A 72089-nucleotide genomic window follows, 5' to 3' on the forward strand; every position below is an offset into this window, starting at 1 on the left:
TATACGACTTTTTGATTGCTTTTTATTACATTTTTTCTGGATTTGATGCGACCAAAAATGCGCAATTTTGCACTTTGGAATTTTTTGGCGCTGACACCATATACCGTGCGAGATCAGGAAGGAAATAAATTAATAGTTCGGGCGATTACGTGCGCGGCGATACCAAATATGTTTATTTATTTGTTTATTTAATAATTTATATTTATAAAATGGGAAAAGGGGGTGGATTTGGACTTTTATTAGGGGAGGGGATTTTTTATTAATAAAAACACTTTTTTACTTTTTTTTTTACATAAACTAGAAGCCCCCCTGGGGGACTTGTATATACACAGCAATGATCCATCATATCGGTGATAGATTGCTATGGCCTGCTGCAGGCCACAGCAATCTATTGCCGAGCCGGGATCAGCGTCATTGCAACGCTGAGGCCGGGGCCCGCCAGAAGAACGGATAACCCCCCCGCGATTGTATCGCAGGGGGGTGATCCGTCCCACTAGACACCAGGGATGTTGTGCATAAAGCACTTCAATGCAGCTGTCAGGTTTGAAAGCTGCATTGAAGTGCTTAATTAGCTGGCGCGGCAACGGGACCCGCGCCGGCTAATAGAGGCACTTCCCGAGCGGTGCCATTCAGAGCGGGATCCCGGTGGGACACCGCTCTGAAAACCCCCCCCCGCGGCACCATGACGTACCAGGTACGTCATGGGTCGCTAAGGGGTTAAAGGGACCCAGGTCGCTCTTAAAGGTACCCAGGTCGCTTTTAAAGGGACCCAGGTAACTCTTAAAGGAGCCCAGATCGCTCTTAAAGGGACCCAAGTTGCTCTTAAAGGGACGGAATCCATGTCGCTCTTAAAGGGACCCAAGTCGCTCTTTAAGAGACCTAGGTCGCTCTTAAAGTGACCCAGGTGGCTCTTAAAGGTACCCAGGTCGCTCTTAAAGGGGCCCAGGTCGCTCTTAAAGGGATGGGAGCCATGTCGCTCTTAAAGGGACCCAGGTCACTCTTAAAGGGACGGGACCCATGTCGCTCTTAAAGGGACCCATGTCGCTCTTAAAGGGATGGGGCCCAGGTCGCTCTTAAAGGGACCCAAGCTGCTCTTAAAGAAACCCAAGCCGCTCTTAAAGGGACCCAGGTCGCTCTTAAAGGGACGGGAGCCATGCCACCCTTAAAGGGACCCAGGTCACTCTTAAAGGGACCCAAGTCGCTCTTAAAGGGACAGGATCCATGTTGATCTTAAAGGGACCCATGTTGCTCTTAAAGGGACCCAGGTCGCTCTTAATGGGACCAAGATCGCTCTTAAAGGGACCTAGGTCGCTCTTAAAGGGACCCAGGTCGCTCTTAAAGGGACCCCGGTTGCTCTTAAAGGGACCTAGGTTGCTCTTAAAGGCACCCAGGTCGCTCTTAAAGGGGCCCAGGTCGCTCTTAAAGGGATGGGAGCCATGTTGCTCTTAAAGGGACCAAGATCGCTCTTAAAGGGACCTAGGTCGCTCTTAAAGGCACCCAGGTCGCTCTTAAAGGGGCCCAGGTCACTCTTAAAGGAATGGGAGCAATGTCGCTCTTAAAGGGACCCAGGTCACTCTTAAAGGGACCAAAGTCGCTCTTAAAGGGATGGGATCCAAGTCACTCATAAAGGTACGGGACCCATGTCGCTCTTAAAGGGGCGGGACCCAGGTTGCTCTTAAAGGGACAGGATCCATGTTGCTCTTAAAGGGACCCCGGTTGCTCTTAAAGGGACCTAGGTCACTCTTAAAGGGACCCAGGTCGCTCTTAAAGGGACCCAGGTCGCTCTTAAAGGGACCCAGGTCGCTCTTAAAGGGGCCCAGGTCGCTCTTAAAGGGACCCAGGTCGCTCTTAAAGGGACAGGACCCATGTCGCTCTTAAAGAGATGGGACCCAGGGTTAGAGTTTCTCTTAAAAGGAAGTCACTGGTAAAGGGGCGCTCTTGAAGTCACTGGTAAAGGGGCGCTCTGGAAGTCACTGGTAAAGGGGTGCTCTGCAAGTCACTGGGAAAGGGGCGCTCTGGAAGTCACTGGTAAAGGGGCACTCTGGAAGTCACTGGTAAAGGGGCGCTCTGGAAGTCACTGGTAAAAGGGCGCTCTGGAAGTCACTGGTAAAGGGGCATTCTGGAAGTCACTGGTAAAGGGGCACTCTGGAAGTCACCGGAAAAGGGGCGCTCTGGAAGTCACCGGTAAAGGGGCGCTCTGGAAGTCACCGGTAAAGGGGCGCCCTGGAACTCTCTGGGAAAGGGGCGCTCTGGAAGTCACTGGGAAAGGGGCGCTCTTGAAGTCACTGGTAAAGGGGCGCTCTGGAAGTCACTGGTAAAGGGGTGCTCTGGAAGTCACTGGGAAAGGGGTGCTCTGGAAGTCACTGGTAAAGGGGCACTCTGGAAGTCACTGGTAAAGGGGTGCTCTTTTCAAGCACTATGTATTTCCCTGGAAATGCAAATCTAGTTCTAACATGTAATCTTTATTTATTCAGTAATACATTAAAACATATGGCTAGTGAGTAAAAATACCAGCAGTATGTCATCTTAAACATGACTAAGAGCACATGCTATGTGAGAGGTGTTGGCTTTTTTACTCTATAGCAGTATGGTTTTTTTAATGTATTAATAGAAAAATAAAAGTTATAGTGTATGATTCTTATGGGCACTAGAGCATAGTCGTCTCTGCATATCACTAAGAGAACTCGCCCATCTACCCACGATCGTTATAAGCACCCTCAGGTCAGATGACTATACAGGGACTATGTTGTTCAAAAGCGTAACTATTAATACATGAGCAGCAACAATAAGATGGATAGTAATGGGACCCAATCTTTGACCATGGTGGAGATGGTAAATAAACACCCTCTTTGTGTTAACAGGAGGCAATTTATGTCAGTAAATTATATAGATTTGTCATTTATGTGTATGAAAAAATCTCCAGTCTTCCAGTACTTATCAGCTGCTGTATGCCCTGCAGAAAATGGTGTATTCTTTCCAGTCTGACACAGTGCTCTCTGCTGCCACCTCTGTCCAAGACAGGAACTGTCCAGAGAAGTTGCAAATAAACCATTCCTGCTCTTCCCTCAGAATAGTGTAAACCTTCAAATGAATACGTCAGTGTAATAGGTCAGTATAACATGCAATAAAGTAAAGGACTCTTTTTTTTGTACTTCTATAGACTGCACAGTGGTTCCCCATTATATGGCCGAAAGACTGCTATGTAGTTTTCTTCACTCCCCGGTATTAAAAAAACACTGCCTGAGGGTCCTAACAATAAGCAGCCGAGACTTATTTAGCCGCTAGTGTAACACAGAATAACAAAGATATTACTGCTTCCTTACAGCGAGAGTGTACCACAGGGTCCTTATTATCAGAGGACCAGGCAGAAAATCTTCTCTGTGTGACACCAACAGTAACAACAAGGTAAGAAGAATAAAATGCATTAGGAGAAAGGAAACATGAATGTAGTCACCTTCAGCAGTTGTCTGGTTTCAAGCCACTGTATAAGAGAGCTGCATGGTGATCAATTCCCTAATATATTGTAGCTTACTTTAAAATCCAACATGAAAGGGGTAGTCTGACGCCAGTATAAAAAACAACATGCTGCAGAAGGATATAGCATTACTTGTCTGCCCTGCTGGTTTTGACACTAATATATATATATATATATATATATATATATATATATATATATATATATAATTTATTATTATTATTATTTTTATTTTTTTTGGGGGGGGTGCTAAGTTCTGCACTTCCTGTCTGTAATTCCTGCTCAGTACTACAATTCCCAAAATGCACTGGTTTCCCTTATTCTCATTTCACTGCTAGTGAGGTTGCAGCACTTGCTGCATTCACCCCCTCTCAGTTTTTTCTGTAGCATCATTTACCACCGGGAGATGTTGGTGTAGGCTGGAGGGGCTGGTCAGAAAAGAAGCGGAGGGGGCAAGACAGAGAATGATAGAGCATTCTCTACAGAGAGAGGGAGGAGCTGGAGACAATACACATTTTATAGTTCTTATACAGTGGTACCTCTGTTCTCAAACTTAATTTGTTCAGGAGGGCAGTTTGAAAACCCAACCCATAGGAAATAATGTAAATGTGTTTCATTCGTTCCAGCACCCACCAATAATTAACTATAGTACCCATTTATTACATTGAAAAGTGGCAAGTTTAATTACTAAAGTACAGTACAGAACAGCACTATACTCTATAGAATAGAGATGAGCGAACCGGGTTGGGGTTCGAGTCGATCCGAACCCGAACGTTGGGTATTTGATTAGCTGGGGCTGCTGAACTTGGATAAAGCTCTAAGGTTGTCTGGAAAACATGGATACAGCCAATGACTATATCCATGATTTCCACATAGCCTTAGGGCTTTATCCAACTCCAGCAGCCACCGCTAATCAAATGCCGAAAGTTCGGGTTCGGATGGACTCGAGCATGCTCCAGGTTCGCTCATCTCTAGTATAGAACGTTTAAAACAAGAAGTAATATATCTTGGGGGTGATACTGAGCCTTTCCTGATATCTCTTGCATATTAGCATTAGAATAGACATCAGATTTGGGGACAGCGGTAACATTTTTTTATTACTACCTGTGACTTTCATAGGAATCATTCCAGAGTGTAATGGGATCAATTCCACTAATAACAGTACATTAGGCATTTGCTTACAATACAATACCCTAATGCAGTATTTAAAGGGAATCTGTCAGCAGCTTTTACCTTGTAGAGCCGCAGGCAGGAGGATGTAGGTCATTTAACAGGAATATATCACCTAGATTTTTTTTGGTACTGACTAACGCCATATACTGAAACATGTTTTTTTCCCCCAAATAAGTGTCTATTTTCTGATTATTATGATTTGTTTAGTATTATGAGTGCTGCCATCAAACCTGAGCTATTTTAAACAGCAACATGCTTTAGGGCAAGCCCCATCGACCATAGGCCACAGTAGAAAGGACCTGTCCTATTGGCTTTTTTTAGGGGTCATTCTACAGGGAGGAGCATGCTGAGTTGGAGCAGCAGCTATTGTGTGTATCTATGTTCTCTATATACTGGTGTCATCTGTCACTGTACTCCTGCCTGTGATGGTAAGGAGGACACTGCTGGGAAATGATCTGTACAGAACAAGAAGTCTCAGTTTTAGATCTTGTGGCCAGAATGGAAACTGCTAGATTTCTGGATTTTTTAAATATATGCATACCTGATGAGTGACAGGTCACAAGCAGGGAGAGCTATCAATCATCAAGCAGGAGGCGTGCTTGCAGCAGGATAGCAGAGAAGTACAGGGATGACTTACAGCTGTCGTATAACACCCCAATGACTCCAAGATGTTCATTGACAGTAAACACAGGCAAATATCTAAAAACACAAAGATATTAAATGACCTACATCAGGGGTCCGAAAGCGGACCACGGAGGCCAGCTGTCTGGACCCCTGCAGCAGCTCAGTATACCTGTATACTGAGCTGCGCTGTTCCCCTTGGCACAGTAACTATGAGCGCTCGTAACGTGCGCTCATAGTTACCATGCAGGAGCAGCATTGACAGAGAGGAAGCCATCGGCTCCCTCACTGTCAGTCACTCATGTAGCCGCAGTGGTCACAAGAAGCCGCTCTATCCTGTCTCGGGTTTTGGCACTCGAGTGACGTCACTGGAGCGCCGGCGCCAGGTCAAGGGGAGAGCGGCCTCTTGTGACTGCTGCTGTGCGGCCACAAGAGGGGAAGAGAAGAGGAGACGCCCAGACCCAGGTGAGTATAAGTGTTTGTTTTTTTTTGATATATGCTATATGGGAGGGGAAGAACAGGGAGGCTATATAACTGGGGAAGCACACAGCAGAGGTGCTATATACAACTGGGGGAGCACAGGGGGACTATATATTACTGAGGGAGCACTGGGGGTCTATATACTACTGGGGGAGTACAGGGGGACTATATACCACTGGGGGACCACTGGGGGCTATATACTACTGGGGGAGTACAGGGGGACTATATATTACTGGGGGAGCACAGGGGGACTATACAGCACTGGGGGGCTATATACTACTGGGGGAGTACAGGAGGACTATATATTACTGGGGGAGCGCACAGGGGGGCTATGTACTAATTGGGAGCACAAAGCGAGGGTCTATATACTATTGGGGGAGCACACAGGGGAGCTATAAACTACTGGGGAGCACAAAGCTGGGGTCTATATACTACTGGGGGAGCACACAGCGGGGGGCTATAGACTACAAGTGAGCACAAAGCGGGGGTTTATATACTACTGGGGAACACACAAGGGGGCTATATGAGCGGGGGATCACACAGGGGGTCTATTTACTACTGGGGAGCACAAAGTGAGGGTCTACATACTACTGGGAAAGCACACAGGGGGGCTATATACTACAGGGGAGTGCACTGGTGGTCTATATACTACAGGGGAGTGAACAGGGGTCTATATACTACTGGGGGAGAGCACAGGGGTCTATATACTACTGGGGGAGCAACAGGGGGGCTATATACTACTGGGAGAGCGCAACACATTTACTAATGATGTTCAGCTCGTACCTTCACCTGACAATAGACCCCAGTAAGTGGACCTTCACTAAAAGTTGTTTAGTACCCCTGACCTACATTATCCATTTACTTGGTAAAATATGCTGACAGATTACCTTTAAAATGTAAATCCTGACAGACTAGGCTTAATGCTGAAGGTGCTTAAAACATTCTTTTAATGCCTTTTTATGCTATTCCTTTGATCAGTAAATTAGGTAGGCAGTGTACTGTAGCTGATACAGTATATGTCTTGCTGAAAAAGTAATAGGTTCCTTGGGGCTTTCCCACCATGACGAGAAGTATTGCAGAAAGTGCATGTGTATTGTGTGAGCGATGAGACAGGGTATATTGGGGAGATAACCAGGAAAAAGCGAGATGTTGCCTGACACTTCTGGTTGCAGGACTGGGATTATCTCATAGAAAAGGACATGAAATGATCTTATTCTACACAGGATTGGGATTTCAAAAGAATCATAGAGGTTGGTGGCAGAAAAGACTGGGCATACCTACAAGGGTCTGCTCATTCTATTGTGTGGATATATGGGGGGAGATTTATCAAACATGGTGCCCCCTAGCAACCAATCAGATTCCACCTTTCATTTCCCAAAGGATCTGTGAGGAATAAAAAGTGGAATCGAGCCAGTTCTGCTTTACACCATGATATATCTCCCCCATATTCCCCATATAATGACAATTCTGAAACTCAACTTGCATTTACTGCAAAAGTAAGCACTTCCTAGGTATTTCCTATAAGATTCTCCACAGGCCGTTTTTTTCTCCTGTAGACAATGTTATGTGAAAACCCTATGAATCTGTATTTACTAAATGCATCTGTGTTTAGGATCTTCAGGGATCGGAGCTTTGTTCTTAAAGATGGAGGTGCCTTTTGGTTTAAAATATGATAAGTAAGTCTGTTTTTGTATTGTTTTAACATAAATTACCATATACTTATACATTTAAAAAAATGGACAACTGAGTGTTCCCGTTTGTTCCCTTCTTGTTAATTGGGTGTGTCTCTACGCAATTTGGCAACATTATCACTGATTGGACAGTGGGAGTGGCTGCCTTTATCTTGATTGTGCACTCAACTCATATTATCCATCTTTAATAACAGTAGAGTATAGCTAGATTCCATATGTTCTAAATGTAGTGGCTCAGCAACAGGGGAGACAATTCTATTATACAGTGTCCATATTAGGACATTATTAGAGTCAGAGTGAAGAATCATTTTTACACAAGTCTGACACCTGATCCCTGATTAGGACATAGCCAAGAGTATTGACAACTAACTTTTGATAACTGACTTCTGATAATTGACTTCTGACTTAGACTACTGACTTTTACTGCTGACTACTGACTTTGACTTCTAACTTTGACTGCTGACTTCTGACTTTGTCTTCTAACTTTGACTACTGACTTCTGACTACTGACTTTGACTTCTGACTTTGACTACTGACTTTGACTTCTGACTTTGACTACTGACTGCTGACTTCTGACTTTGACTACTGACTGCTGACTTCTGACTTTGACTACTGACTGCTGACTTCTGACTTTGACTTCTAACTTTGACTACTGACTTCTGACTTTGTCTTCTAATTTGACTACTGACTTCTGACTACTGACTTTGACTTCTGACTTTGACCTCTGACATTGACTACTGACTTTGACTGTTGACTACTGACTTCTGACTTTGACTACTGACTTCTGACTATTGACACCAATTGACATTGACAACTGACTTTTGACTCCTGACTACACTTATTATACTTGACTTCTGATCAAATATTGTGTGATATCTGATCTCTGAAATGTCAGTAGTTAGGTATTACAAGTCCCTATTCAGTTTGAGTTTGGTTTTTACTTCAATTGCCAGGCAGCCCCTAGCTTGCAGTATTCAGGTAACAAAATGAAGTGATATCTGATCCCTGACTTTTCATCAGTGAGAAGTCCTGTCTCACTTGTTCTCTCACTTGTTCATTGCATAGAGCTGAGTTTTGAAACACTGTATTTGCTTCAGTTTTGCAAATAGCTGACCTATTGCTGACCTGGAGCAGAAGCACTGACTGAATGTGTGGAGCCCTGAAGCTTCCCTGCATGAAAAATAAGAATATGTGCAGAGCCGTTTTACAGCAGTTTCAGACTGGGGAATGCACAGGGGCCGGTCGCAATTATTGCATACTAGAGCTCAGTGCATACTGACACCACTGTTCTGTCTGCAGCTGCGGGGATGACACTGCCAGGGATGGGAAATGTGCGGCTGGACCTGCTGCTCCACAGCTGGATGCTGCTGGCTGGAGGTAGAAAATGTTGCTCATCACTTAGTTTTAAAGTCAATCACTGCGACCGGCGCCTTGTGCGGTTTCTAGTCTCCCATGGCGGTAAAAAGGCCCTACACATTCAGTTAGTGCTTCTGTTTCTGGTCAGCAATAGGTCAGCTATTTGCGAACCTGAAAAAAATACAGTGTTTCAAAACTCAGCTCTGTGTGCAAAGAACAAGTGAGACAGGACTTCTCATTTATGACAAGTCAGAAATCAGATATCACTTTATTTTGTTACCTGAATACTGCAAACAAGGGGCTGCCTAGAAATTGAAGTGAAACTCAAACTGAATAGGTACTTGTAATGCCTAACCACTGACATCTCAGAGATCAGATATTACACATTGTTTGATTAGAAGTCAGGTATAAGTAGTCAGGAGTCAAAAGTCAGCTGTCCGGAGTCAATGGTCATAAGTCAATAGTCAGAGATCAGTAGTCAAAGTCAATAGTCAAAGTCAGTAGAAGTCAGTAGTCAAAGTCAGAAGTCAAAGACAGTAGTCAAAGTCAGAAGTAAAAGACAGTAAGCAAAGTCAGTAATCAAGTCAGAAGTCAAAGTCAAAAATCAATAGTTAGTAATCTAAGTCAGAAGTCAGTAATCAAAGACAGAAGTAAGCAGTCAAAGTCAATAATCAGATATTACTTCATTTTGTTACCTAAATACTGCAAGCTAGGGGCTGCCTAGCAATTGAAGTGAAAGTGAAACTCAAACTGAATAGGGACTTGTAATACCTAACTACTGACATTCCAGGGATCCGATATCCCACATTATTTGTGAAACTCAAACTGAATAGGGACTTTCTCAATTTTACAGGGAGAATAACAGAGTAACTACACAACACAGATTCCTGAATGAGAAATACACCAGACGTTTCAGAAATTTTCTTCCAATAAAAAGAGACCAGCCATATATAAGTTCTCAGAACCCCAGTTCTTTATTAACCACAGCTTGCTCACAATAACATACAGGAAATAGCACTAATGAAGAGTAGAATATGCAGGCAGCAACTTCCATGGGGCAGGAACAATTTCAAAATCGCAACTATGTTTGACACTTGGTGGCTGTTAGGCAATTCCACACTTGGCACGTGCACCCTGTCTAAGGATCCCTGTAGAATTACTGATAACATATTCAGGAATTATTTAAGCTAGGAACCTCTCCTATTGCTGAACCAATGGTAAAGTTCTCCAAGTTCAATAATAATCTTACAGGCTCCATACAGAATGATGTTGTACAAAGTAGTCCTCATTGACGGTTGCAGTATAGCAGGAGGGTACAGGGAGCTAAGGCTGGGAGAACTAGGACCATGTTTGCATATGATAGGGTCCTTGTGCAAATCTGTTGCTTAGTTGTCTTACTCTATCTCTACAAGTGTTTGTTAACAGACCCTATGTGCCTCTCATATATAGTGTAATTCACCAAAAACAGTGACATCTATTCCCCAGGTGTTACGAACTATCAAACTAATGGAATAGCAGTTTAGCCTACACCGGAAATCACTGTAAACATCTTACCATGACACACAAGGAAGGAGCAGTTCAGGTTTTCGGACGATAAGAATCTCTCTGGACACTGACATGTAATAACATCATTGTACTTGGGTTATAAAGACTGAATTAACAAAGTGGAAAGCTTACAAAATATCCAGTATGGCTGAGTGATGGCGGGCCTCACCCCCACCACCGGCCTAGTGAGTACTTGTATGGTTATGCACCAAAAAAGAAAGGTCGGCAGGGAATGAAATTAGACATGGGTATTTTGGAAAGATTCCGTAAATTCGTTTTTTTCGAAGAAACAGACGACACCTAAAGCCTGTTACAGGACATGTAAGATTATGAAATAACTTGCATAATGCAATACTTGTAATTTTTTAACAAAAATGTAAGTATTTACAAAATAAGACCCACATTTTTTTTAATTTTTTTTAAACATGAAGCAAATCATTCTGCAAAGAGACCACATTTTTTTTTAGTTTTTTTTTCTTATTTTTTTTTTGTTCATCATGAGTTCTTGTCATTTTTTTTCTTTTGATTTTGTGATGTCATACATATTCCATATTGTTTTCGCATGATCCGTAAATATAGGCAAATCAGTGACTAGTGTTGGTATGTTTTCAGCCTGACAGCTCTTCCTGGAGTTCCTTGTTCCTACGGACCTCGGCAGCATGCCTCTCCTGTAACGCAAAAGAAAGACCTCTTATGATGTGACATATGTTTCTGACAAGATGGGTTAACTTGTTACTGTTCATCAGAAGAATGAACGTTTCGGTATGTCAGTATGGGAACTTTTAGTCAAGATCCAGGTAAAATTCTAGTATAAATGGTGCCCTTGTGGCAGCCTCATGGGTGTATATAACAGCAATGGCATAGCTACCATGAAGGCAGACCACGCAACTGCTATGGGGCCTGGGCCCCAACGAAGCGGCATCTGCCTCTATGGTATGCCACCTTCAGATAGAAGCAGCACCACCACCTTTCACGCCTGAAGGTGACAGCACAACCCCCCTGGATCGCAACACCTAGGATATCCCCCAATACTCACCTTGCTGGTGCAGCCTCTCTGCTGCTATAGCACAGTGGCGGGCCAAGTGAGTATTGGAGGGGGAACGATTGTCGTGCCACTGACAGCACCCTCCCCCCTAGACAGCCTAAGGGGGGTGCATACAGGATTCATGGGGCCCTGTACAGTTTTTTTTTTTTGCTATAGGGCCCCGTGAATCCTAGCATAGCAGCAACCAATCTGGAGAGAGGAAGCCCCGATCAATTCTGCTATATGCTTAAAGGGGTTTTCTGGGACATCAAGGAGTTGTCCAGTGAATTCATTATAGAACTAAATGTATACAGCAAAACAAAAACTGTGTACTAACCTGCCTTGATTCCCCATTGCTGTAGTTTTTAACTAGCCCAGTGCCATTGCACAGCGTTTCCTGGTCTTAGATTGACCCAATCAGTGGCTGAGGTGGGTCACAACTGTGGCAACTGACTGAGCAGGAAATGACCAAGACCAGGAAGTGCTGCACAGCAGGACCAGGCACTTTTAGAATGGCAGCAGTGTGGCATCAAAGCAGGTTAGTACACATTTTTGTGTAATATACAGGCCAGCATATGATTTGCTTTCCCTATCGCCTGGCTGCACTGGTGACTTATTTTGATACTGTCAGAAATCACTACCCCTAAATCCTTCTCTTATAAAATCTTCACTAACACAGAACTGGCAGTATAATACTTTGATAATTATTCCTTTTACCCAACTGCATTATTTTATATTTGGAAATGATGAACTGCAGTTTCTAATGTTTTGACCAATTATCTAGTAATGCTTAATAATTCTCTATGTTACAGGACTATCAGCCCTATTGCACACTTGTATGATCGGCAAATCTACAAACCTTACCTACCTTCTCCTATGTCATTTATAAATATATTAAAAAGAACCCAGAACAGCCCCTTGTGGCCACCACTTGTAACCAGCCTTTGTTCAGAATACACACCATTAAAAGATACCTATCACTTGATGACCTCGGCAGAATCCTCTGACCCAAGCTGTGGTACGGAACTTCTGGAATTGCCATAGATTGCATTTTAAGGCTGTTACAATGCAGTCTATGGCACTTCCCAGAGTTCCATACGATGGCTGAGTCAGAAGAGGACCGTCCACCTGCAGGATTTTTTTGGAGGAGGATCAGGAGGATCCTGCTGTGGTCACCAAGTGATTGGTACCCTTAACCATCTGATATCTGTCCTTAAGTTAACTTCTAATCCACTGAACTATCCAGGAATTAACTTCTTCATCAGCTATTTTTGGGGAACTGTATGAAAAGCTTTACTGAAGTCCAGATTGGCCGTATTCACGGCACCACCTTCATCCAGCATTTTTGACACATAGTCAAAGAAATCAATGAGTCGGCCATGATCTGCCCCCAGTAAAGCAATGCAGTAGCACTATGGCCTTGGTGCCTGTAGAGGTCCAAAGACCCTTTGCCACATACATAAGGAAACACCAGTATTATAAATGTTTGTTGGTTGGGGCACCTATTGCTCCGAATTTGCCCTTCCAGTTTTGCCTCTCCTTTGATTGTATTTTTTGCTGCAATACACTTTACCGCCACATAGTCCTTACCTTCTCTTGAAGACGTTCCATAACAGAAGCTAAATAGGCTTCACGGTTTTCTTTAATCTGTTCCATTTTAAGTATCAGTTTTTCCTCTGCCATTCGGCTGAAGTTATTGTTTTCCTCCAGAGCCTTTTGGAGAACTTCCCTTTCATGCTCTCGTTTCTCTGCCAATTGCTTCAGGATTTGGGCTTCCTGAATCTGCAGAACAAAACACAATGTGGCTGTAAGTAAAGAGTGACCATGTTTCTCAGTATTATTAATTTTCAAACCAGAATACACCTCACAGCAAAAGATGTGGGCCCGCTGTTCTACCTAAATGGTTGGACTTTGGACCATGCTCAGGAGCGGAGTCTAAGTACCCTATAGCTTTTTTCCTTTTATCCAGCTCCAGAATGTGGATGCTAGGAATCAAGGCTAGTGATGAGGGAACATCCGGATGTTCGGTTCGGATCCCAAACACGATCGTAAAAAAATGATTGAGATTGGTTCGTGTTTGCCGAACATTCACAAACAAATAACAAACGTACAGTAGAAGTGTACGTTTTGGTCTACACACATGCATACAGATTATCAGATGCAAAGCGTAAATTATGCAGTTGCAGACGTTTCGGTCCAGAGTCACACACATATGTACAGGCTATCAGGTACAAAGCTTAAATTGCGCAGTTGCGTACATTTTGATTGGCGAACACAAACAATTAGCATCATGTTTGTACAAACATTTACAAACGTAGTAGATGGCCAAGTTGACCAGAACTTGGCCAGGTGTGGGTAATAGATGGCCAAGTTGACCAGAAGAGAAGGAGGCAGACAAGGCAAGTCAGGATCCAGGTGTAGGTCAGGGGCAGATTGCAAGACAGCATAATCAGTAACAGGTAAACGAGTCAACGAAGATGGCAAAGGTTCATAGTCAGCTATCTGGGTCTGTATGGTACACAGGGGGTCAGGCAAAGTGGAGTCAGTAGCAGTAGGCACAGGTGACACACATATATGAGAATCAGGAATTTTGTACATCTTCGCTATGGACACAAAATTTGGTGATGAGCAAACTTGCATAATGTTCAGGTTCAGCCAAACCCACATGCTCGGCATTAGACTCCCAGTGGCTGAACGAGCTGGATGCCGCCCTAAAGGCCCTATTCCACCAACAGATCTGACGACTATACGATTATCTGCCAAAGATTTGAAGCTAAACCCAGGAACAGACTATAAACAGAGAACAGGTCATAAAGGAAAGACTGGATTTCTCCTCTTTTCAAATCCACTCCGGGGTTTGGCTTCAAATCTTTGAAAATAATCTGTCGTCAGATCTGTTGGTGGAATAGGGCCTTAAGGAGTTGTTAAAAAAAATGTATAGGCTGTTTCCATGTTTTTCGGTAGACCTGGGGCGTCATCCAACTTCTTCACCCATCAGAATTCAAATGTCAAGTTCGCTCATCACTAGTGGTGACATGCCTAAAAAGGTGATACTGGAAGATGACTAGCTGGAGATGAATTTTGGAGTACCCACGCCGGCACTTTAAGAGGCCAACAACATGCATGCCCACTGGGCCGATCTGATATTGCATTAGGGTTCTATGAATTTTTTAACATGTTTTATTGGATTCTTTTCTGATCAAGGTCTTTTATGGTTATAGTGCCAGACCTTCTCAGATAAATAAATAAATTTGTGAAATTGATTGAATTTCTGTCAACTAAACTCTACTCTTCCCAATATATTATATTTCAGGCATATCCTTCTTTAATCCGTGTATAATATAAACCATGCACCTTTCATAGACATACCTTTCTTCTCTCTTCTGCAGCTTCCAGTTTTGCCTGTATCTCTTCTAGGGAAAGATCCTTCTTCTTAGGAGAGGCCAAGGTTCGCGGAGCCTCGGAAACTGGGGATGGCGGCTTTAGTATCAGCTCAAAGGCCTGGCCAGATGCGCGCTTATTAATCTGTTTCACTTCCATATCTGTTCAATAGAGTACATTTTATAGGGATCAGATACTTTAAATAAAGTCACAGTCTTTACAAATTCATTGCAGCTTGTAAGAAGACAAATGACCCTTTACAAGATATCAACTACAAGATTAAGGCTATGTTCACACAATGTTTGGTTTGCATTAATCCTTTTGAACAGCCATTGGGATGCATTTTGATAATTATGGCTGAAAATAATAAGCATGATCACTATTTGCGACTGTAATTATCAAAAGACAGCCATTTTTTTGCATCAAAATGATGGCTATCTAAAAAGATGGCCGCAAAAACAAACAAACAAACAAAAAAAAAAAACATTGTGTGAACATAGCCTATAAGTGGTTCATTTAAAAAAAATAAATAAATTTGGTGATGTGTTTTCTAACTTTTTACCACATTTTACTATCTATATGTAAACTAATTCTTAAATTCCTAAATAAGCTGAAACTCCTGTTCTGTAGAAGAGACTTACAAACACATGTCCTTCTCATCATCTTATACAGGATTAGGCTATGTTCAGACCTTGTAAGAGACCGGCCGGATGATCTTTAGGGCGACAGAGTTCTGATGCGAGCGCATCCGTGTGCGCCCGCATCAGAAGTCCCTACTGCACACTATGGAGCGTGCTCCATAGTATGCACTGACAGGGTTTTCGCTCCATAGTATGCACTGACAGGGTTTTCTGCAACCACTATTCACTGAATAGTGGCCGCAGAAAACTGACATGTCAGTCTTCTACGGCGATGCGAGAGATCCCAGCCGGAGCGTATACTATGTGTATACGCTCCGGCCGGGATTCTATAGAGAGTATATTTTCATATTAATCACGACCGTTGTTGCACTCGGCAACAACGGCTGTACTTTTATGAAAATATACGTTGCGTGAACATGGCCTTACATTGATAGGTGACACCAGTAAATAAGTAAGATAGGATAAGGCCAGTTACAATAAAAGATGCTTACAACTCACTCTTTCCCCCTCTCTGCACAGGTCACACAGCATGTCTAAAACCTTTCCCATATTCGTGAATAGGATTTGTTCCAGACTATTGTTGTCTATATGCATGGGGATAGCGGTAAGGCATATCTCCAAATGCTGTCATACAAGATGTCTGCCCATGTTAGTGTTGTACAAAAATTAATTTAAAAAGTAACCACAAAATAAAATTAGATTAGAAAAACCGAACATGTTTTAGTATTTGGCTGTAATCTACATAAGGTGAAAAAGCTTAAGCTGCCCGTCTGGCTAATTTCCCTAATGAATAATTATTTGCTGTCACTGTTTACTAAGCAGCTCTAATATGTGTGGGATTCACACCAGTTTCCATCAGCAGATTTCCCTGCCCCTATGGACATATGTGTCACTTCCATCCACTACTCCTGGAGGTGTATATTAGGAGACGCTAATAGCGCTTTTTAGCATCAAAATATCCACAAAGTATATATATTTAGTGGAGACATTTAAGCCATGTTTACTAAATATTTCTAGATGTAAAGCGGTGGACAGTGTCACCTAGGCGGGGCTTCATGACAGTTGGGCTTCTCCCTCCAGCCAGGAGATGGGGCCCAACTGCTGTGAAGCCCTGCCCAGTTTACACTGTTAACCAATGAATGAAAGAGACTCTGTAAGCAGGTTTATGCTGTCCTATTATGCTGTACCATAAACTAGTGAAAGAGAAGCTGAACAGAGTGATGTATCACTTACATTGTCCTGTGCAGCTGATTCAGAGATATCCTCCTGAATAACATGGACAATAAGTAGTCCTTTCCATTATGTGCGTGAGCCCAGTAGTCCTGGATATTCATGAGAAGCAGAAAACTCCGCCCACCAGCTGCATGATTGGCAGTTATCTATCCATCTATCCATGCAGTCAACAGTCAATCAGCAGCTGGAGGGCGGGGGGAGGGGTGTGGCAACAATGATCGGTACTCATACTACTTTGATCAGTATTTTTAGCTTAATCAGGAGTGGAACAGATGCAGATAAAAATTTGCAAGCATCGCTTTGACCGACCCTTCGTCTAACAATTTTGGCTCGGTCTTTTGAGCTACAAATGATTGGTCCTACTTTTCAGTTATTTATAGCTTATCAAAACAGGTAAAACCCTGTATGTGAGCATAGCCTTTTACTGTAAACCTGACACATTCAACTGTATAGTATAAATTTACACTAAGAATAACATGGCCTTTAGCTCCCACCAATGTTAACTAAAGCAATAAGGTAATGGAAGTGCTGTCATCCATATAGAAACATCCAGAGGAGGAGAGGGGGGAGAGGGACTCTAGTTACGACCACCATAAATTTTCCCCATACAGATAGCATGCAGTTACTTACCATCATATGTGTATGTATTGATGTTTCTGGGCTCGGAATGGAAACATGAGCAGATTAGAGAGAGCATAGACAGCTCCTTCATTTTTTCTTTGTAGGCTGAAAAACAAACGAAAATAGATTAAGTCTTTCAAATCCTAATAGCCCAAAATATTGCTTGTGGTATATCTTATATATTACATATACATTTTACTGACTGTTATAAAAATGCTAAATCGCAAAGGGCATAGATCTTTTCATGAGGCTAAGAGAGCAGTATGGCTCCTTAAGAAGACTTGCAATGCTACATGGGAAAAGGGTATGCAAAGTAGCAAAAAGAACTAGCTCTTCAGCGCCACCTACTGGAGGTAAGATTTGATTTAGAACTTGGGAGTGTCTACAGGATCATATTGGGTCACAGGAGTGAGACTCGATGTGATCAGTAACCCACAGTATGGGTCTCTCTTTCAGTGTGGCAGGGTCTTGTTATTCAGGTACTATTACTTTTAAATGACCTTTAAAAGGGTGCTCTGGATTTTTTTTATTATTATTTTAAATCAACTGGTGTCAGAAAGTTATACAGATTTGTAAATTACTTCTATTTAAAAATCTCTGGACTTCCAGTACTTATCTGCTGCTGTATGTCCTGCAGGATGTGGTGTACTCTTTCCAGTTTGACACAGTCCTCTCTGCTGCCACCTCTGTCCGTGTCAGGAACTGTCCAAATCAATAGTAACTCCCCCTAGAAAACCTCTTCTGCTCTGGAAAGTTCCTGACATGGACAGAGGTGGCAGCAGAGATCCCTGTGTCAGACTGGAAAGAATACACCACTTCCTGCAGGACATACAATGGCTGAGAAGTACTGGAAAGCTTGAAAGTTTTTTTAATAGAAGTAACTTACACAAATGTATAACTTTCTGGCACCAGTTGATTTTAATATTTATTGTAATTGTATGTATTTTTTATTGTCGGCCTGTATTTCACTTAAGGAAAAAATGGGACTTTATGAACATGGTCCTATCATGTGCATATATGTATACAGCAGCAGAGTCTTTAAAGCGCCCTTATTACATACAGTACCCTAGTTTTTTTTTTATGCCGCTATGTGTTGTCTCTATAACATTGACTCTGAAACATGGCATCATACACGTACAGCAGAAAAGACCTCAGTGTGCCAGATTAGCCCCTTTCAATTAGTCAGTGGTTGTCGCTTTCCCCAGTGATAGCTTTGAATAGTGTAAGTGCGAAGTCACTAATTCCAGCCGATTAACAATGTATTCTTAACAAAACACGTGTCACAATTAACAGTGCGAGTAACGTGAAATGTATGACAGGAGGTCATACACTGCAACAATAGGTGCCTAGCTACAACATGGAAACATAGCCTAAGAGATGGCAGCGGCGGGGGAGGGGGTTACACCCCCCTTCCTCGTAATGTCTATTCTAAGTTATACAGTATTAGGCTATGTTCACACAACATATATTTTCGTAAAATCACAGCCGTTCTACAACGGCCGTGATTATTACAAAAATATAAGTTCCATTGCTGCCTATGGGATCCTGGCCGGAGCGTATACTCATAGTATACGCTCCGGCCGGGATCTCTCGTGGAGCCGTAAACAACTGACGCAGTACCGTCCGGGATAATCTTTTCGGAGAACGGCCGGTCTCTTACACTATGTGAACATAGCCTAACTCTGTGGAAGAAATATAAAGAAAAGAATCATTATATGCCAGAAACCCCCTCACTAGCCCTGGCTGGCTAGGTAAAGAGCTCTAAAGTTCCTATATGGGAAGGGGTGGGGGGAGTAGACAATGAAATGAATTTAAAAAAGGACATTTCCATAAAATAATGAAAAATTGGGAATCCTGTAATCAGCAGAAACCAACAGGAATATTTCATGCCCTAAATTTAATTGCAATATTGGCTAGGTGAGAAGACAGAAAAAGACTGCATATTAATGACAGCCTGGATTACTTGTTATGATTTAAGCTGCTAGCAGTAGACAGATGGAATACATATTAGTGCAGGATTTGGCAGAGCGCCCTTTTCCTATAATTATCAATCCGAAAACTGCATTGCTCTGTGCTCCATCTGTATGGTAAGCCGTACATGTTACATACTGACAGATTGTTTCATCACTAATTAATCCAATCCCACCAGTCTTCTCGCCGTCTTCTGGACCATTCCAGTTACGGGGTAGAAGAAAAACAAAAATAGCAAATACTTAGATGGACCAGTAGATGGCGCTATCATTACTGCACTTTGACCCACACCTAATAAAGTTGAATAAAAAAAGTTGTAAATGATGGCAGCTTATATATTTGCGCAAGAAGTGTGTGCAGTGACCCAGTACCATATATTATGTGCAGTTAGAGGCAGGGGTAGGGAACCTTTGGCCCTCCAGCTGTTGCAAAACTACAATTCCCATCATAAGGCCAAAGGTTCCCCATCCCTGATCTAAGGCCTCATTCACACAACCGCAAAATTTGTCTGTCTTTGCAGACAAATTGAAATCTTATTGTTTTCTAGGTGCCTATTCATGAATCCGCAATTTTTGTAGATCCACAAAAAAATAAAAAATAAAACACATAAGTGTGGACCGTAATTGCGGTACAGACACATCAATAGAAGTCTATGGGATCTGCATTACCTTAGTACTGCCCATAAAAAAAAAACCTTCTAGTAAAGAGGAAGTTGTCCTCTGGCCTAACCCATTATACCCAAGGGATAGAGCCAGTCAATGCAAGACTTCAGTCTTCCCCTTGATTTTAATTTTTAAAGCGACTCTGTACCCACAATCTGCCCCCCCCCCCCCAAACCACTTGTACCTTCGGATAGCTGCTTTTAATTTCTAATCCAAGATCTGTCCTGGGGTCCGCTCGGCAGGTGATGCAGTTATTGTCCTAAAAAACAACTTTTAAACTTGCAGCCCTGTGTCTAACGGCCGGGCTTAGAGTATCTGTGCCCTAACTTTGCACAACCCCTCCGTCCCTCCTCCCCACCGTCCTTCCTCCCCACCCTCTTCATCATTAGGAATGTCACTGGAACATTTTCTCCTGTCTGAACATTGCACAGGTGCCTTAATGATCCAGCCCATGTTTAGTATTCACAAGCTGACAAATAGGAGACAATCTGCCTGGAACATTCCTAATGATGAGGAGGGCGGGGAGGAGGGACAGAGAGGGTGTGCCAGCCTAATGCATACACAATCTAAGCCCCGGACATTGGGCACGGGGCTGCCAGTTTAAAAGTTGTTTTTTAGGACAATAACTGCATCACCTGCCGAACAGACCCCAGGACAGATCTTGGATTAAAAGCAGCTATCCGAAGGTACAAGCGGTTTTGGGGGGGTCAGATTGTGGGTACAGAGTTACTTTAATATCTAGAATAGGAAGCTCTGTTCAGTAAATGCATATGTTGTATAATCATTAGTCGGTGATCACAGGCAATCCTTCTTCTATATAACTTAGTGAAGATGAGCGTTGCCTTGGGCAAGCGTCTGATACTTTGTACTAAATATATACCTGTGGTTTACAAGTATTTAATAAGAGTGAAGTCAGATGCTAAATAAAGGAATCCCTAAGACATGAACAGTTTTCTCAGTGTGTTATAACATTACAGGGCAGATAAAGGTGATACTGTACTATGTTTATTCTGTATATGCAATATGGTGATGCTTTTAAAAATGTCCTTTAAGGCCTTACGCATACAGCAATGTATGTGTATGGAGCTACATGGAGCCTGCATCTGTATCATGCTACAAAATTTGATGCTAGTAGCTGTCCCAACCAGCCAGGAGGAGCTTAAATGGTGATGTCACAGACTTGCGGATCATTTTGCGGAGCGCTTTGTTGTTCTCAGCAAAATACGGAGGCTACTGCAATTGCGGACTGCATTACTACCAGTCCTTTTTTGTTATGTTGCGGATTGTGGATCTGCAAAAATTGAGGATGTGTGAATTGCAGCATAGGAATTAATAGGTTACAAAGTACTCCATATCTGCGAATCCGCAAATACTGAGAACTTACGCAGACATGTGAATAAGGCCTAAGGGTAACTCAATTCCACTGCATGTGACTGAGCATAACAAGATCTGTTTTTGGCTATGTTCAAACATAGTATTTCTGTCAGTATTTTGGTCAGTCTTTTTTCAGCCGAAAACACAGAAATGATGCAAATCTTTCCATTATAGGTTTTCCCTGTCAGTTCCACTACTAATTTTGGCTACAAATACTGACCACAATACTGATAGAAATAGTGTGTGTGAACATAGCCTAACTGTGCATATCTTTCCATTATAATTCTGACCTGTCAGTTCCACTTCCGATCTTGTTTGCAAAAAGACTGACAGAAATACTACAGTATGTGTGAACATAGCCTAAGGCTGGTGACATACAAAGATATAGTATGATCCTATGTAACATAAATTCATAATAGGACCATATGCATGAGGGCACGCACTGGAGACAGAATTGTTTTGGCAGTGCAGTTGATTGCCTTGTATATAATGGTGCTGCCGCCTGTCACCAGTGTACGCCTAGATCAGGATTATGACAATGTATGCTGCTGCCCACTAAAGATGATAGTTAGCCATAAGAAACAGTTCTTAAAGTCTATCAGAGCTACACTCACCGGCCACTTTATTAGGTACACCTGTCCAACTGCACGTTACCACTTAATTTCTAATCAGCCAATCACATGGCAGCAACTCAGTGCATTTAGGAATGTAGACATGGTCAAGACAATCTCCTGCAGTTCAAACCGAGCATCAGTATGGGGAAGAAAGGTGATTTGAGTGCCTTTGAACGTGGCATGGTTGTTGGTGCCAGAAGGGCTGGTCTGAGTATTTCAGAAACTGCTGATCTACTGGGATTTTCACGCACAACCATTTCTAGGGTTTACAGAGAATGGTCCGAAAAAGAAAAAACATCCAGTGAGCGGCAGTTCTGTGCCTTGTTGATGCCAGAGGTCAGAGGAGAATGGGCAGACTGGTTCGAGCTGATAGAAAGGCAACAGTGACTCAAATAGCCAACCGTTACAACCAAGGTAGGCAGAAGAGCATCTCTGAACGCACAGTACGTCCAACTTTGAGGCAGATGGGCTACAGCAGCAGAAGACCATACCGGGTGTCACTCCTTTCAGCTAAGAACAGGAAACTGAGGCTACAATTTGCACAAGCTTATCGAAATTGGATAGTAGAAGATTGGAAAAACGTTGCCTGGTCTGATGAGTCTCGATTTCTGCTGCGACATTCGGATGGTAGGGTCAGAATTTGGTGTCAACAACATGAAAGCATGGATCCATCCTGCCTTGTATTAACGGTTCAGGCTGGTGGAGGTGGTGTCATGGTGTGGGGAATATTTTCTTGGCACTCTTTGGGCCCCTTGGTACCAATTGAGCATCGTTGCAACGCCACAGCCTACCTGAGTATTGTTGCTGACTATGTCCATCCCTTTATGACCACAATGTACCCAACATCTGATGGCTACTTTCAGCAGGATAATGCGCCATGTCAGAAAGCTAGAATCATCTCAGACTGGTTTCTTGAACAGGACAATGAGTTCACTGTACTCAAATGGCCTCCACAGTCACCAGATCTCAATACAATAGAGCATCTTTGGGATGTGGTGGAACGGGAGATTCGCATCATGGATGTGCAGCCGACAAATCTGCGGCAACTGTGTGATGCCATCATGTCAATATGGACCAAAATCTCTGAGGAAGCTTCCAGCACCTTGTTGTATCTATGCCACGAAGAATTGAGGCAGTTCTGAAGGCAAAAGGGGGTCCAACCCGTTACTAGCATGGTGTACCTAATAAAGTGGCCGGTGAGTGTATATTGTTAATGGGGTACTCCAGAGAAAAAAAGTAGTTTACAAATGACTGACAGCAGCTCCCTGTGTAACTAAATAGAGCTAAAATCATACTCCCCTCCTGCTGGCTGTGCTGTCCTGCTCTGTGGTGAGTCTGTCCAAAAGATGGGTGACATGGAGCAGCATATGACCATGCCCCGCCCCCCAGTGTTCTCCATAGGCATACACAAACTCAGTGGTGGACACTGTGGGGCAGGCATGGTCACATGCCTCTCCATGTCAGCCATCTTATGGACAGAATCACCACAGAGCAGGACAGCACAGCCTGGAGGAGGAGAGTCTAATTTTAGCTCTATGAGGCACACAAGGAGCTGCTTTCAGTATATACAGTGAGTACACTAACTAATACAGTACACTGACCTATTTTATTATAAAGTGGCCAACCTCTTGAAACACATTGGCATTGCCACAAACACCGTGGGAAACCTTGCTGTATTCTTTATGATGTTCCAATAAAAGTTACATCTCAACCTTATGGTGAACACTTCTTTAGGTAATTGCCTTGCTCTGGATCAACGCAGCAGGATAATACCCTGAACTGGATAGACTATGTTACTATGTCGATGTAACTTTACAGGTCCTTGATTCTGGAGGCATCCATCATGTCCATTACACAATGCACAGGTGCTATGAAGCATGGAGTGACCATATCCAGTACTGACCTATAAGGAGCACCCTGATGGTTCTTACATGTTGTATTTCATTACATTTATTTCAGAACAGTATTCTATAAACCCATCAGCAAATATTGAAGGTAATGGATGAATAATGAAGGTACCCTTTGCTGAAATACATTGATATGGCATTTGCTGAAATGAAGAACTCTGAAAGTCAATGAGATTGATATTAACAAATGCCATGTCTATTTACTTTCATTACTGTGCAAAGGCGAGGGCTAATGTAGTCTGTTCAGCTGGGAGATCAGAATTCTTACTGTTTGTAGAGTAGGAGCCCGGTCTCATTGTAATACTTAGAGTTTTATACATCTTCATTCTGCATGACTGAGGTAGGTAAAGGGACAATGCAGAGACTGACATCTTCCTCTTCCTCTTCTTCCTCTTCTGCTGATATACCTAAGGGCCCTATTCCACCGGACGATTATCGTTCAGATTATCGTTAAATCGTTCGACTCTAAACGATAATCGTTCGGTTGAAATGCAGTTAACGATTAACAACCGAACGAGAAATCATTGATCGCTTTATAAGACCTGGACCTATTTTTATCGTTGCTCGTCCGCAAAACATTCGCAAATCCTTTGCATTGAATAAGCCATTGTTTGGTCGTTCGCAATAGATACGAACGCAATAGCGAATAAATAGACGAATAAATAAATAAATGATCGCAATTACGATCATAAGTAACGATTATCGTTCCATGGAAATGACTGAACGTTTTCAGGTCTTTCGCAATAGCGGTCGTTTGAGATCGTTAATCGTTAACGATTATATAAACGATAATCATCCGGTGGAATAGGGCCCTAAGGGTCTATTTACATAGAAAGATTATCTGACAGATTATCTGCCAAAGATTTGAAGCCAAAGCCAGGAATGCATTTAAAAAAAGGGGAGAAATCTGTGGCTTTCCTTTATGACCTGATTTTGGTTTATAGTCAGTTTCTGGCTTTGGCTTCAAATCTTTGGCAGATAATCTGTCAGATAATCTTTCTGTGTAAATGGACCCTTAGTCCTTTGGGGGAAGGCCCATAAAGTATTTTATTATACTCACTATATATATGTATACAGGATGACACTTGTATAGTAGTATTCTTATATACATAAGTAGACAACTAGACTGTTTAAAGGATTATGGGAATCTTATAATATAATTTGGCAACTTGTGTAATAATAAAGCAACTCGCAACATACCACGGGGGGGGGGGGATGGGGGGTCTCCTTCATTCTAACGGATAGGCTGTACGTAATTGATTTCACAGCCTGTCAATATTCCGTCACTTAATATCTTTGAAATACCCCTTTAGAGGGATTAGAAACAAGCTAACCCTTTCCAAATATCCTATTAGGTTATTAAAGGGGTATTCTGCCCAAAGTAAACTTTTGCCCCAGGGGAGAACATAACAACCTATTCTTACCTCGTCTAGGAAGTGAAGGCTCAGCCGAGGATCTGAAGATGACACAGAAGGACATGTTTGTTATGTTCTACCCAGGGGGTGCAACATATTAAAAGTTTACTTTGGGCAGAGTACCCCTTTAAGAATGTAGAATGTAAGAAAGAGAATGGAGCTGCTACAAAAAAAAAGTTCTCTCTCCCAGCGGATCTATCAATAGATCAATAATTTAAATGAGATGGGTGTAATACCTAACTTTTCCTGTAGAGGCGCTGTAGGGAAATTGAATACCTTCTGCTAATTACAACAGTACACAAAAAAACACACAACCCCTTACTAGACATTGATTTGATGCAGTATCATGAAGGGTTATCCAGCAGCCTTATGCATATGATCAGCTTATCTGACAGAATAAGGTGGAAAACCCCTTTAAGTACTGACAAAAAAAAAAGATTTTTATCAGTAAAATAAATAATAGCTTTACTGTCCTAATAATAAAGGTAGCTGATGTAAAGACTCCACGTCCCAGATAACACGCAGAATGGGGGCTGCCAGTAACAGAAGGCTCCAACTAATCCATTGACGTACTTAACACGGTGTGAGCGAACACCTAGAGCTTTCCATATGCTTCCTTCCATTCACAAGGTATATCATCATCTGGTGGAATCTTCCATTATCAGTGCACTGTATACTGTCACTGACTAGTAATGAAATCATATACGTCTTTTGTGCCCCCCTCTTCCCGGTAGCAGAATAAACTGGATTTATGGCTAATTGTCAGGGCGGTTCTTCCCGCATTAACATCTGTGGTGTAAATCCTTTCATGTAGGGAAGAAAATAAACTAAAAGCTTTTAAAGTGGTATCAATTACACACAGTCATTTATAGTAATAAGGTAATGATTAGACTGTATAAAATCACAAAAACAGCAGTTCTATACAGAGGCTTAATGTGGGCTCCAAAAAAATCACAAAAAACAGCAGTTCTATACAGAGGCTTAATATGGGCTCCAAAAAAAAAAAATCACAAAAACAGCAGTTCTATACAGAGGCTTAATGTGGGCTCCCCTCCAAAAAAATCACAAAAACAGCAGTTCTATACAGAGGCTTAATGTGGGCTCCCAAAAAAAATCACAAAAACAGCAGTTCTATACAGAGGCTTAATGTGGGCTCTAAAAAAAAAATCACAAAAAATAGCAGTTCTATACAGAGGCTTAATGTGGGCACAAAATGGAAACCTGTATCAGCCCTCCTCATATTTGGGCCTCCTTGGGTTTTGAGGCACCGTCTGACTGCAACCCCTGCACCACATATAGTTATGCCCCCTGGTTCCATGTATTTATGACATTTGGTGGGTAACTCTGATGACCATGTGACTAACAAGAGATTTTTACTGATACAACCGAACTAGAAATATCTGTCCTGGTTAACTTAAAGGAGAAGTCTGGGGAAATTTTTTTATTATAATATTATATTGCCCCCCAAAAGTTATACACATCACCAATATACACTTATTATGGGAAATGCTTATAAAGTGCTTTTTTTCCGTGCACTTACTACTGCATCAAGGCATCACTTCCTGGATAACGTGGTGATGTCACTTCCTGGATAACATGGTGATGTCACAACCCGACTCCCAGAGCTGTGCGGGCTGTGGCTGCTGGAGAGGATGATGGCAGGGGGACATTGAGGGTTGAGGGACACAGGGCACTGGATTACAGAATGTATTGCAGTGTTTTGTATATATATATATATATATATATATTTTATTTTTTATTTTTTTTTAATAATAACATATGAAATCAGATTACAGGATATACTGCAGTGCTGTGGCTAATAGATCTGCTAATACTTTCTGAATTATACAACATACGTCTTTCCTTATTAGCAGGAAAAGTAGGATCCCGGCTCCTAAGTACCCAGGGAATCACTTTTAGGGCAGGCAGAGTGAGAGAAGACTGCGCCACAATCGCTCAGTTTAACCTAGATATGTCATTTACCAGACTTCATGTTTTATAAGATCTTAAGAACGGAGTTTAGAAAGAATTGCAAAATCTCATTATTTTCCCAAAGTGCTCTTGGTGATACAACATGAATGTGATTATAACTTCCCACCAGGCAGCAGCGAGAGGCCGATGTTATTTCAATGTCTGTGCTCCTGGCCTTACTAATAGAATGAACTTACTGCCACAATAGAAGATGAAGTTAAAATCATCTATCACTTAATCAAATGAAACCTGAGGCTGAATTACACTGCGAGACTGTGGACATGATGGGGTTCAGGACTGCAGGCGGGGATGAGTACTTTACTAGGAACAAAATGTGCTCCATAAAATCCTAGGAGGGCCCATTGGCCAAATTGGACTGGTCAGCAGACGCAATGCTATTTCCAGCCATTAGGATAATAGGCACTAGACAATATAAGCAATCTCCTCTCATCTAGCATTTTGATAATCCAATTCACTTTAAGCAATGTGTACGTAGCCGGTTAAAGGGACCATGAAACATCAACCTTTTATTTCTCAAGCTGGTCGTACACGCTCAGCTATCTCCTCCAGTTACACCATATGCATGCTGCACACTTTGATCACAGGAGAAACCACTGGGTATGCTGAAATCCATCATGCTTGATCCTACTTCTCTTTGATATCTGCCACTGGGGAAAAGATGAAAGTCTGTATACACATTGCACTGATCCTGTCAGGGGCTTGGGTAATATTCATATAACTTATTGTCAATTTTTTTTTAAACAGGAGCACACTGACCAATACACCCATAAGGGTCACAACCTCTAATATGACATAGGGCATGGTAAAAAAATAAATAAAATAAAATACAGAAGCAGATATAGGCAAAGGTGACCCCACACTCCCCAATGTGACATCTACTAATGTACAAAATCTTCAGATAATCTGTTTAAATGCAGACAGCCAAGGTTTATATCATATACAGAGTGACCATATAGGAGACAGACACTGCTATAGCTATGTTGGAGCATGAGAAGGGGAGAAATGGTAATAGTGATACAGAAAAGACACTATGGGGGAGATTTATCAAACATGGTGTAAAGTGAAACTGGCTCAGTTGCCCCTAGCAACCAATCAGATTCCACCTTTCATTTTCCAAAGAGTCTGTAAGGAATGAAAGGTGGAATCTGATTGGTTGCTAGGGGCAACTAAGCCAGCTTCACTTTTACACCATGTTTGATAAATCTCCCCCAATGTTAAATAAATTATTTACCAAACTGCCAGTAGTGGACTATAATAGGTCCGTTTCGGGCGACAGCCCAGGGCTCTGAGCTCCTGGGGGGCCCATGGCCCCCCAAACAGACTTATACTTTCAGTGGTGTATTATCTCCAGGCTACAGTTCTGCCATGATTTGGATAAAAACCGCTGCTTTTTAACCCAATTTTGCACAAATCAGGGCAAAACTGCAGCCAGGAGACAATGCAGTAACATTAGAGAACATACTGAAGGACCTTATCATGTTACAATGATGTCACCACAGGTCCTTTACAGGCTGCATTATGGAGGAAAAAGACTAAAGCTAGGGCTGCAATAGTTACAGTGGGTTGGGGGGCCCAAACTTGGTGAACAGCCTGGAGCCCATGGTAAAGTTAAAGGGGTTATCCAGCGCTACAAAAACATGGCCACTTTTCCACCTACTGTTGTCTCCAGTTCAGGTGCAGTTTGCAATTAAGCTCCATTTACTTCCATGAAACTGAGTTTCAAAACCCCACCCAATCTGGAGACAACAGTATGGGGTAAGTGGCTATGTTTTTGTAGCGCTGGATAACCCCTTTAGGGTGCGTTCACACCTACAGGATCTGCAGCAGATTTGATGCTGTGTTCAGTTATTTAAATGAAATCTGCTGCAGAAAATCAGCTGCAGATCCTGTAGGTGTGAACGCACCATTAATCCGCCCCTGCAAACTGCACATAAACAGCTACATTGACACAAAGTTAAAAGGGTACTCCAGCGAAAATCTTTTTCTTTTAAATCAACTGGTTTTGGAAAGTTATATAGATTTTTAATTTTCCTTATACTTAAAAATCTCAAGTCTTCCCATACTTACCAGTTGTTGTATGTCCTGCAGGAAATGTTTTTTTTTTTTTTTTTTTTTGCAGTCTGACACAGTTCTCTCTGCTGCCACCTCTGTCCAAGACAGGAACTGTCCAGAGCAGCAGCAAATCCCCATAGAAAACCTCTCCTGCTCTGGACAGTTCCTGTCTCAGACGGAGGGGGCAGCAGAGAGCACTGTGTCATACTGAAAAGAAAACACCACTTCCTGGAGCACATACAGCAGCTGGTAAGTGTGGGAAGACTTAAGAATTTTACATTGAAGTAAATTACAAATCTATATAACTTTCTGAAACCAGTTGATTTGAAAGAAATACATTTTGGCCGGAGTACCCCATTAAAATCACTATAAACCACACAGTATTACAAAAAGGGCTCCTATGAAAGAGAGCCACCTAGTGGAGGGGTTTAGTAAACTGCTACATATGTGAAAACTGCATGTGCTGATTAGGTAAATTATGTAAAAGAGGATGCTCTATAAAAAGAAATAGTATAAGAGAGTGAACTTCAATATGGGCTAAGAAGACCATGAACCCTACTGTACAATGATATAGTGCAACAATATGTCCAATAATGATATGGCCAAAGACTAGAAACCTGGACTGAGCCCCACAAAGCACTAGCTGTGCCAGGGATTTCAGCAGTTGGAAGTTGGAAACCAAAGAGTTTGTGTCTAACCTGTACTTTATGTGAACCCTAAGGAAATTTTACTTTTATTACATCTACTTGATGACAACCCACACAATTTATCAAACAACAAGGGATTGCAATAGTTTTTATCATCTGTTTATCTGCTATGAGGTCTTACCCAATTATACTTAGATTAAGTTAGAAGGCCCATAAAAAAGTAGTTGTGACATTATAAAATAATTTTCTTTTACACTCAATTGTCATTGAGATGGTGCTGAGCTGCAGCATGCATGCCTACTCCATCCTCCACCTCTCCCTGTTTGGCTTCCAGCAGAGCCCTTTTATGATGATCAGGTAGAGAAGGGTGGGGGAGGAAGATGGCGTGCATACTGCAGCTTTGCAATATTGACTTGATACTTGAGTTTTGAGCATAATATAGAGAGTTGACAGGTTCCCCTTAAAGGGGTTGTCCAGCAAAATTTTTTTCTTTCAAATCAACTGGTGTTAGAAATTACATAGATTTGTAATTAACTTCTATTTAGGCAGAAAAGGTTTTCTATGAAGATTAGCTACTGCTCTGAAAAGTTCCTGTCCCCACTTCCTGCAGGATATACAGCAGCTGATAAGTACTGATCAGAATAAATGATCAGAGTTTTCTTTCGATCACAAAAATGAATAATATTCATTATAAAATATAACACAATCTTTTCTTCTTTTGCCACTTTTCATCTGCTATTTTTATGTAATGGGAATACTGGTGATAAGTTCCTATGTAAGGAAGTGTCCTTTCAACTCCACCACACTAGACACTTCCATGTGATTCTGTAAGTAAGTAAATAATACTGCCGGCGGCTGTTCCTGAGGGGACATAGAACACTCATTAAAGTCAATTTCAGCCGGCTATAATGTGGTCACATCCCAGTGTTCTCACTCTGGGCATTAGTGCTTCCCTGGTTTCTACACTCACTGTATTAGAACAATAGGTGGTTGAGATGTTCTTGCTGTAATACAGAAGCTGAATTGCGTCCATATTAAAGGGAAATATATGTTTCTCTTTCGAATTAACTGGTTTCAGAAAGTTATATAGATGTGATTGTGTATAAAAATCTTAAGTCCGGTACTTATCAGCTGCCGTATGTCCTGCATGAAGATGTTTTATTCTTTCCAGTGGGACACAGTGCTCTCTGCTGTCACCTCTGTCTGGGTCAGGAACTGCCCAGAGAAGGAGAGTTTTATGGGGATTTGCAACTGCTCTGGACAGTTCCTGTCACAGACAGAGGTGGCACTGTGTCAGACTGGAAAGAATACACCTCTTCCTGCAGGACATACAGCAGCTGATAAGTAAGGGAAGATTTTTAAATAGAAAAAAAAATTACAAATCTATATAACTTTCTAAAACCAATTGATTCGAAAGAAAAAGATTTTTGCCAGAGTACCCCTTTAAGGTGGTGTTCTGATACCCACCTAATAGTGCAACCTATCCTCCTTCTCTCTAAGTTCTAATTCCCCATTTATTACTTGGAGCTTATAGAATGGAATTCACGTCTTATGAAATCACATGGTACAGACAATCAGCACTATTTAGTATAGTACATGTAAATCATATGTAAATGAGGCCGAGGCTGGTTTGATGAAATGACTAGAAGAAATGTGTTCATTGTAGTTAATGTTAATAAAATTCCAAAAGTAATTACAAACTAATTAATTTCGGTTGAGCCTGGAGAATTTTCATAATTTATTTTACCTGTCACTATATACTGTAAAAGTGAGACTTGTTAAAAGAGATGATCAGTGGGGGTCCGGACGTTCAGACCCCTACATATTGTTAGTCATGGTTCAGCCAAGAGTGCTGCTTCTCCTCAGATGGTTCCATAGAGTTTCTATAGAACGCCATAGACATAGCTGGGAGAGAAGGTGCTTAGTGTGCAACTACATCTAGATCAGGGGTAGGGAACCTTGGCTCTCAGCCGTTGCAAAACTACAACCCCCATCATGCCTGGACAGCCAACGCTTTAGCTTTGGCTGTCCAGGCATGATGGGAGTTGTAGTTTTGCAACAGCTGGAGAGCCAAGGTCCCCTACCCCTAATCTAGATGGTGGTGAGTGGGTGTGGGATCAGAACTGAAGCCCCAAGTAAGCAAAACATATAATGTGTCTCCATTGTCAAAAGTGATGGTGTCCATTTAAGGCAATGGCTACATGGCATCTTATGTTATGTATATGCAAGACTATGTTGTAATGTTATGTTGTTATTCCAGGTCACAGTGCAACCACTTTCACTATCATAAATTGCAATTTAGCTGTACAACATTGCAATCTTATGGTCCTAGTTCTTGATTGTCATGGTGATAAATTATAATTTTTAGTGAACCTTGACCCCCCCCCAGCCATTGTAAAACTGCAATTTCCATCATACCTGGGCAGCTAAAGCCATATCTTTGGCTGTCCAGGCATGATGGGAATTGTAGTTTTGCAACAGCTGGAGGGCCAAAGTTTGCCATCACTGATCTGATCACTGATCTGATGAAAAATAGAAAGACCCCTTTTTTAAAGGGGTACTCTGGCGAAAATCTTTTTCTTTCAAATCAACTGGTTTCAGAAAGTTATATAGATTTGTAATTTACTTCTACTGAAAAATCTCAAGTCTTCCCATACTTATCAGCTGCTATATGTCCTGCAGGAAATGTTATTTTCTTTTCAGTCTGACAGAGACTGCCACCTCTGGCCGAGACAGGAACTGACCAGAGCAGGGGAGGTTTTCTATGGGGATTTGCTGCTGCTCTTGACAGTTCCTGTCTTGGACAGAGGTGGCAGCAGAGAGCATTGTGTCAGACTGAAAAAAAAACAACATTTCCTGCAGGACATACGGCAGCTGATAAGTATGGGAAGACTTGAGTTTTTAAAATAGAAGTAAATTACAAATCTATGTAACTTTCAGAAACCAGTTGATATGAAAGAAACATTTTTTTTGCTGGACAACCCCTTTAAAGGAGTCTCATGTGTCCAGTATATTCACATTAACATGTGTCCTGAAATGCCCGATAGCTGCAGAAGTATTTGACTATTTCTCTCATGAATTATAGGACGGAAATTTCCATACTGATTAACAAAATTTGTAACCATTGTCAGCTGCCCGAGAGAAGGGAGGAAATGATGACGGTGAATTGTGGAAGCGGCCATTGTGCGCTCCCACTGAGCATTCAGGCTTCCTATTATGTCCTAAAAGTCCTTGACTGGCAATGTTAACGTCTTACATTTCATTCTATTGCTTGCGTCTTTTATTGTGATTTATGTTTATGAAATATCCCTTTGAAAGGTCAGAAAATATTGATTCTTAGCGGTTTGAGTGGAAAATCTATAATAGGATTCTGTGGGGTTTATTATGTCCCCTTATAAATTGAATGATTTCTTTAACACTGGCTGTATTAAATGGGAGGAATCTACATTCAGTTGACTTATTTATAGAAATCGATAAGAGCCTATGAAAATAATCCTTTATCATTTTTTATTGACATATTAATTTTTGTTTAAATATAGTCTGCCATTTTATATAGCTTATTATGGTGCATAGAGAGGACATAGAGTCCTGCACAGAAGCTTCATCTATAAGCCAAGATGTGGAGATGCTCAAATTGGTCAACTGAAAATGGCTCCCACTCTGTTGGACCTGGTCCATCCATGTGTTACAAGGTTTGCCATTCATTTGAAAAGTTGTTGTGTAATGCTACATTTCTCCTATAGGGAAAATAAATGGAAATTATAATGGTGAGCCTTCGATAAGTAAAAACAGCTGATCACAGGTAGATAGGGAAGACAAGCCTATTATGATACCAGTTAAAGGGGTTATCCAGCGCTACAAAAACATGGCCACTTTCTTCCAGAGACAGCCCCACTCTTGTCTCTAGCTTGGGCAGGGTTTTGCTGCTCAGTTCCATTGAAGTTAATGGAGCTAATTGCAAACCGCACCTGAACTGGAGACCAGAGTCGTGCTGTCTCTGAAAGAAAGTGGCCATGTTTTTGTAGCACTGGATAACCCCTTTAATCGCTGGTCTTGAGCTGCACTGTAGTAGCCTGGTGCCACTACTGTACATGCTATATACTATACGTGTATGTGTTGAACAAGTGATTGGGGTAGGCCTTGTGTTGACATTGCCCCCACTTACATAGATGCCTAATAAACCTCTTATATCCAGCTTTCTACCACTCTGCGGCCATTCTGCTAGAAGATAACTGTGAGCCTACTCTGGAAGTATTGATCTTGTTTTTGCCTTTTGCTATAACCATATTGCCAATATCTGTGTACTGACCTCTGGCTGGCTACTGGCCATGCATATCACCATTCATGTTACCAATATCATTGTACTGACCTCTGGCTGGCTACTGACCATGCATATCGCCATCCATATTACCGATATTGGTGTACCGACCTCTGGCTGGCTACTGACCATGCATATCGCCATCTGTGTTGCTGATTTCTGTGTACCAACCTCTGGCTGGCTACTGACCATGACTTGTTCCTTGCCACCTGCCTGTTTACTTGCTGTGTTGTTACTGCAACTAGACTCTTTGTCTTTATGTCATAGGCAACCAATACTCATTGATATTGAGAATGAGCCGGTCCTTGCTACCATTGTTAAAAGGGGAGGTGGCAAAGAATAAGCACTTAAAGGAGATGTTTTTTTAATTATTGAAATGTTCTCCTGATGCTTAATTCTCAATTATCTCCATTGAATTAAAGGAGAAGTCCGAGCAAAGCTATATTTTTAATATGTGCTGGGGAGGATAAAAGAAATAATGTGGTCTTACCCCCCCCCCCCAGCTTCCTGATCTGTGCCAGACCCAGGTTGTGACGTGTGCCAGTCAGCAGCCAAGAAGGGGCCCCACTATGGCCGCTGACTGGCTGAGCAGATCTCACACGTCACAACCTGTGTCCCCGCTCAGACAAGGAAGCGCCCTGGGACCCGGGACCGTTTTGGCGGTATGTGTCCACCAGCGCGAGAGCAGGGGAGGTAAGACCACATTATTTCTTTTATCCTCCCCCTCCCCATCACTTATTAGAAAAATAGCTTTGCCCGGACTTCTCCTTTAACTCCATGGAGATAATTGAGAATTAAACATCAAGAGAACCTGTCGCTATGACAAACCTATTATAGTCATCACTATGAGGCTATGCTCACACAATGTTTGTTTTGTGGCCATCATCTTGACGCCAATAGATGTCCGTCTTTGATAATTATTGCCACAATGGCAGTGTATAAATATCTACCCTACCAGTAAATATGATTAACTCTACAAAACTGCCCCCAAAGTGCCAAACCACCATATCACATCAAGTTTCATTGTCTGATCAGATAGATGGATACATCTATTCAGCATTTTCCTCTACTCCGTAAACTTATTTCTCCTATCTATTTACCAGTTTTAATTAATTTTTTTTCGCTCTTCTTTTCAGAAGCCACTTGGGAAGATGAACATGGCCGCTAATTAATCAGCTGGTAGGAAAAGCTGATGACATAGAAGGCCGAACTGTAACAGAGGGCATGGAAATATTGATCCTCTGGTGGTGATTTACAAAGAGTGGCGCACAGAAGCGCTAACCCCTAGCAGCTCATACAGCATTCGCTTTCATTAGCCTAATTGGCAGCGGCCCCATCATACACATTGCTGGGTGGTTTTATGGGTTGCTGCACATATGAGCCGACACCTGTTTTCATAAACAGACCCACATCTGCGATTAAAGAGATGGACTATTAACATGGCTCTGTCATTAACACTTAGCTGCTTTCTCGAAAATACTGCAATATATATGTATGGGCAGGAATAACTCTATGAATGGTGGGAGGCAGTGTTGGACTGGCCCACCAGAGGACCAGAGCTTTAGAACCTGCACAAACACTGACTGACATGTTGTTTCTCACTGGTTCTTTATTGGAGGCCCCCCCAGGATCATTTCCTCAGGTGTGCCCCAGATACCCCAGTCCGACACTGAGGGAAAGACCCATAGACAATGAATTGAGTGCTGGCTGTTCATGTGTGGTGGTGGTGGAGGCTATCCTGACGCTCCCAATGGTTCCAGAGGTTTAGAGCAGGACTGTGCAGAAAGAAAAGACATGTAACTTCCTTTTTCACTTTGTTCACCATCTTGCATTGAAGCCAGTGATGTGAAGTGAAAAAGATGAGGAAATTGCCATGCCCTTAAAGCGGGGATGGGGAACCTTCGGCCCTCCAACTGTTGCAAAACTACAATTCCCATCGTGCCTGGACATCCAAAGCTTCAGCTGGAGGGCCAAACACTCCCCATCCCTGCCTTAAAATGTCTAGTCTTTACTCCTAGCCTCCAAGGGCTCCTGTCTCTAGTTACCTCTCTGCATTCTCATGTACATTGGCAATGAGCAGAGTATTTGGTTAAATGGTTCTAAATGGTGGTTTCTTTTTTTTTTCCCATCGAAAAGGAAAGCCTATGAGACCAATGGGGTTGGGTTATAATAGGAAAGTGTCTTGAATAGTTTTTACATCTGTATATGAATCTATTGGGGGAGATTTTCAAACTGGTGTAAAGTAAAACTGGCTCAGTTGCCCCTAGCAACCAATCAGATTCCACCTTTTATTTTCCAAGGAGTCTGTGAAGAATGAAAGCTAGAATCTGATTGGTTGCTAGGGGGAACTAAGTCAGTTTCACTTTACACCATGTTTGATAAATCTCCCCCTATGTGTGTCTGGTGGATCATATGATGTAATAAGTATACATCAATGGATCTTGTGCAAACATTGCTGCCCACAAAGACTTAAAATGGAGGTACCTGGATGGAGATTACTGCAAGCTGGGGAGTCAGACTCCTACCTCATGCTTCTCCTGGCTCATTCTCCTGATCAGTGAGGGTCTCAGTAGTGATCAAAACTTTTGGCTCTATACCATATCCCTGTATACGTCTCATTTCATACCAAGAAAACCGAACCAATATCCAGGAGTAAGGAGACAGGCTGGTTACTGGCGGCATGAGGCTACAAGAAAGGACTGACCAAAACAAATCTGCCAGCCTTTGGGGTTCTCTCACTTACTTTTAATGTTCGGCCTAGAATAAAATTGGATGTTTTTAATGATATTATACTCCTGCTGGACCTTATTTTATTACGTTTTGTTCATCTGTCTTTTTGTCTTGATTTGATTTGACTTAGTGGATCGACGGTGCTTGAAAGAAGAGATTGTCAGCTTTAAAGGGGTACTTTGGAAAAAAATTCTTTCAAATACACTGTTCTCAGAAAGTTATACAAATTTGTAATTTACTTTGATTTAACACTCTCAAGTCTTCCAGTACTTATCAACTATTGACTGTCCTGCAGGAAGTGGTGTATTCTTTCCAATCTGAGAAAGTGTTCTCTGCTGCCACCTGTGTCTTTGACAGGTACTGTCCAGAGAAGTAGAAAATCCATAAACCCATAAAAAAACTGGACAGTTCCTGTTGTGGACAGAGGTAGCAGCAGAAAGCACTGTGTCAGACTGGAGAGAATACACCACTTCCTGCAGGACATACAGCAGCTGATATTTACTGAAAGGCTTTTAAATAGAAGTAAATTACATAAATAAAATTACATAAATTAACAAAATCTTTTTTTGGTACAGTATTCCTTTGTGGTCATTGCCATTTATTACCTACACTAGTATCACCAATTTTCTAAAAACAAATATGCGTAAAGGTTTTATAGCTTTAAAACACAGCTGCTCTCTTCTAGCACCACGCCACCTACAGATTGGGCCTGGTACTGCAGACCATACTCATTTGGGGAGATTTATCAAACATGGTGTAAAGTAGAATTGTCTCAGTTTCCCCTAGCAACCAATCAGATTCCACTTTTCATTCCTCACAGATTCTTTGAAAAACGAAAGGTGAAATTTGATAGGGCAACTGAGCCACTTTTACTTTAAAATTAGTTTGATAAATCTCCCCCATTATGTTCTATGGAGCTAAGTTGCAGGCCAAGAGAAAATTAAAGGACAGGAGCTGTATTGCCCCTGGAAAAAAACACATTTTCTTCCTTTTTACAGTTCTGCACTCTGCATTGCCTGGAATAATAATATCCTTTTTAGCTCAATAGAGAAAATTGTTTCCGCTCTAAATGCCCAAAACATGTATTAATATATAATTGTTCATAAAAGCCCTTGGAAAGCCACCGTTTTTTACTCTGCTATATGGACATCTAATGCTCATGAACCGACCTGCCCTAATAAACACGAAAGGTTGTCTTCATTATTAATTCAGTGGAGTGACCAGACTGGCTATTACCTGGAGCTGAAGCAGTAAGGAGCGGGCAGTAAGTGGACATTAAGGAACTTACATCATGCGCTGCCGCAATAATGACTTGTAATTACTTCACGTAATTGTCTGTCAGCCTTTTCTCTTGACCTAGCAGAATCTTGGCCCACATTTCTGCCATAAAAGCTTTAACTAGGACAAGTATAAAGCATTCCCATTATAGATTAGACAGGACGATGACCGCCCTGCTGACTGCTGACTGACGGATAAAGGAAACCTTCTCCGGTGCTTTTGTACTTCACAGCTGATTCCAAACAATAGAGATGCTGCCGGGTTTTAGAGCAACAGAGTGGTCACAATATAACATATAGTCCGACAACTTCAAGGAGAAAATTAAAGGGATTGTCTCGAGATGACAACCTTTGTTCAGATGTTAAAAGATTCCAGCAACTATAAGCTATCCCTTTGCTAGGAAATTCAAAGGAATTTAGAAGCAAGTGTTCAATTTCACTGCAGTGCCACCACTGGAGACATGAGGCATTGCAGAGTTTTCATTGAAACATTGGACAGTCCATGTAAATGCATGGACATTTTGGGTCCTCCAGAAGAAGAGACACTCTTTGAAACTGCTCTCTACTTTGGATGATTGACATGAGTTCTGGGTAAGGGATTCTGAGCTATTAACTGGAAATTCCCTAGCATTGCATTTGTGTTTTGTCACTAGAATTTATTCAACTTTATTATTGACTGAACCTGCTGACAAAAGAACAAATTATCTCTGGTTTCAGTGTCCTCCTCTCGGGGGGATCGTCATTTGACCCATGTCCATCTCTATGTTCCTTGATTATTCTTCTATTAGAAACAGATGCAATAATAGACCTACTCTATTGCCCCAGAAGCTGTCTGATTCCTAACTATATACTAGACCCCAACTTGTGTATCGATCCTATGATAATAATAAAGTTAATAATATAAGGGCAGGACCGAGCAGTGTTTTTTTTTTTTTGCAACAATCTTCTATGGTTTTATGTATATTATTTCATCATTTCATATGGAATGTGTGTCTCTCTTTGACCATCAAAAAAGTTGGGAGGCCTGGTTTCTGAGAGGCTAAGGCCACAACCAATATGGCCGCACTTCCTGTTGTCAAAAAAAATGTTCTTGTCACAAAAATGTATTTGTGTCATAAGAAATATAATTATAAAGCTATGGCTACTCTGTTCTATTAATATAAGGGTATTTGATGGTCTAGGTAAAAAAATCCTCCTGGAGTTTATATATTTGCTCCATAGTTGTGTAATAATTATTATGTAGTAAATAAATCGCTATCTATGTAGTTTTGGTTTTTCCTTCTTCGTCTTATAGTCTTCCCTGAATCCGTTGAGACGGTTACTGAAGCTGTTATTCTTCATTTCCAGAAGTCTTCCATGAATATATGAATTTATAAATACGATAAATTGGAATTTCCATGCTTTGTACAGAATCCAGTAATGTGAGATCATGTTGTTTGAATGTGTAACACCTCAAGGATTCGCAGGCAATCCTGATACGCTGTGTAGAGCTGGCGAAGATGCGATTGATCTTGACATCTGTAAATTAGGTTTCTTAAAGATCCTCATGTGAGGCTGCAGTATGGTGCTATAACTGATGACTGTGGAAAAAAAAAACCTGACCAAAGCACTCATCTCAGGGACGGACTATGTGAGTCTCACGTCTCATTTGTTTGATAAGGAGAATAGATTATGATGGGATGTTTTATTACGTTTTGTGACAAACCTGAAGCCTTAAACTAGAATAGCATCTTCAGCTGATGTGATCTCAAAAAGATATGTGTTCTAGTAATAGGGAATACAGGATATACAAAAGTCGGTCTCTGCTTGTCATCTACTTTGGGTGCTGTTATCTCTAGTATAGCAATAGCCTCACAGTTCTACAATATAATCTGCTGTCTCATCATGGCAGCCAGTCATATCAGAGAAACATTCTGCAACTGCAATGTACAATACCATAATAAATTCTAGTAAAAGATGGGATTGGACCCCCAATGGTCTTGAGATAGCAATCCTACAATTATTATAAGGAATAAATAAATGGAAATATTTTTGCCTTTGTGGGCCTCTTAGTTGTCAAGCCCCAAAAGACCTGCTGTGCCTACTGTCTTGACGGTTACACCCCCGAATAGCACTGGAAAGATGTCCGTTCAGATGGGAGCGGCAGCATTATGTTGTTTTCAGCTATATTCTAAAGATAATGGTCTGAGTATATATACATTAGTCATTTTGCGGTAACAGGCCATATTTATGCCTATAGGCCACTGGATATCAGTGATGGCTTTTAAAGCAGAAGTATAGAAGTAATAGTACTCTACATCAAGTATAATATAAAACTTAATCTTAAAGGTGTGCAATCAAAGAAGAAGCCTCTGAAATGATTATGGGGTCTATTCAGGCGTGGTGGCCAAGCCAAAGACCCCCTGTCTTCTGATAGGTGGTATACAGGACCATCCTTCTCCTCAGGCCCTATAAGGGCCCTATTCCACTGGACGCTTATCGTTCAGATTATCGTTAAATCGTTCGAATCTAAACGATAATCGTTCGGTTGAAATGCAGTTAACGATTAACGACCGAACGAGAAATCGTTGATCGCTTTATAAGACCTGGACCTATTTTTATCGTTGCTCGTTCGCAAAACGTTCGCAAATCGTTCGCATTCAATAAGACATCGTTCGGTAGTTCACAATAGATACGAACGCAATAGCGAATAAATAGCGAAGAAAAAACGATCGCAATTACGAACATAAGTAACGATTATCGTTCCATGGAAATGAGTGAGCGTTTTCAGGTCTTTCGCAATAGCGGTCGTTTGAGATTGTTAATCGTTAACGATTATGCAAACGATAATTGTCTGATGGAATAGGGCTTGTGGATGTAGGTGGCTGTATGAATCAGCACAAGGCCATAGTACACATTGTGATTCTTGTTGTCTTCTCTTCTGTATACCCCCCCCCCCCCCCCATTAACGTATATCCAAGGTTGTGCATGAATGTGATTCTATATAACTAGCGGAATGGTTCAATACTAATGGATAGAAACCATCACCAGAACACTGCAGTATTTCTAGGCAGTGCAATTGTTTGGTATGTTGAAGGCCTCGGAAGACTGATGATGGTTACACCTCCCTCACCACATTTCATTCCACCATCAACATCTGTCCTTGAAGATGGGTGACAAGGCAGAGATTCCCTGCAGTGATATATGAGGGTTATTAGCCTGAGTGCAGCCCACTGGGGCCTGTCCATAGGAATAAATCAGCCTATCCTAGTCCTTACTGATGCACAAGGACCCAAAGTGTGGTACTGTGACTGCAATCTGATCTAGTCATTACACTATGGCCTCAGGGACTCGTCCTCCGGCAGACATTAGATAGTTTTTTATTTTCAGCTCTGAGTCACTTGGGAAGACATTGGCTCCTAGTGATGTCACCTTTGCCAATCCCAGCAGTATTACGTTACATTACCAACTCATTCTCTACGGCTATATTCAGGAAGGTGTAAAAGAAGGTAATGACTAAGAGAGACAAAGGTGTCTCCATTCATTTTCTTGTAGCCATGTATGGGCCATGCCTATGTTTCTATAAATGAAGACTGTACGATTATTTGGACTGGGCTCCTTCTCAATATATACTAATCAATTAGACCAACTTTTTACACATATATATATATATATATTCTTCTAGACAGCAATATAATGCAATGCCAGAAACAGATCACCCAATATTATTCATTGTTGATAGGACTGGTCTCCTCCCATAGGGCTGACTAAACATCTGGGCCCATTCAGGCTTCAGGGCCTAAATGCTAGGGAAATTGACATACCTCCTATAGCTACAATCGTGCCCAAATGTAACACTTTAATTCATAAAATGTTATACAATGCATTGTAAGATGATTTTAATAGACCCCCAATGATAATACATAGTCATAATCATAGTCATCAACTCCTATCACTCATCTATAGTGTCTATCGAACCTTACGGTCAAACCCAGAAAATGGCTGCCTACAAAATATATAGGTGGCTTATAAACCAATAGCAATTAAAAAAAACCTCAAATCCAACCTGAATATAATTCAGAATAGGTAAATCTGTTGTATTATATTATTAGTTTTCTCTATGATGTCCAATGCTGCAAAACTACAACTCCCAGCATGCCTGATAGCCAACAGTTCAAGCATGCAGGAATTAGTATTTGCACAAGTAATAGAGGACAATTTGGTGACCAATGAATTAAAGAAAATTTTTTTTTAGTTCTTTAAGCTCTGAAACCAATAAATAAATGGGAGTAAATTATTTAAATATATATAAAATAAATTAGTCAAAAATTGTTCTATTTTCCAAAAATATTTAATAAATCTACTGCCCCCCCAAAAGGTGTGATAATCCTCATTTTTCGACAGCCGGCTGTTTCTCTCCCACGCACCAGGGGGCAGCAGTTTACCGATTTCTTCCCCTGTCATGCTGATAATGATCACACAGAAAACACTCCCAAGAGCGAGTAGGCAAAGCCTATTGTTTCTTCTTAGTTTTTAGAGAATCAATTAAATTGAATTTTGTTCCATCTGATTCTCGGCAGCTTTTCACCATACTAATGGCTGATCATTGTTCTGTTGTATGGGGGCATACAATGAGTTAACATTCTCCATCCTGTATACCCATATAAAGTCTTTAGACACTTTAGAACTTGGTTAATATAAGATTTCTATGCCTCGTCAATTAAAAAAAAAAAATAAAATAATCCTATGTTTTTGTCCCTGAGTTGCAGTATGAATCTATAGTCTGTCAGACGTGTTAGAAGACTTTGGAGACTGATTCATTAAGCCTGATGGACAATTTTAATGATCTGAGATATCTCCTTGATGCTGAGAGACAGATTTTTGATTGATGAGATGGGAAATCTGTGTATATCACCCAATGACAGCCGTACCCATCCATAGAATTCATAAATCGGTGGCCTTCTGCAGCCATCAGTCTCCAAGTGACTGCAAATTATCAATACTGATTACTATATTGCTGCAATAGGGAGGGGTGGCAATTTCAGTACTGCAGGGCTGGCCAGACTCCCATAGATCCAGGTTGACCACATTTACATCTAAATCTGTCATTGCGGCCTCACCCCTCCTTTGGAAACCTCTGTGGGGGTGCCAGAGAGTCAAGAAGACTTGTTAATTGTCACGAATGACCAATCCTGTCAAAACTGTAACACTTATGAATTAGCCAGTGACCTTTAGAATGCAAAATTCAAGAAAGAAAACTATGTGTAACCCATATATATATATATATATATATATATATATATATATATATATATATATCTCACTGTATATGTTGAGAAACTCTTTTTTTGCTAAATAAAATCAAATGAATCAGCAAATATATAAAGCCATGCATTGAATTGATTTAGTAAAGATATAAAGCTCTGCATTGATTTAGTAAAGCAATGCATTGATTTAGTCATGTCCCAGGTATATAAATGGGAAAGCTGCCATCTATTTGAAGGAAATGCAGAATTTATATTCCAAAACGAACACAAAATAGGAAAGTGGAAGACGTTGATCCGACTTCGGCAAGACAAATGATACGTCTGGCAGATGATTCCATGTCTTTTTACAATAGCAAGAGGGCAGCAGCAACACATTTAGATATTGCAAAGTGCTGGCACATTAAGCTGCCTGTGAACAAGAAAGGAGGCAGATGGGTGGGGTCTGTCTGCATTGTGCTATAGAGCTGGCAGTATAGAAGTGCAGGTGCCTTATATCCTTTGTATAGCATTGTCTCACCCTACCGACTGACAGAATCCACGCCATAGCAAAGTGCACAAATGATATCAAATGCTATAAACCAAATGCTATAAAACGATTCACTTTCATGACATCTCACATATATTGGGACCAATGTATTGGGCGTGTCTGGTTCCAAGCTCTGACAATCATTGTCTGCGTTCTACAGATGAGGTCTGCAGAATAAACTTACACAGGTATAAGGAGGGCGAATCATTGCACAAGTCTAAGGCATCCTCACTGCTATACTGTATATATAGATATATAGATCACAATATAAAGCGCAAATCTTGCATCGTTCACTATAATATAACATTGCAAAATACAAGAAAAATAAACCAGCTTCATGATACATGATACATGATACATGATACAGATAGAACAGAGTGAATATCTAAAGGGCTGGGCTCCTTACCTATTGCTGTTTTAGCCATGTTGATGTATACAGATGCTCGGAGGCTTGTGATTGCCAGAGATCCAGCTACAGCAGTGGAGAGGGAGAAAAGACTGAATAAGGCACTGAGTCAGCACTGTGGGGCTGTGCAAAAGAAAGAGCGAGAGGCAGGAGCCCATGAATAATTAGCAATCCCAGGCCCAAGCAGATTGGCTCCCAGGGTCCCCTGATATGACTCATTTCAGCCTTCAATCTCGAAGCATTAAATATTGATCCACCAATAGGACCCAGAGATAAAATACAATGATGCAGCTCCACTTCAGGATCTTCAGAACACCCCTCTTTTTATTTTAATAGTACATTCCATATAAATGAATTACATAAAAATCGAAATGGAAGTCAGATGCTACCGGCAAGTCTACATCATGTACAGCTTACTATAATATCAGTCATGATACATAGTCACCAATATCTATCTATCTATCTATCTATCTATCTATCTATCTATCTATCTATCTATCTATCTATCTATCAATCTATCCCTATACATGCATGCATATATTCGTCTTTCTATCCATCCATCCATCCATATCCGCCTATCTATCTATCTATCTATCTATCTATCTATCTATCTATCTATCTATCTATCAATCTATCCCTATACATGCATGCATTTATTAGTCTTTCTATCTATCCATCCATCCATATCCGTCTATCTATCTATCTATCTATCTATCTATCTATCTATCTATCTATCTATCTATCCATCCATCCATCCATCCATCCATCCATCCATCCATATCCGCCTATCTATCTATCTATCTATCTATCTATCTATCTATCTATCTATCTATTCTATCCATCCATATACATACTTGCATCTATCTATCTATCTATCTATCTATCTATCTATCTATCTATCTATCCCTATACATGCATTTATTCGTCTTTCTATCTATCCATCCATCCATATCCATCTATCTATCTATCTATCTATCTATCTATCTATCTATCTATCCATCTATCTATCTATCTATCTATCTATCTATCTATCTCCTACTGTATCTTTTATCTATTTATCTGTCTATCTATCTATCTATTCTATCCATCCATATACATACTTGCGTATATCTGTCTATCTATCTATCTATCTATCTATCTATCTATCTATTCTATCCATCCATATACATACTTGCGTATATCGGTCTATCTATCTATCTATCTATCTATCTATCTATCTATCTATCTCCTATCTATCTATCTATCTATCTATCTATCTATCTATCATCTATCTATCTATCTATCTATCTATCTATCTATCTAACTATCAATCATCTATCTCCTACTGTATAATCTATCTATCTATCTATCTATCTATCTATCTATCTATCTATCTATCTATCTATCTATCTATCTATCTATATACTGTACATCAATACATGCATCTTTCTTTCTGTTTCAATCACTTTTATTAGGGTTTATGTTTTAACAGAGGACACACAACCTATGTTGCTTCCTCCCTATGTAAGAATAGGATCAGTACTGCGCTGTCCTTGGTGCTGAACACTGATCGGTTCTCACTCCACCAAGGCCTCATTGTATACGTGAAACAACATGGATCCCACTGTGACACAGGCACCTGTATAGCCTCAATGCAATCGGGCCATTATTTCTATATGAATGCAGATCTTTATGCAGGAGAGAATGCTAAAAAACCTGGACTGACAGATCTTTTCACTTTGCAGCCCCTGCCACCACCCTCTCCCAGCAGGAGACCAATTTACAGTGCATTTGGCAATGCCCAGTAGCTGGTGTGGAAAGGAGTGATTAACCCTTCCTCCACTGTGTGGAATGTCTCAGGAGAGAAGGCGGATAATAGACACGTGCTCTGCAAAGACAACAGACAGGCTGTAGCACTGTGTGACTGCCATCTCCCCCATGGCTGCCAGCTTGGAGCTGCTGACCACACCCGTGCACATGCTCAGTTCCCAGTCTGGGGTTTGCATATTAAAAACATAAGCAGGCAATATTGGGGATGATGGATGCAATCTGTTTAAATGTTTTCTAACAAGCCTAATGTGAATGTGTATCAGGGCAGTCAGTCGGAAAAAAAAAAAAAAAAAACAATCCTGAAACAGGTGTAATTCTGCTGATTCAATGTGGGAACAATCGCTCTGATTTACTCTACTTGTGATTTGTTGAGCAGATTTGCATTGACAAGACAGTAGACAGAGACAGCTCGGCCGCCCTCCCTCCCTGCCAGGAGCTAGGAGCTGGGAATCTGCATTGTTCTTTCCATACCCCCAAAGATAGGAAGTTTATAGCTGCATTATCACATTATAATATATAGCGTTACGCTACGAGGGTCTGGGATTCAGACTTTCCTTCCAGGATGCAGGCTTTATAGAATGGCTAATTGCATTATCTGTTTTCTCCCTCTGCTCCAGGAGGATTAGGAGTAGGAAGCAATTTGTCACTAGCCCTTACCACTTATTAGAACACCCCCCCCCCAACACGCGCTGCCGCATTTACTTTTGTATATTGATTTATGTAAATTATAGGGGACGTTGTTGCTTCAAATTACATGTTTTCCTGTCTGAGTAGTTTCGGCTTAAAACAAAGGGAACAAGGAAATAGAGAAATAAAGGGGATTTCAATGCAAAGCATTAGCTAACTATAGGAATCAGATAGGGGCCATTTAAATGGAGCGATTAGAGGTCCAATGCTAATGGTAACAAGTATTACGGGCTATTATAGGCCCAGAGAAGGGGGGGGGGGGGGCTATAATAGGATTTAGGAAATAGAACAATGTACAGGGGCTTAGAATTCACCTTGTTAATATAAATCTGGGACATATTTTGGTGCAGGTAGTTTTATTCTATTTCATCTAATTGATCACTGAATACTAATTGTTCATTTTTTTGTGCCCCTGATTGGCTGAGGGGTCGGGTTATATGGTAACGGGATGGTGCACAACCCAGAAGAAGTGAAGACTAGCAGAGGACTGGGAGTGTCTGTAGGGGAGGGGAGGAGGTGAGTATCAAATCTTTATTATTTTTATACAACACCCCAGTCCAGGAGCATGTTTTGACTTCGCACTGACGAGCATGCTCGGGGTTCTCCTGAACCTGACATCTTGACATTTAAAAAATGGTGGTTGAAAAAGTTGGATGCAGCCCTAAGGCTGGATACAGACATAGGCCATAGGCTGTATCCATGTTTTCCAGGACTCCCTAAGGCTGCATCCAACTTCTTCCACCAGTATTTAAATGTTGACAGTTTGTGTCACGAGTGGCTGGGGGAAGATAAGACACAAGACAGTGGGCCCTAAATCTGACCCCACCCACTGTCACCTGCCTACTTGCCTCAGTCGACCCTAGGCGGTCGCGGACAACCACGAAGACAATCCCTATACTGGATACGTGCAGAACATAAAACGCAGACAGACAGACAAACAAAATGCGGAGAGTCAACTAGCCGAGTCAGGAACCAAACGAGCAACGCAGTACAAAATCAGAACCGAGCGGAGAGTCAGGGGACAGGCAAAAGGTCAGAATCCAGGCAAGACAAAATGGAGAAGGATAGGACAGAATACAAGGGACTGGGGAGCTGGGATCAGGACAACTAATAGCCAGCGATAACCTGCTGGCTACACTGAAACTTTATACTGGACCAGGAGCCCGGACCAAAGGCTGATTGGTCCGGCCTCCTGAGTCCAGCCTCACTGCAGCTGTTGCACTGCAGGCTGAGCGGCCGGGCGACCTGTCACTCAGCCTGAGTGCAAAACACATCAGCTGCGTGCCGGCCGGCCAGCTGACGGTCACGTGACCCCACGGCGTCCCCGGTTGCTAGGAACGCCGCCGGGTCTCCGCGACGTCACTCGGCTCCGGCGGGCGGAGCAGCGGCGCGCTCCCGAGCCGACAGCCGGAGCCGAGCTGGAAGGAGACGCCGCTGGAGCCGGACAAGGTAAGTTCCTTACATTACCCCCTCCCCTATGAGGGGCCTCAGGACCCTTAGTAACAGGACCTGGTTTAGACGGGTTGTGCAAATGATATTGCCGAATGAGACGAGGTGCATGCATATCCCTACTTGCTACCCAAGTGCGCTCCTCTGGGCCAAATCCTCTCCAATGAACCAGATACTGTAAAGAACTCTGAACTCGGCGAGAATCCAGAATCCTCTCTACCTCATATTCAAGTTCACCCTGAATAATCAAAGGAGCAGGGGGAGCAGACGGTAACACGGGATTAATATATTTCTTTAACAGAGACTTATGGAAGACATCGTGAATTTTTAGACTCTTAGGCAACAGTAACTTAAACGAAACTGAGTTGACAACTTTTACTATGGCATAAGGACCAATATATTTAGGAGAAAGTTTACCAGATGGTGTTTTCAATCTCAAGTTTTTAGTAGAGAGCCATACCTTGTCACCTACCCTGTACTCAGGGCCAGATATACGTCTTTTGTCTGATTGTTTTTTACAATTTTCTTGGGCTTTAACCAGGTTCTGAAGAGCCTGGGCCCAAACTGTGCACAGTTTTCTGTAGATTTTTTCGGCGGATGGATTAATGGACTCGGCCGCATGTACAGAAGAACAACGAGGATTAAACCCAAAATTACAAAAAAATGGTGACATTTTGAGAGACTGACTTTCACGATTATTCAGGGCAAACTCTGCCAAAGACAGGTATTCTCTCCATTTCTCCTGTGACCCTGCAACAAAACATCTCAAGAACTGCTCCAGTGACTGGTTAACCCTTTCCGTCTGACCATTGGACTGCGGATGGAAAGCTGAAGAAAAGGACAAGGATATGCCCAGGCGACCACAAAACTCCCTCCAATTCTGTCACGAGTGGCTGGGGGAAGATAAGACACAAGACAGTGGGCCCTAAATCTGACCCCACCCACTGTCACCTGCCTACTTGCCTCAGTCGACCCTAGGCGGTCGCGGACAACCACGAAGACAATCCCTATACTGGATACGTGCAGAACATAAAACGCAGACAGACAGACAAACAAAATGCGGAGAGTCAACTAGCCGAGTCAGGAACCAAACGAGCAACGCAGTACAAAATCAGAACCGAGCGGAGAGTCAGGGGACAGGCAAAAGGTCAGAATCCAGGCAAGACAAAATGGAGAAGGATAGGACAGAATACAAGGGACTGGGGAGCTGGGATCAGGACAACTAATAGCCAGCGATAACCTGCTGGCTACACTGAAACTTTATACTGGACCAGGAGCCCGGACCAAAGGCTGATTGGTCCGGCCTCCTGAGTCCAGCCTCACTGCAGCTGTTGCACTGCAGGCTGAGCTGCCGGGCGACCTGTCACTCAGCCTGAGTGCAAAACACATCAGCTGCGTGCCGGCCGGCCAGCTGACGGTCACGTGACCCCACGGCGTCCCCGGTTGCTAGGAACGCCGCCGGGTCTCCGCGACGTCACTCGGCTCCGGCGGGCGGAGCAGCGGCGCGCTCCCGAGCCGACAGCCGGAGCCGAGCTGGAAGGAGACGCCGCTGGAGCCGGACAAGGTAAGTTCCTTACAGTTTGAGTTCAGAAGAAGCTGAGCATGCTCGAGGTTTGCTTATCTTAAGTTGTCAGTGCAAAATAAAAAAATCATAAACATGCTATACTCCCCTCCTCCCCTCCCCTGCAACAGTTTCCAGTGCTTGAGGTTCGCTTATGTCAACTGACAATCCCTTTAATTTTAAGTATCTATTTATGCTTAGGGCCAGCGGATAGTCGCGGAGAGCAGAGAAGCGCAAGCCCTACTATATTTTTTTAAATGTTTAAATAGGTAATAAAAATGAATAAAAAATATAACTGGTAGTACCAGAGCTATCTATCATTCCTTTTATTATCCACTAATAATCTATCATTATATCATGTATATAAGCTAACAAATATTATATGAACAATGTAGCGATGGAAGAAAACCATTATTTAAAAGCCACATTTATATACAACATCATCTATGGGGAAGTTAATGAATCTATTGTAATGAGGGATGGATAATCTGCTGGTAATACAGAGAGGAGACAAGCTCCAGGCACATGCAGACACCCAGGAAATGACAGGACATTATTCTAATAAGACACATATGGCATACAGAATGCATGGAAGCTAGTGCACTCCTTGCATTGATCCGCCGTGATCTTTTAGTTGAACCATGCTTCCCTCTGTGTCATTATCCGCACAGGAAATGTAAAACATGAATGTCTTTCTACTGGAACCCATCAGTGATTATGGATAGAGGTAGTAACATGTCTGCACCGGGCTGGGACGGTCACATTATATGTCGCTGTAATATGTATATGTCATATGTAAACACGGAAAGGAATCTTATAAGATGTCATAAAGAGGATGTCATTTCCATAAATTATCACTGGAAATGGTTCACACCAGCTGATTACGACAAGCAGAAAATAAACATGATTTGCATATGGGAATGTAAAAATAAGCATACATTACCTTGTGCCATACAGGTACTTAGACCTAAAGTGTCTCATTTACAAAGTACCATGAAGACAAATGACTCATCTGCTAGTCACAGAAAAAAAATTCCCAATGCTTCGATATTCAATGCCTTGGGAAAACTTAGAGGGAGAAGAGAGTTTCCCAGTGATTGATAACCCTGGGTTAAAAGGTTCAGCAGAAAACAGTTAAACAGAAAAAAAAATTCAGTCTTTAATAAAAAGTGCAATATAATTATAGTGAGCTCAGTTGGAGCTGTATACATTCCTGTGCACTGAGTGCCCTCTGGTGGCAGCAGATGATAGACAGAATTTTATGATTTTGAACTAGAGCAGATTTTTTTTCCCAAGTGGCCCACCACATATGACTCAAAAAAATCAGTGGCCTTTGTGGTCATGTGCTGTACTCCATTCATCCCTGCTCAGGGATGGGAGCAATGGTCTTACGAGTACAGCACGTGACTGCTGAGTCCACTGGCTGCAGCGGTAACGTGCCCTCCACTCGTAAAGAAAGACAGGGGTGCTGTTTTATTGTGTTTGGTTACCTTGGTGGCCTTATCCCATCTCTCTGCTCATCCACGATCAATGTGCTCATGTATGGGGGTCTGGGATATATAGCTAATAGATTTATAATGTACAGCCAAATTAAGAATGGCTACCCGCCCCACCCTCTCTTCTCATTTGCCACTCCATAGTACTATACAATATAACCCTAGAACCCCCCATTTTGTTCTAATTCTTAATAACTTTTTCTCATTCCGAGATCACACTTTCAATTCTTGCCAAATGCAGACCACGGTGGTGTTGTGGATGCTTTTTACTGGGCTCGTTGCACTTATTGACATACTTACATTAGTCAATTCCTGCTGTCACGGGCAATGGTGTATTAAACGTGGAACCTGGGACACCCTGGCAGTAATATATAACAATATGCTTAGTCAATAGGATGAACACATGGCTCATTGTCTCATCTGATTTGTTGGGACACATTTCCTTTCTCTGATATATGACCCTAAATTTTATCAGCCAATATAATTTAACAGATGGTCGCGGTTTATTGGGAGTGACTGTTGTAGATAACAAGAGGACGGGGGGGATGGGAGACGTATGCGATGCTAATCACCTATATAATGTATATAGACAATAATTTGGGGTTGGAACCCTCTTTGTTACCTGAACTTTTTAGGGGTAGAATTTGTGAACAAGGCTGCCATTATTCACATAGACACCATTGGCGTTGGCTGATAAGGCTGCTATCTTCCTCTACATTGTCACTGTATGCTGATGAATCATCCATTCCCTGGAGCTGAGTTATCCAGCACAAAACATAAAAAATCAGTCCAGGCCATTGTCATGCTTTACCGAAATTAATAGCCGACTCTACATTTTGTGACAAGCAGTGCTGGCATCTGCCAAGATCCGATTAGTTCATCAGACTGCTGGATGGAGAAGTGTGATTTTTCAGTAGTTCAGAAATATGCTTCCACTATATCAGAGGCCGTCACCGCCGCTGTCAGATAGATGCAAAGTTTAGAAGGTGATGGAGCCACTTACACTTTGCAGAGCCATCTGCTCCCTAGGTATAAGTGCTCCTAAATCAGGTTATCGCAGTGAAATGGTGTGATTCTATCCTCCTGTATAAGTTCTTTAGTACAGCCCGATCTGCTGGTACTGAGCCATGGAGACTGCAGGGATGTGTGTTTTTTTATGCACGGATGTGCTATTTATTCTGTACGATTATGAGCACAGAGAAGGATAATATCATACAATATGAGGAAACTGGAGACTGGTATTCTCCATGCAAATGTTTCTATTTAGATTGCTGGGACAACAATGAAAAAAAAAATGGCATACTCATCTACCTTGGTCCCCCAATGCTCCCCTGGTTCCCCGCTGGTTACTGCTACTTATAAGATAGACTTGTCTTAAAGTTGACAGCCCCTATAGCCAATGACACTGTTAGTGATTGGTTGGGTAGGCTGTCGCTGCCAGACAAGTGTGTCTTAGAAGTAGCAGCTAGACAGAGGGGACCCCCAAAAAGGACCCAGGTAGGTGAGTATGCAGTTTAAAAATTTTTTTAAACATGCCCAGCAAATAAATAAAAACAATTTCTATAAAGAATACCCCTTTAAATTTAATGTAGGGTTATGTGAGTGATAAATAGTAAAACACTGGGTAAATCTGCCACCAGACAAGGACCTGGGGGTATTGGTGGACAGTAAATTCAGTGCCAGGAGGGGACTGCCAAGGCTAATAAAATCATTGGATGCATCAAGAAGCATAAATGACCACAATCTAAATCACTGGTCAGACCACACAGGAAATATTGTGTCCAATTTAGGCAATTTAGAGGGACATGGCTGAATTGGAGAAGGGGGCAGAGGAGGACAGCCAAGGGAATTATGAGAATGCATGCACTGCCATATATATATATATATATATATATATATATATATATATATATATATAGTCATTATGTAGTACCAAACTTGTATCCATGATTTGGATGAGGACCATTTAACATTATTTGGAAGATACCATACTGGCTGGTAGCATACACGATGAACAGCGATGGCAATGGGTGAATTGTTACATTGAAATAATGATGGGTTTGGATCTTCTGAGATGCCAACAATTCCCCTGCTGATATATAAAGAGCGTGCAGGAAGGAAAACCAACCAAACGATGCAATATAAAATGGTGACATGTTGGTTTAGAATGTAATTACAATGGACATATGTTGTGTTTAACCTGCATATGTTACGTCTTTTTTCTTCCTTCTGTTGGTTTTTGTTAGTGTCTATTTTCTCTATTCAGGCTTGCTGGGTGGATGGGCTGTTCCTGGTGTCATGTAAAAGCTGTGATGTGTGCTCCGAGCTGTCTGCTGCCTGCTTCTCCCCCTCCTCCCTACTTCGTGTTGTTCCACCACATCCCCCTCCTTCATATCCAGTATTTACTGTTTTACATTAAATGGATTTTAGGTGACTGAGGAGGTTTCTGAAGATGTGGATGGAGCCTGGAGACAGAAAAAGGGGAACTACAGGCGACTGGAAGATTAGAAAGACTCTTCCCCAATGCCATGTATTACTAAGGTTTATATTTTCACACTACTACAGACACTACTACTACAAAAATAGATGCCCTATAATTTATCTGTACATTTTCTGCCTCTTGGATTGGGATTTACTTTAAAGTGTACCTGTTGGTTTAAAAGCTTTTGTTAGGTTTTTGCCTAGTTTTGTTGGATTAACTCGTGAGATTGGTAAGAGGGTGATATTAGCCCATTTTTATGGGTGATGAGAGATGAGTGGTATGCCCTTATTTACAATATGCTAGGCCCTGCCCTGACTTTCTGTACTTTGTCTTGCTCTGTCTGTTGCTAGAGACAGATTTTCTTAACAACAGGTAATAATCAGCAGGTTGCAGGGAAGATAGACACCTAGTGGCAAAGACTTTAGAGAGGGTTTTATGGGATATGGAGTCATTATTGGTAAAAAAAAAAGTGATTTACAAATATGTTGGGATTCATAATGGCTAGCAAATATTATCTAATGCCATTTATTATGACCCCAACCCTTATAGACCCCACTCCACCATACAGGCACATTGAACATCATGTTTAGGAGATCTGCTTTCCCTATGTTTTTTTTTATTATTATTTTCATTAAAAGATAGAACAGACAAAAAGGAGAGGAAAAACATTCCCTAAGGAAATATAGAGCTCAGATCAGAGCTTGGCCAGTGAAAAATATGTGACCAAACAATGACCACCACTTACTGCATATCCGAAGACTCCAATAAAACATCATGCACATTTGCATTAGAATATAAAGATGATCTTCTGACAGGGTTATAGTTATATAAAGTCAAGGAGTTGACTAGAATTGAAAAGAGGATCTGCTCCCCCCCTTCCCCAAGACATTGCACTACACTTGCCCTCAGTCGTGACCTGGTATTGTATGGCCTGACTCGCCATGAGCTGCAATACCAGACATAGACATTAACCAAGAGTGGTGCTGTTTTTGTTAAAAAAAAAAAGCAGATCCTGTTTTTTTTTTTGTTTATCCCTTGACCGCCCCTGTATTGCCCCCTCAAAGTTATAAAAAAAAAAGTCTTTGTGATCACATTGCCTTTATGTGAACTACAGAAAACAAGTGTGATTGGTCTATCCATGGCTTTGGGAAAGTCACATTTCTGTTGAATCAGATTCTGGCCGGTGTATAGTGAAGCTTATTAGATTGCACAGATAGATGACTTGCCAAAGAGCATTTTTATTGGAGACTTCATTCCCAGAATTATTGATTCTAATGCATTGTGTAAGCCTGAGGAAAGCTGGACTAAGTAATCCAGTAAAATAAGCTAATTCACCTAATAGTTCCAGTGGGGGTGTCCTCACCAGGCCAAGTGGATACCTAGGTCTGACTTATAATAAATCTGCTTGTATGGTTTTCTGCATTTAGTGCTCTGTATGAGAAGTATAAGCCATGGAAATGGCGTTTCTACTTAGCTTTTGTTTTGACACATTAAACCAGCAATTTCTAATGGGCCTATTGTTGAAAATATACCGAATGTCATCCTCGTTCATTGGGTGGCTTTTATCCACAAGGTCAGAGCAAAATCTGCAAACAGCTAAAATGTGCAATCTAGTATGTATAATAGTCAAAGATTGAGTAATGCGTGCACTATGCATGTAGGGGGCCGATGTAGCAATACATATGTGCTGGTAAGTGACCCATGGTTAGTCTGTAAGAATGAGAACATGTGTCATAATTCACGTATATTCAGTACACCATTATATTACTAGGAAACATGGAACTGATAGTCGATAAAGAAATCCTATAGAGAGGTTATTCCAGTATATGACATCGATAGACTTTACTCATTTATGAGACTTTTCTACTTCTGTACCCAGTTTGTCCAGGTACAGTAGATGTGTCCATGCTGCAGTACACACTCTTATTAGTAGGCACAGATGGCGCTATGCTGGTTACCGCAGGGAAGGGCCTGTTGCACTCCAGCAAGTGGGTCTGTGCCTTTGTACTGTTGAATGATGGGGTCCATGGATGGTGAACCAACGCAGATCACATCTTAATGGCACATCTGACATCCCACCCCCTGTATAAAAAACATATACCCCTCAAAAAGTAGGTAGATAGTGGGTCTGTATAACAATATCAGCATTAAAGGGGTACTCCGGCGAAAATCTTTTTCTTTCAAATCAACTGGTTTCAGAAAGTCATATAGATTTGCAATTTACTTCTATTTAAAAATGTCAAGTCCATTACTTATCAGCTGATGTATGTCCTGCAGAAAGTGGTGTATTCTTTCCAGTCTGACACAGTGCTTTTTGCTGCCACCTCTGTCCATGTCAGGAACTGTCCAGAGCAGGAGAGGTTTTCTATGGGGATTTGCTACTGCTCTGGACAGTTCCTGACATGGACAGAGGTGGCAGCAGAGAGCACTGTGTCAGACTGGTAAGAATACACCACTTCCTGCAGGACATACAGCTGCTGATAAGTACTGTAAGACTTGAAAATTTTTATTAGAGGTTATCTACAAATCCATATAACTTTCTGACATCAGTTGATTTGAAATAATAAAAAAATGGTTAGAGTTTCTCTTTAATAAATAATAAAACAGGTTCTGCTGCCAAAGTAGGTCCAGGCCAGGACAGGCAGGGAAAAAGTGCTTGGGAAGAAATCTGCTGATCACAAAGGCCAGCTACTTGGATCAGTGCTGGGGCCCACTGGTGGATTCACTGACTTTACAAACACATAGAAAGATTTAAAAAAAATCCCACATCAATGCATTTTAAACATTAGTTCTTCTTCACCAATGTTCTAAAAGCAAAAGCGTCACAGTGTTTTTTTTTTAATCCTTCTACATCCTTTGTACTTTCCTAGATGATACATTAATAAAGAAGATTTCACAGTGACGATTTAGTGCTGGACGGTTATCCTCCATACGTGAGTACAGCTTGGGTAGCCGACAAGCCTCTCGCGGACTGCTGCGGTTATACATTTGCTATCACATGAAGGTAGTTATGTGCAGCTAATAAATCTTCGGTTTACAGGTATAATGTTAGTGCAGGGCTGCTTCTACCGTATATAAAATCCCATTGGTGGGATAAATTACAGCATACAGATAGACATTGGTGACAATGGGTCCTAGTAAGTATGAGGCTGACCTGGGAGCTATAGATGTATTTGGCCATTAGAGCCAGCGTCCTCTCTAGTATTTTGCAAGGAGGGCCAGCGTCCTCTCTAGTATTTGGCCAGGAGGGCCAGGGTCCTCTCTAGTATTTGGCTAGGAGGGCCAGCGTCCTCTTTAGTGTTTGGCCAGGAGGGCCAGCGTCCTCTCTAGTATTTGGCCAGGAGGGCCAGCGTCCTCTCTAGTATTTAGCCAGGAGGGCCAGCGTCCTCTCTAGTATTTGGCCAGGAGGGCCAGGGTCCTCTCTTGTATTTGGCCAGGAGGGCCAGCTTCCTCTCTAGTATTTGGCCAGGAGGGCCAGCGTCCTCTCTAGTATTTGGCCAAGAGGGCCAGGGTCCTCTCTAGTATTTGGCCAGGAGGGCCAGGGTCCTCTCTAGTATTTGGCCAGGAGGGCCAGGGTCCTCTCTAGTATTTGTCCAGGAGGGCTAGCGTCCTCTCTAGTATTTGGCCAGGAGGGCCAGGGTCCTCTCTAGTATTTGGCCAGGAGGGCCAGGGTCCTCTCTAGTATTTGTCCAGGAGGGCCAGCGTCCTCTCTAGTATTTGGCCAGGAGGGCCAGGGTCCTCTCTAGTATTTGGCCAGGAGGACCAGCGTCCTCTCAAGTATTTGGCCAGGGGGGCCAGCGTCCTCTTTAGTATTTGTCCAGGAGGGCCAGCGTCCTCTCTAGTATTTGGCCAGGAGGGCCAGCGTCCTCTCTAGTATTTGGCCAGGAGGGCCAGCATCCTCTCTAGTATTTGGCCAGGAGGGCCAGGGTCCTCTCTAGTATTTGGCCAGGAGGGCCAGGGTCCTCTCTAGTATTTGGCCAGGAGGGCAAGAGTCCTCTCTAGTATTTGTCCAGGAGGGCTAGCGTCCTCTCTAGTATTTGGCCAGGAGGGCCAGGGTCCTCTCTAGTATTTGGCCAGGAGGGCTAGCGTCCTCTCTAGTATTTGGCCAGGAGGGCCAGCGTCCTCTCTAGTATTTGGCCAGGAGGGCCAGGGTCCTCTCTTGTATTTGGCCAGGAGGGCCAGCGTCCTTTTTTTAGTGTTTGGCCAGGAGGGCCAGCGTCCTCTTTAGTATTTGGCCAGGAGGGCCAGCGTCCTCTCTAGTATTTGTCCAGGAGGGCTAGCATCCTCTCTAGTACTTGGCCAGGAGGGCCAGCGTCCTCTCTAGTATTTGGCCAGGAGGGCCAGGGTCCTCTCTTGTATTTGGCCAGGAGGGCCAGCGTCCTCTCTAGTATTGGGCCAGGAGGGCCAGCGTCCTCTCTAGTATTTGGCCAGGAGGGCCAGGGTCCTCTCTAGTATTTGGCCAGGAGGGCTAGCGTCCTCTCTAGTATTTGGCCAGGAGGGCCAGCGTCCTCTCTAGTATTTGGCCAGGAGGGCCAGGGTCCTCTCTAGTATTTGTCCAGGAGGGCTAGCGTCCTCTCTAGTATTTGGCCAGGAGGGCCAGGGTCCTCTCTAGTATTTGGCCAGGAGGGCCAGGGTCCTCTCTAGTATTTGTCCAGGAGGGCCAGCGTCCTCTCTAGTATTTGGCCAGGAGGGCCAGGGTCCTCTCTAGTATTTGGCCAGGAGGACCAGCGTCCTCTCTAGTATTTGGCCAGGGGGGCCAGCGTCCTCTTTAGTATTTGTCCAGGAGGGCCAGCGTCCTCTCTAGTATTTGGCCAGGAGGGCCAGGGTCCTCTCTAGTATTTGGCCAGGAGGGCCAGCATCCTCTCTAGTATTTGGCCAGGAGGGCCAGGGTCCTCTCTAGTATTTGGCCAGGAGGGCCAGGGTCCTCTCTAGTATTTGGCCAGGAGGGCAAGAGTCCTCTCTAGTATTTGTCCAGGAGGGCTAGCGTCCTCTCTAGTATTTGGCCAGGAGGGCCAGGGTCCTCTCTAGTATTTGGCCAGGAGGGCTAGCGTCCTCTCTAGTATTTGGCCAGGAGGGCCAGCGTCCTCTCTAGTATTTGGCCAGGAGGGCCAGGGTCCTCTCTAGTATTTGGCCAGGAGGGCCAGCGTCCTTTTTTTAGTGTTTGGCCAGGAGGGCCAGCGTCCTCTTTAGTATTTGGCCAGGAGGGCCAGCGTCCTCTCTAGTATTTGGCCAGGAGGGATAGCGTCCTCTCTAATATTTGGCCAGGAGGGCCAGCGTCCTCTCTAGTATTTGGCCAGGAGGGCCAGCGTCCTCTCTAATATTTGGCCAGGAGGGCCAGCGTCCTCTCTAGTATTTTGCCAGGAGGGCCAGCGTCCTTTGTAGTATTTGGCCAGGAGGGCCAGCGTCCTCTCTAGTATTTTGCCAGGAGGGCCAGCGTCCTCTCTAGTATTTTGCCAGGAGGGCCAGCGTCCTCTCTAGTATTTTGCCAGGAGGGCCAGCGTCCTCTGTAGTATTTGGCCAGGAGGGCCAGGGTCCTCTGTAGTATTTGGCCAGGAGGGCCAGGGTCCTCTCTAGTATTTGGCCAGGAAGGCCAGGGTCCTCTCTAGTATTTGGCCAGGAGGGCCAGCGTCCTCTCTAGTATTTGGCCAGGAGGGCCAGGGTCCTCTCTAATATTTGGCCAGGAGGGCCAGCGTCCTCTCTAATATTTGGCCAGGAGGGCCAGCGTCCTCTCTAGTATTTGGCCAGGAGGGATAGCGTCCTCTCTAATATTTGGCCAGGAGGGCCAGCGTCCTCTCTAGCGCTGTCACTGACATGTTACCTAAGACCCTGTGATCTACTTGTAATTCAATGTCTATCCCCACAAATGAGATTGCATAGCTGAAAGGCCTGAGGGAATTCCCATCAGCTCTCCAGGAGTGACCTTCTATGCAGAGCTTACTTCTTGTGTCATCTTCTCAGTTACTGCAATCTATTGCATATGGTTTTTAGTTGTCTACTTATGTGCAGCTGGTGTGTGACTCAGTGACTGGTTATGGGAATCGTGCATCACTTACAGCACCGACATATGATGTATCACAACGGCGGCTTCTATAGCAATGCTCAGGAGATCATTTCTGAGAGGATAGAAGCTTGAAATAGCAGCTTCTTACATTAAAGATGATGGCAGATTGTAGTACCAGCATGGAGCTCGTACATGTTTGTTGAGAGACATGCTTGATCTATTATAAGAGGGATATTCTGGGAAGGGATATATCGGTGCACTTATATCTGGTTCACGTTATATAGCTATTCATGCAGTCTAATGAAGTGCAAATTAGAGAATGACAATTGTTGAAGGTAATGGGCCTCACTTTACTTGATCAAAAAGAACTAAATGACTACTATACACATTGTAGGACGATTAGTTACATCCTCTACCATAATATATCATTATACGCAATGTCATTACCCCGACCAACCCCTCTCATATGAGAGCTGGCGCAGCAGCCGGATTTATACAGGTCTTACTGCTGAGATCTACGGCAAACGGCTGATCCTGCTATTGGAAGAGGCAACCATCTACAGGAGAATGTGGTAGTACTTGCCTACTCATCAATATCTCTTCAGTCTGGCTCATAAACAGGGGTATCACCGTACACCTATAACATTTCTTATACATCAAAAACTCTAGCACTATTTCTGGTCATTATGGGCATCAACGTAGATGTGGCAGTTTTTACCAGTTTTCCCCTCTGCAGACTGCACCTTTAATTTTTAGTTGTTCCTAAGCTAGTAGCTACAGCCCAGCTGCCATGATGTCTCCCTCAAAATGCACACAAAGAACATCATCCTGCTTTTCTGTATATCTGTAGCATGCCTCTAAAAAAGAAGCAGCATGGAGGACATTACAGAGCAGTACTCAGCAGTGTAAGCTGTTAATCAAGCACTTGGTTAAGACAGAAAACTTACTGGAGCTTTATCTGTCTCTGTCTCACTCTGCAGCGGACCCTAGGCCACACCTAATTGACACTCATTTGGCCTATGAAATGATCTTTGAGAAAACTAAGGCACGGATAGCAGGTATAAAGGTATCATTGGCATCAGTTTGTTGTACATTAAGCAACATTTTACATGGTTTCCCACCACCATTGGGGGTGTGTGTGTGACAGATTAACCCAGATCGGACAGCGATTCCTGTCACTCATTGGGACCCTTGTGGTGTGACTGTTTTCCTGGCTGACGGAGGTATAATACTTAACTCTATGTTGTCCGATCTTCTCATATAATCTGCCTCAGCTTGCCGATGGCACTGATCAATGATATGCCATAGCATAGCATAGCATTTACAGTATAAGGCTATGTTCACACTAGGTAAAACTACGGTTGTTGTTGCCAACATGATGGTAGTTTTTGCGGGGTGGAACAATGCCTTAGTTTCAATGGGATCCCGGATGGAGCGCACACATCGTATACGAATTGCGGCCGTAGGAAACCCTGTCAGTTCACACTATGAAGCGAGCGGCTCCGGCCGCTTGCTTCATTGTGTGCAGGGGGAAGCTCTGATGCGGGCACAGGCTGATGCGCCCGCATCAGAGCTCTGCGGCCGGACAGATCATACTTAAGTACCGGCCATAATGATCCGGGCAGAGACCGGCCGTTCCGTGACCCAGCCAGGGTTACGGAACGGCCGGATGTTCACGTTGTGTGAACATAGCCTAAGCAATCTAATAATTGCTTGTAATTTGCTTGTTGCTTGTTTTTAAGTTTTTAAAAATATAACAAAGCCCCTGCCCCAATAAAAGTTTAAACCATTCCCCTTTCCCATTTTACAAATAAAACATGTAAAAACAATCAATAAATAACCATCCGTGGTATCGTAGTGTGCTCAATTGTCCAAACTCAATTGTTTATCAAGGTATGACAATAGTGCTCCTCTACGGTTACATTATACATTAAAAAAAATAAAAATTTGATAAAGTTATCAAATATTCCCATTAACACCAGTATGGTCAGGATACACCAATTTTAATTATAACTGTTTCTAAAAAAACAAACAAAAACAAAACCCAAATATTAGTATAGTATAGAGTATCATTTTATTTGGACTGACCTATAGAATAAAGATAACATGTCCGTTTTACAGTAAAGTGCATAACGTAAACTCAGAAAGCCCCCAAAATGTCTAATTTTTTTCCCAATTTCATCCCATGAATGATAATTTAGGGGTTTTAGCATAGATGTTATGATAGATTAAAAGTCACTACAAAATTTTGTTCCTGAAAAAATAAGCTCTTACATGGCCTTGTTGATGGAAACATAAGAGAGTTATGGCTCTTAGAAGATGAGGAGGAAAAAATGAAAATGTACTTGGTCATCCAGGCCAAAATCCACTGTGTCCTTAAGGCTGGGGTCACACTATGTAGAAATGATGGTCATCTTTCATAACAATGGCTGTCATTGAGCAAATAACATTATACACAGTGTGAACCTAGCCTAAGGGGTCACGTTTGAAACAAATAAACCTTCTATAGAAAGCAATGTCAATAGTGTCTTCCCTCTACCATGGAAAATCATTTATATAATATTATTCATTGATCCTCTAATGGTCAGGATTAAATACTGTACTGCTGGTAATATGAAAATATCTGGCTTATTCCCTTCTTAACTCTATTATAGGGGAAGATTTATCAAACATGGTGTAAAGTGAGACTGGCTCAGTTGCCCCTAGCAACCAATCAGATTCCACCTTACATTCCTCACAGACTCTGGAAAATGAAAGGTGGAATCTGATTGGTTGCTAGGGGCAACTGAGCCAGTTTCACTTTACACCATGTTTGATAAATCTCCCCCTATGTATATACAACCACTGAGCAGCCAATTATCTAAAAAAGTAAATGGCCTAGAATAGAGTTGATAATGTTTTTCAGTGGAGTACTATAAAGTAGTGCTCATAAATCAATAAATGTAGAGATGTCCAAGATGTTTGGAGTTTGGAGTCTTAGCTAATAAGGTTTCTAAAGGGGTTCTCCAATATAAAAAAAAAATTAAAATCGACTGGTGTCAGAAAGTAAGACAAATCTGTAAATTATTTCTATAAAAAAAAAAAATCTAAATCCTTCAAGTATTTATCAGCAGCTGCATGCCCTGCAGGAAGTAGTGTATTCTTTTCCAGTCTGACACAGTGCTCTCTGCTGCAATCTCTGTCCATAAAAGGAACTGTGCAGAGCAGGACAGGATTTCTATAGGGATTTGCTACTGCTCTGGACAGTTCCTGTCACGGCCAGAGGTGGCAGCAGAGAGCACTGTGTCAGACTGGAAAGAATACAGCACTTCTTGTAGGCCATACAGCACCTCATAAAATTCTTGAAGGATATAGATTTTTTTTACATATATATATATATATATATATTTTTTTTTTACAATAACAGAAAGGGTCATACACAATATTGCAATATGGTGCCCATAAAATACTAGCACAGTTTCTTGTATGCCTCAGATTTCTTATGAAGGCATTCTAAAGATTTTTTTTCTGTTGGGTTAAATAATGTATGTCGGGCCGATCCGGGGAATCATATTTCTGTAATATAGTGTTGGCCTGAGGATAGTCGGTATCAATGTAATATAATATTGTATCATTTATATATATATATAATATATTATTTATATATATAAATCCTGGAAAACTTTTAAACTGTAAAAGTACTACTTCATCTCTAAACCTTAAGTTGTCACTGCTAAAGAGATTGAGCAAGCGCCCGAAAATCCAGCATTCTATATAGACACTCTTGCCAAATAGATTGGCTAGATTATATCCATTTGATCACTATAAATTTGTTAAAAAAAAAGAACAAAAAAGGAAATAAAAATCTTTAAAAAAGAGTTTTTACTCTGTACTAATAGCCACGGTCCAGTTAACTCAGCATCTGCCAGGCTGACAAGCTAATACATTACCTGCTCATGCTCCAGCCTGCTTCTCCAGTTCCCGAGACACTGATGTCCCGCTCAGCCAATCAGTGCACTGTCCCGCCGTAGCCACTGATTGGCTGAGCAGGACAGCAGTGACCCGGGAGCCGGAGATAGGATAAAATAGAAAAAACAACAGAAGCGCTCAGAGACTGATATTATAGAATACAGTGGGATCTTTGCAAAGAGCGGTATATTCCACTTACTTCACCGTGGGGGAAAGATCCGAACCATTGATCTGACCCCCTCCAGGACGCCTGTCAGTATGCGTGCATCAATGGGCAGGTAGCCGTCATGGGTTCCAAAATAGTTTAATTACAGAAATGGATGGCAACGCGTTTCGGTGGGTATAAGATCCACCTTTTTCAAGCCAACAGAATCTACCACAAATCTATTATTTATAGCAACCATAATTACTTACATACATGATCAAACAGGAGCTGTGTGGATCTCGCGCCGGACCGGAAGTGACGCGACGCACGGCAAAACCGGAAACGCCATGCGTTCCACGATGCGCTCCACGTCAGATGACGAGACCGGAAGTGTCCTGCGTTCCAGCGTGCGCTCCAACTCCGACGCGTATCTCCATCAGCTGACACAGAAAATTTTATACATATACATGGAATCACAAAATCTACATAAATATCAAGAGAACATGATTCACAAAGGTCCATAAAATACATATATATACACAAATGATTCACAAAGGTCCATAAAATACATATATATACACACATATAAACATCCACCAAAAAACGGTCCCTAATCTTGAGTATTTAGTTAATACTAAAATCACTTATTGAAGTTTTTTTAAAAAAACTTATAATATAAAGGATTAATATGTTTATGGGATGGGGAGAAAGGAAAGGGGATAGGGGGGGGGGGGGGGGGGGGGGAGGGGGGGGGGGAGGGGGGAGGGTGGAGGTCAGGGAGGAAGGTAAAAAGGAACGAAGGGGGAGGGGGATGTAAATATCTTATATATCTATTAATAGATAGAAACGGAGTCTGCAACCATTAATATATTTAAGGTATTTATTATAAAAATTATTTCTAGTTTTAAGTTATATTGTTAGTGACGGGAAGGGGGGGGAAAAAAAGGGGGGGAGGGGGGGGGGGAGGAGGAAAACAAAGGGGGGGGGGGGGGGAGGGGAGAGGGGAGGAGGAGGGGGGGGGGGGGGGGGGGAGGAAGGAGAGCGTGGGGAACAATAGGGGAGAGAGATTAGTCTAGTATTAAAATATTATGTAAATGGTGGAAAAGAATAATAATAATAATAATATCTAGAGGTGGTGGGCATATAAATGAGCACTAGGCTCATAGGGTAGTACATCTATCAATTATTTTTCTATTAAAATACCTGTTCTAAAGTTTCGTTTAACCCATGTGGATTCAACGTGTTCATTCTAAAAATCCAAAACATTTCTTTGTGGCAGAGGGTCCTGTAATCTCCACTTAAAATTTTCTCTATCGGTGTAACACGTAGTAGTTCATGGTTATTGTTATGTACTTCAGAGAAATGTCTAGACACACTGTGCAATAAATATTTATGACGGATATTAAATCTATGTTTATTTAGTCTTTGCCGTAGTGTGTTTTTTGTACGTCCTATGTATTTTAAATTACACGGGCATTCTAGCATATATATCACAAAGCTTGAATTACACGTCAGGTGTTGTTTAATAGTATATGGAGTGTCCTCTTCAGGGATGGTAATATTTTTCCTGTTATGTACAATATGAGTACAACATTTACAACGAGTATTGCCACATCTAAAGCTACCAGATGAGGCTAACCATCCGCTACTCATTTGTGTATGGGAGTTCCTCTGGATTTTAGGAACAGATGGAGCGATAAAGTTTTTAATAGTTTTACTGCGTCGAAAGACACATTGTGGTTTGTCCTCAACCAGATCTTTTAAAATGGGATCATTCAATAGGATTTCCCAATTTTTACTTAGTACTTTTTTAATCTCCTTATGCTGCGCATTATATTTGGTTATAAAGAGAGATTTTCCTTTTTCATTTTTGTTATTCTCCACATTTGATGTTGATATTAGGCAAGCTTCTTGACTTAAACAGAATGCTTTCTCGCGTGCTCCGTCTATAAGTGGGCGGGGATATTTTTTCTCTATGAATCTATCACATAGTGTAGATAGTTGTTCTTCACATTTCGGATTAGTACTACAATTACGCCTTATTCTTTTCATTTGACCAAATGGAATATTTCTCCTCCAGCTGTTTAGGTGGCAGCTATTATAATCAAGGTAACTATTAGCATCCACATCTTTAAAGTGCGTAGCAGTATGTATCATGGAGTTCTCTGTATAAATATTCAAATCTAAAAATACTATTTCATGATTACTAATATGACTGGTGAACTGAAGACCCCAGTCATTAATATTAAGATTAGCAATAAAAGCATTTAACCCTTCGTAGTCGCCTTCCCATATTAAAATGATATCATCAATATATCGTTTATAAAAGACTATATTGGCATGATTAAGGTGTCTCTCAAATGCACCCATGTATAAATTAGCGAAACATGGGGCAAATAGCCGTCCCGCATGTTTGAATAAAAATTTTTTTATTATAAATAAAATAATTATGGGTTAAAACAAATGAGATAGCTTCTAATATAAAATCTCTTTGTCTGTTCGGCATAAGGGGATCGTCTATCAAAAAGGATTCAACTGCTTGTATACCTTTCTCATGCGGGATGTTGCTATAGAGGGAGGCTACATCTAATGTCGCCCAAATGTAGTTATCTTTCCAAGTGATATTTTTTAAAAAAGTAAGAAGATGACTAGTGTCTTTAAGGTAAGCTGGTAGTGATACAACAAATCTCTGGAGTTGTCGATCAATGTATTCAGAGAGATTGCCAGTCCGGGAGCCGGAGAAGGAAACTAGAGTGTTAGCAGGTAATGTATTAGCTTGTTAGCCTGTCAGAGGCTGAGTTAAAGAGGGACTCCACTTTCTATTAAAAGTACATTAAAAGTTAGATAGATGTGTCTATACAATGTATTACCATATCTGTGCGGTTCTGCCACACTGGTAGCTGATAGAAATCCAGGAAGTAAAGAAAAATGGCCTCTGTGCCAATTCACATTGTCTCCCTCTTCTTCTGCTATCCCCACTTAGGAGACAAATCTTCCATGCCTCTGTCTCACATTGTGTGTTTGCTGAGGACAGGCTGATGATGCAGACAGGGGGCAGGGCGTGATGTCACAGGAGGCGTGGCTGGATCCCCCAATCCCCTGAGTGATTCACCATCTCTTACCAGAAGCAGCTGTTGCAACTTTGCTGATTGTGCAAGTCTGCTGTGAAATTAGGGCTGTGTTCACACATGCTGGAGTTTCACTGCAGTATTGCAGCATCTGCACAAAAATGATGCAGTAACACAATAAAATGATGCTAAAGAGGATCAGAGCCGGCACTGCCAATCCCACCTGGACAAGTATATCCGATGTAAGATAATACTGGATTAAGTCCTTATTGTGGGGCTCAATTTCAAAGGTAAAAGATGCTTGATCATAATATGAGCGTGGAGATGAAAAGAAAAAAAAATCAAAAACTTCTTAACTTTATTCCAACATCGGCATGACAGGTAGTAACAGTGCGCTGTATGGGTGAGAACACAATGAAATGATAAAGTACTGAAATTAATTTAGTAACACAATGAAACTGCAATGTGTGAACACAGCCTAGAAGTTCTGTAACAGCTTTGGGGGGTAATAGGCAGGGTGGAGGACTGTGATGAACAGCTGAGGGAAAGCAATGCATTCTGGAACCTGTAGTACTGTGTAAAACTGCTCAACCAGGAAGTACAACCACACAATACAGAACAAAAAACGCCAAAGCAAATGGATTTTTGTTTTAAAACTGGGTTGGACAGGTAAGCAATGCCAAATGCTGCTGCAGCTAGTTTATTTTTTTTTTTACCTCTACCTGGAGTTCCCCTTTAAGTAGGCGGTGGCCCATAGGCCATAACAGTACACAGCATTACAGTGGATTTAGTTGTGCAACTTGCAACCTAAAATCTGCTGTGATGCTGTATGTGTAAAGGCACCCTAATAAAAATTTGTTTTTTATGTTTAAGATTTAGTTAAAAAGATATCACTTGGATTTGAAAAGAATAGATCAAATTATATCCATTTAGTTAACCCCTTAACAACCATAATACGGCTGTATACGTTCCTGTTGTTGATTTCCCGTACATATATAAACTTTCCTGGCATGAAGGGGTTTTAATGTGTGCGGGGCAACTTCAATGTGATTGGCCCTACACACGCAAATCACATGATCCTTAACCCCTTACATAGTGATTGTGGCTTTTAAGGAAGTCAGTGACAGGATATGCACCTGTCACTGACTGATCAGGAGTCCCATGGCTGCAGGGGTCTGGATCCCTTTCCCTAATAGGCAGGAGTATAATACTCACCTCTGTCCTGTGGGATTGACGGTTTTCTCTTACAGTTAGACTCTATGTGCAGATTGCCGATAGTACTGATCAATGCTATGCAATGGCATAGCATTGATCAATTATATGCAATCTAATATAAATCCTAATAAAATGAAACCCCAATAAAAAATACATTGCCTTGGATTACGAGCATAATTTGTTCCGGGACCGCACTTGTAATCCAAATCCACTCTTAAACCAAAGCAAATTTTCCCATAAGAAATCATAGACAAGTAGACAATTGGTTCCACACCCTAAAAATAATGATTTATTATTCTGAATAACATGTAAAACAAATGTGAAACAAACATTCAGAAACAGCAGAATATGTGATAGTATAAGTTACTGTACAGTAATGAAGAGGATGGGAAACACAAGGACTGACAGAGACTGCAGGGAGCATGAAGGAGTAGGCACAGATGTGGGCACATACATGCAGCGCTCTCTGTCTGGGGAGAAAGGGGTTACAGCTATGAAGAGATTACCTCCACAGTCCTGTCCCCTGATGTAAGGGTCCATTTACACAGAAAGATTATCTGCCAAAGATTTAAAGCTAAAGCCAGGAATGGATTTGAAAAGAGGAGAAATCTCAGTCTTTCCTTTATGACCTGATCTGTGTTTACAGTCTGTTTCTGGATTTGGCTTAAAATCTTTGGCAGATAATCTGTCAGATAATCTTTCTGTGTAAATGGACCCTAATGCTACGTTTACACGAGGCGATTATTGGCCCGATCGTACGATTAACGATTTCGAAGTAACAATTTTTTTTTATAACGATCAGCATTTAGATGGAACGATATATCGTACAGAAAATTTGTTTTGTGATTGTTTTGCGATCGCTTAAGCCTATCTCACACATAGGTAAAATCAGTAAATGACTGTTTACACGATTGGCGAATTTTTTGCGAACAATGAACGACGATTTAGGAACATGTTAAAAGATCAAAATGAACGATTTATCGATCGTTCGCCGCGTTTACACGTACAATTATCGTTCGAATTCAATCGTTATTGCGAAAATTCGCCCGATAATCGTTCCGTGTAAACGTAGCATAAGCCCCAGCCTGAAGTGGATCTGCTATGATTTGGAAGGTGAGGGAGACTTCCTTGGTCAGAGTACAGGGCTGTAGACCCCGCTATGCAGACCATGCCCCTCCCCCACTTCTCCTCCCACCCAGTACAGGGAGCTCTTAAACCAAAGCAATGCTCTCAAACCAAGTCACAATTTTGAAAAACTCTGAGCTCTTAAACCAAAACTCTCTTAAACCAAGTTACTCCTAAACCAAGGTACCACTGTACCTCCTTTCCTATTCTACAAATAAAAATTTGTAAAAAAAATAAAATAAAAATAAACATATTATAAATTGTAGCGTGCAGAATTGTTTGATCTATTAAAATATAACAATGTTGTTCCTGCACGGTGAATAAGGTAAACTAAAAGAGGAAACAAACAAACAAAAAAAACACAAGGATTGTGTTACATTAATATGATACCATTGAAAACTAGAGATCATGGCACAAAAAATGACATCCAAACCAGCCCTGTAGGTGGAAAATGGTGTATGGCTCTTAGAAGACGGGGAGGAGCACTGCTTCAATTTAACCTGGACATCTGTGCATCAATGACCTCTGGCCATGAAAGGGTTAAACCATAGATATGTTACTGTAAAACATTAGATGTGGTTCCATAGATATAAAATAAATCTGTCAATAGATCTATCGGAAAATATTGTTTTTTTATTTTTTACAAAATGCATCAAAAACATAAACAACCCCAGCGTGCATAAAAATATAAAATGTTATGGAGGACTACATTCCTTTCCCTTTCTTAGACTTTAACCTCGAGGTACAAAACAAGTGGATTGCTGTCAATCAATGCCATGTTAATGCTCTCCACAGGTGCACAGTTCAAGGCTACTTATGAAATCCTCGCACTGACAGTTTATGAAGACAGATTGAATACCACAGCTGTGCACAATGATGTGGAGGTCTGGATGTTACAATGGTGTTACCATTAGTAACCATAGTGCTTAAATATATAATGTTGTTGTGTTGTTAATCCATGTGTGGATGCCACTTCCTTATGGACTTAATTGTTATATTTGGATGGGGGTTGCACTGTGTCTGTTGTGCTCTATGGCCCAGATCTATCAATCAATAAAAATTCTGATTTATTAGGCGGTCCTGGCCAGAACCAATAATATATTTATAGGCTTATGTTCACGCAATGTCAAAAAAAAGAAAAGGTGTCCACTTTTTCTATTTAAAAAGATGTCTGCTATTGCCGCCATTTAATTGACTTTAATGCAATGCACTGAGGTCAATGGGATGACGGACGTCCAATGCACACAGTGTATAAAAAAAGGATGTTGTCTGTGTGGACGTCAAAATAATGATCGTGTCAATTATTTTCGGACATCTATTGCAAACAGTGGATGTTATTTTTTTGTTATTGTTTTTTTTTTTTTTTTCACCGTCCTTTTACCGTTTATACTAATGAAGTCAATGGAACGACGGACATCCAATACGCACAGTATATTAAATAACGACGTTGTTTGCGCGGACGTCAAAATGATCATCAAGACAATTTTTTCAGACGTCTATTGCAAACACTGGACGTTATTTTTTAGTTGCTTCCACACAGCTTTTCTTTGTTCACTGTATTTTTAATGTTTTGACTATTAAATTTAATGGTTTTTCAATTAAAGACACATCCAAAGGGCAATCAGTCCACCTAATGGGCCGTTTACATGGGCCAATTATAGTTAATAAATTCTCGATAGCGACCGAATCATAGTAGTGATAATCTGCCCGCTCTCAACAATCAATAGACGAGCAATAAATCGGTGCTCGTGGTCTTTCAGCTTGTTTACAAATCATTGTTGATCGTGTCTCAATCGCTCCTCGATCTTTTCGCATAAACCGATTTTCAACTATTTCACCTGTTGTGTGTTCTGATGAATGATTTAAAAGCGATCACAAAGTCAACTATTCCAAACGATTTGTCGCTTCATCTAAACACAACTCATTTGTTGAAAAAAAAAAATCGGCCATCTAAAACCGTTTGACGATCGATTGAGCGATTTATCGCCCCGTGTAAACGTACCATGAAGTAGAATAAAGTACCAACAGCCGTCATTGCACTGACGTGCGGCCAAACAGCAAAATGACAAATGTCATATTAACTCAAACTGATGGACATTATTTTAAACAGAGAGAAAAAACTGTTGTGTGAACATAGCCTAAAACCTAACCTTAATTTCTGTCTGCTAGATAAAATATTCAAGTGCAAAGATATACGCCGGTCAGGGATTACTGAGGGCATTAAAGAAAGTTATTGAAATTCAAGGGAAAGGATAGTAGGGTGCCAATTCTGATAATCACCCCTTGGTTTTCTGGCACCCTACTGTCCATCCCATGATACCACCATCACAAGATGTGGGAGAGATTGTGAGGGGCGCCCTGGAGCTGGTAAAAACCCCAAACAAGTAAAGCATCATACCAGGAGCACCCTATATCGAGACTCAGACTGTAAGGAAGCATGGACTGGGATTGGAGGAATCGGAGAGACACTGCAATGAAACCGGAGTCTGTAGTTAAAATCTTTCTGCAAGCTGAAAATTGTGTGATACCAAGGTAGCAACAAAGATTGCACACCGATGTTCACACTAAGCGTTATGTGTCAACACAAGGGGAACGCCTTCACTCCTTTTTACCATAGAACTCCAATAAATGAAAGTACTGACACATTCATTGCGTTTTCTTTTTGTATTCAATGCATATGAAAATAGAGTCCACGTATCCACTAACAAGCAGAGACCTCCATGAC

At 41.8% G+C, this 72089-nt stretch overlaps 1 protein-coding gene across 2 annotated transcripts; it reads right to left on the reverse strand.

Annotated features, from left to right (window-relative positions):
- Window positions 1-9766: 9766 nt before the first annotated feature.
- Window positions 9767-44481, reverse strand: STMN2 (stathmin 2). 2 transcript variants are annotated; one of them, XM_069959950.1, is made up of 5 exons: window positions 44379-44481; window positions 17251-17346; window positions 14735-14907; window positions 12956-13147; window positions 9767-11009 (listed from the first exon to the last, which is right to left on the reverse strand). In XM_069959950.1, the coding sequence occupies exons 1-5, from the start codon at window positions 44395-44397 to the stop codon at window positions 10950-10952; spliced, it is 540 nt and encodes a 179-aa protein (XP_069816051.1). In that variant the 5' UTR covers window positions 44398-44481; the 3' UTR covers window positions 9767-10949. The 2 variants fall into 2 exon arrangements, with proteins under 2 accessions (XP_069816051.1, XP_069816052.1); XM_069959951.1 differs by lacking the exons at window positions 17251-17346; window positions 44379-44481 and adding an exon at window positions 16621-16698.
- Window positions 44482-72089: the final 27608 nt, after the last annotated feature.

This window comes from Dendropsophus ebraccatus, chromosome 2 (assembly GCF_027789765.1).
Source record: "Dendropsophus ebraccatus isolate aDenEbr1 chromosome 2, aDenEbr1.pat, whole genome shotgun sequence".
In the NCBI taxonomy this organism is placed as follows: domain Eukaryota; kingdom Metazoa; phylum Chordata; class Amphibia; order Anura; family Hylidae; genus Dendropsophus; species Dendropsophus ebraccatus.

Bases quoted from the DNA above. Each gene is read 5' to 3' on its own strand.
- STMN2 (XM_069959950.1), bottom strand. The intron at 14,908-17,250 runs GTAAGTAACTGC...TCTATTGAACAG, and splicing joins CAATACATACACATATGATG to ATATGGAAGTGAAACAGATT. The intron at 11,010-12,955 runs GTAAGGACTATG...TTTGCGTTACAG, and splicing joins TGGAACGTCTTCAAGAGAAG to GAGAGGCATGCTGCCGAGGT.